The 57335-nt window shown below is 38.2% G+C and overlaps 2 protein-coding genes across 2 annotated transcripts; both read left to right on the plus strand.

Annotated features, from left to right (window-relative positions):
* Positions 1-30108: 30108 nt before the first annotated feature.
* Samd7 (sterile alpha motif domain containing 7) lies at positions 30109-49036 on the plus strand. Its single transcript, XM_046422955.2, has 7 exons — positions 30109-30352; positions 31623-31747; positions 33454-33532; positions 34246-34877; positions 36207-36328; positions 42989-43099; positions 45820-49036. The coding sequence occupies exons 1-7, from the start codon at positions 30150-30152 to the stop codon at positions 46012-46014; spliced, it is 1467 nt and encodes a 488-aa protein (XP_046278911.1). The 5' UTR covers positions 30109-30149; the 3' UTR covers positions 46015-49036.
* On the plus strand, positions 46255-56683 carry LOC124078219 (cytoplasmic dynein 1 light intermediate chain 2-like). The gene is given in 2 exon segments (XM_046422960.2): positions 46255-46269; positions 52729-56683. Coding segments are annotated over 2 exon segments (1485 nt in total). The 3' UTR covers positions 54199-56683.
* Positions 56684-57335: the final 652 nt, after the last annotated feature.

Raw genomic sequence — 57335 nt, forward strand, 5'->3', positions numbered from 1 at the left:
TAGTTTAAAAATGAATATTTTAAAAGTCTCTTTTAATTTCTAATGCAGTAGGCATTGACACAGATATCCAGTGAAATAATGTTCTGAGGCACTCAGCACACTTTTAAGAAAAAATGGATCCTGAGACAAAAATGTTTAAGAAGGCTTACTGGTGTAAGGGAAATAGCAATGTTTTTGAATTGAGACAATCCTGCTGCATACCGACAACTTTTACACACACACATAAATGTGCGCATACACACACACACACACACAACCCAATCAAGCTCTCATTTCCTACTTAAGAAAAATAAACAACTTAATTCAACAAATCAATATTAATCTATTCAACAAAGCAATTAAAAGAAAAAATCCTCCACCTGAGTAATTTGTGGAAGAATTTCCTGAGAAATGGAATGAATGTTTACATCCCTCTAAAATTTTTATATGGAAAACCAAGCCCTAAGGCGACATTTGGAAGTGGGGCCTTTGGAGAACATTAGGTAATGAGGGCAGAGTGCTTGTGAATGGGATTAGTGCCCCCTGGAAAGGTCACCTGTCCCTTCCACTGTACCTCTTTAAGTTTTGACAAGGAATACTGACCATTTGTAACTCTAAGAAGGAGGTCACATGTATTCATATTTATTTTTATAAGCATAAAATATCTGAAAAAAAACACAAAAAAGGAGGGAAGCTGGAGTTGAAGGGAGAAAGAAAGATCATTGGAATTTTGAACCTTGTGAATGTATCAGTATTTACTCAAATTATAAAATAGAATTTAAACCAAAAAGAAGCTAGGAACATTTATTCTATTTTATGGAATAAAGTGTTGCCCAATTCTGGAATCACAAAGTCAGTTGATATCTTTCAACAAAAACCTTTTTTTTTTTTTAATTAAAAAATATTTTTAAAAACCAACACAAATCCAACTTTTTTCTAAAACAACTCCCAAATACTTGGTTCCAGATCTACGTCGTCCAACAACGGAGATTTGATTGGTGCTCCATTTTTGTAAACTTCATTTTTCTCTACCAGATGATAAATTCTTTGAAGGAGACGGCCACCTGTATACTTATAAGTCTTGGATCTTCCTGTAGTACTGAGCACAGTACTGGGTATGAACAATGTGCTGAATAAAAACCTGTTAATTAACTGGTACGTCTGTTCCCGAGGGACTGAAATAATGTCAATAAGCCAATTTTATGTGGCATTTTATTTTTTGTGATGAAACTGGACCAGGCATGCTCTGACCAGCAAAGCAGCAGCACCAAAATAAATAAATAAATAAATAAAATTGATATTTTATTTTAAAAAATGATTGAAATAGTCATTATGGAAAATATAAATCTTTGGCTGGATTCCCTACAAGTATTTTCTAGCGTGGAATTGTTTTTACTTGTTCACATAACAGAGGAAGCACTGGTCCTCCTTTCTACCCTGGGGCCTCTAAGAACTTATCTAGTTGGGAAATCAAATAACAGGGGAGATGTTATCTATGGGTTGTTTCTGGTTGTTGTTGTTTATTTGTTTTTGTTTTGTTTATAAATCTGTGATGCTGAGTCTTTGTAGAAAAAATCATTCAGAATCCCAAGGCACTTCATAAAGCAGTAAAGCTACTGTTTCAATGTCACATAAAGATCTGCCCATGTCTCCTTTCCAGAAAAGGCAACTGTGATCAAATAAAGGCCTTTTTGTCTGTTTTTTTGTTTTTGCAGTGCTAGTGATTAAAACCAGGGCCTTTGCATGCTAGGTGAGTGCTCCACCACTGAGCTGCACCACCAGCCCCTAAATAAAAGCTTCTTAGGTTTCAGCTTGGGCCTTTTGTCTCCAATTTTGAGAACCTGACTTTTGGACTAGATCCTAAACTTGGTCAAGTTTGGTTTTCAGTAAAATGTTGTTGGCACTACAAAAACATGGCTTAAATGCTAAAAAGAAAAAAAAACAGCATGCAAAATGATTTCTCTTTATTTGAAAAAGCTGTCATCCAAAATCAGTGAAGAATCCCTGCCTGGTCTCTCCAATTGGTGGGAAAATACTACTGATAAGGTCCATAATATTTCACTCATAGGAATGACTACCTCGTGGCAAATTTGCAGGCGATGAACCATTTAGAATGTTCTGCTTCCTCTTAATGATTCTCACTCTCTAGAGTTCCTCCAGCTCTTAATTTTACTGTAATTGCAAATCGAAATGACCAGAGTTTACATGTTTAAGTTTAGATATTGTAGGAAGAGAAATTTTTATTCAAATTTGCTTTTAATCTTTTATAAAAGACAGGCAAGGGATTGTGACCACAATTTCAAAAGCCAAATGCTCTTCTGAGTTTTGATTGTTTTGGAGAACAAAAGACTGTTATTTGCTTAGAAACATCAGAGTTGATTTTATATCCAGATACACTGAATAGATAACAACAGGTTATGGGCATAAACCATCATGACTTCCCACACGGGCCTTACTCTCTGATGTTTCATAGTTTTGTAAACCTGTTTCAGAGTTATTGACAATTATAAAAATTTGCAATTTAGATGGATATCAGAATAATTTGACAATTTTCCTCATGTTTTAAACTAACTGGGTTAGTCAGCTATTCATCATTGTGACCAAAATACCTGACAGGAACAACTTAGAGGAGGAAAAGTTTATTTTGGGTTTATGATTTCAGAGGTTTAGTCCATATTCGGCTGGCTCCAACATAGAATATCTTGGCTGAAGGGTGTGGTAAAGGAAAATTGCTCAGCTCACGACAGCCAGGAAGCAGAGAGGGAGAGAGAGGGGGAGGAAAGGAGGGAGGGAGGGGAAGGGGCCCGGGACAGATACAGTCCAAGGTCACACCCCAACTGCCTACAGTTACCTCTCAGTAGTCCATTCAAATTATTAACCCATCCAATAGATTAATCCACTGATGAGGTTATAGCCCTCATGATCTAATCATGGCCTAAAATTCTCCACCTGTGAACATTGTTGTTTTGTGGATCATGCTTTCAAAACATGAGCTGTTGGGAGATTTTTCTAAATATCCTAAAGATATAACAGAGAAAATCTGCTACTTGCAATGGAGCAAAATCTTTGGGTCTTTAAGAGTGTGTCTCAACTAGATTACTTAAACAAATTCTTCATTTAGTAGCCTAAGTCATAAACATGAATTTATCCTTTAGTTTCATTTATCGACAGGGAAAGCTAAAGTATTTTCTCTTGGTAATTTGCCGTATCTTTTCTTTTCAATTAAAAGATGATTCCCTTCTAAAAGAAAGTTAAATTTTTCTAATTTCAACTGTTTCCTTCTCAGAGAAGATCTCAGAGAGAAGACACCTACAGTTCTGTTTCCACATCTACAAAGCCAGCCTCGTGCGTCTCCCCTCCTACACAGTTACCCGGCTCAGCCCTGCTGGACCAGATTGCTGGATGTCTTAGGACGTGGGTGGAGGCCAGGATACTTTAAGAGCTTGGCTGTGCTCATGCCAAACTCTTGGCAGGAAACCTGGCTGTGCAGTCCAGGTCCCCATGCTTGATGCCAGCAGCCTGGTCTCTTCTATGCCTGGCTTCTCACCAGGTGGAGGTAGGGCCCTCTGCCATGGCCGAAAATCTTCTCTCTACTCTGTTTTGTTGGCTTAGAGAACTGTACCCAGTGATCTCCTAAGAGGCTGCCATTTTTAAAGCATTATTTATTTCATCTTGGTCTCATGGTTTAAAATTTCTATTTGGTGGTGTTATATTATGTACATAGCTTATTAAGTCATAAGACATAGAGGAAATTTATACTTGTTTTTTTTTTTTTTTCTTTTTTGGTACTGGGGATTGAACTCAGGGGTGCTTAACCACTGACCACTTTCCCAGACCTTTTTAAAATTTTTATTTTGAGACAGGTTCTCGCTAAGTTGCTAAGGGTCTTCTCAAGTGGCTGAGGCTGGCTTGGAACTCTCAGTCCTCTTGCCTCAGCCTCCCAAGCCACTAGGATTACAGGTGTGTGTCATCACACCCTGGTTTGAAAATATTTTTGATGGGATTTCCCAGCCAAAAAAGTTTGCATACTACTGGTTTATGAGCTAACATTCTAGAAAAGGGTTTCTATGCCCTTTCCCCAAAACCACTTAAAAAGCTTATGTCCAAGACTAAAGAACCAACCAGAAATAACTCCAATGGCCAAAGATGGGACAATGTGAGCATTAATATAAACAATGGGTTAAAACATATTAAATAAATTAAAAATCCATAGTCATAATGTAAGTTTAAAAACAAAAGCACCAGTCATCTATAAAGGATGTCAGTGAACCAACTAGTTATTCTGAAAAGAACTGAGTATTGAACTTGACTTTCTCTGTGAGTCATACCCTACAGTAATGCTATAGTTTGAATGTGTCTCCCAAAGATCATGGGTTAGAAACATAATCCCCAAATTCATACACTGAAGGTATTTGGAGATGGAACCTTTGAGAAGTAACTGGGGTAAGATGAAATTGTGAGCCACTTATCCCCATAACGGAATTAGCAGCTTTAATAATAAGACCTGAGCACACACGCCATTGCTTTCACCATGTAATGTCCTCTGCCATGGAATGATACAGCAAGAAGACCCAGACCAGATGCCAGCTCCTTACCTTGGATTTTTTCAGTCTCTAAAACTATGAGTAACAAATTAATTTTCTTTATAAGTGGTTAGTTTATAAAGAAAATTAATTTGTTACTCATAGTTTTAGAGACTGGAAATAATTTGAATGGACTCATAGTTACTCATAGTTTTAGAGACTGGAAATAATTTGATGGGTTAATAATTTGAATGGACTACTGGGAGGTAACTGTAGCAACGGAAAACAGATGCCAAGAGAAGACAGGTGCCAATATTTGATGAAGGAAAATGTCTCTGTCCACATACACACACCCAGGCATACTCAAGGAATACCAGGATTAGACTATCATTATTTGGCCAATCTCAAATGAAATAAGATTTAGACTATGACTATCAATAACTACTAGCAGTACAAGAAGAGAGAGACCAGAAGGTGATGGTCTCCTGATGGAGAATCCACCTCAACATGTGTAGCAGTTCCCCTCAAATTCAAACCCAATTGAGATCAAGCATCTGAACCTATTAACTAGGTTTTGAGAAATATGGAGGCCTGTGGAACATGCTAACATCAATTTAGGATTCAGTGGGAGAACATCCTCGCCCTTCGCCAGAATACAGCTGGGACAGCAAATATGTTTACAAGGAGTAACCCCATTGTGATCCTGGGAGTCACCATCCCTTTGGTTTCCTAATATAACAAAATGTTCCAATGCCTCATGCTCTGAGGGTTTCTTGGTTGCGGAAACAGAGAACAAGAAATTGGATGGTGGAAACAATGTATATTTATTGCTAGTCCATTTTGGAGGCTCAAAGTTCAAGATCAAGGTTGTATCAGGTTGGTTCCTTCTGAGGACTGTGAGGAAGAATCTGCTCTATGCTACTCTCGCTTGTAGTGTTTGATGGCAGTCTCCAGTGTTGCCTGGTTTTTAGATGCATTCATATAGTGTTCTCCCTGTATGCATGTCTGTCCCCAACCCCCGCTTTTGATAAGGACATCAGTCAGAGTAGGTTGGAGCCCACTCAATAAACTCAGCTTGATTACTTCTATAAACACTCTGACTTCAAGTAAGGTCACATCCTGGGGTGCTGGGGGTGAGGACTTCAAAATATGAGTGGACAAAAGGGCACAATTCAACCATGACACTGGTCTTCCTGTTGTTGGGGACAAATTGCACTAGTTTTGGATTCTCAGATTTCCAATAAAGTCACTGGGCTACAAATTCCCAAGCTCTGCTTCCTTTGCTGTGGGTTCCTAAATCACCCTCCTCTTCTTGCTCTTGGAGCTTTCTCAACACTGTTCTGGTTAATGTCAACTGATTAATGTCAACAAGGCTCTGGGTGGCCTTGCTTGTGGCTGTTACTGTCTATCACTGTAATTTGGTTCTCATCTCTCTTTTCTTTTCACTGTACAGTCCACAAATCTTAAAAAGGGTTTCTCCCCTGTCAGCAAACACAGTGTCCTTGGCCAGCTTTCTGGTGGCTGAGTTTTATGTGCCTATTGTATTCCTTGAACCCCCTTCCAAAGGTAGACTGCTCCTTTCAGGAACTCAGGATTGTTTCCCAGATCTATTAAAGATGTGGGAAGGTAATACAGTACTTCTCCCCTATTGCCCTTGAACTCTTCTCAAAAGATGGGAACAATTTATCTTCTCTCTTTTAAAATATGTTAACTCTGCTTTTCAAGGTATTTCAGTACCCTGAAATTGGGGGATAGTCTTCGTCACATTTTTTTCTCCCTGAGACTTTTTATCTTGATGCTCTAAGAATTTGTACCTTCTGAAATTAATTACTCTGTTTCCAAGAACTTGGTGGCTCTTGTCCTTCCATGACACTCAAGGTTTCCCAGGGCTGATGTGCAAATCAGGTGTCTACCAAACCTCAGCACGTGAAAACCATCTTCACCTAGCCAGTGTCCCTACTTTTTGGAACCTGTGGTCCAAGCAAGCAAACAAAGAAGTAGCCTTACCCTTCCAGGAAAAGGAGACATCCAGCTAGCTTGGCTACATTATTAGCCACAGTGCTTCCAATATTCAAGCAGAGAGATAACAGCCGTAGGTTCACATCCCTTAGCTAAAGAGAGCCAAGCATTGTCAGCAGAGAACTTGATAAACTTAGGCACATTTTGTGTTTTCTAACACAAAGCGGACAGTTGTACTCCAGGTCACCAGACAATACTGATAGTTACATAATAGTTACATGCTAAGACCTCAATTGCAAAAGAAAAACAAAAAACAATAGTCAATAACATGGGAGATAGAACTAAGAAGAAGAGAAAAAAAGAAAAGGTCCAGAAAGTTCAAAGAATACCTGGGGAATGGTTGGGGGAAGGAGGGAGTGGGAATAAAATGGAATGAGTTCTGTTCCAATCCACTCAACACCAACCTAAGGTGATATATGGGTGCTGAGAAGTTTGCGAAGCCAGAGAGAGATGGGTTCAAACACAGCCCTGTATCTACTAGCTCTTCAAGCTTGACTCTATCTTTGCCTCAGAATCCTTACCTATCAAATGAAAGTAATACGTCTGTTGAGATGAACGCATGAGATAACACCAAAAAAAAGTACACAGCACTGGACCCAGTGGCACAGCCTATAAAATTAGTGACTTGGGAGGCCGAAATAGGAGGATCACAATGTCAAGGCCAGCCTGTGGTGTGGGAAGCCGTTCTCACACGTGATTGGGTACCTCCCTGACTGGGTGTGAGGTGCTCCAGCCAGCTGTGCCAGAGCTTATCCCTACCCTTTTTAGGTGCGAGAGCCCGTCAGTGTGGGGTGTGACTGACCACTGACCCTGAGACCAATCACTGACCCTGACCTTGGAATGCTGTCTCCCTCGACCTTCATTGGATGGAATTTTCCCCTGAATTTCTTGTTCCCCAATAAAAGCCCACTCTCTGGCGTGCTCTTCCACTCTCCTTCTGGTCTCTTTTGTAAACCTCCCTACTACATCAGGTGGCTCAAGGCAGGAGCCAGGAAGGGCCGTCTCTTAGCTGGGCAAGAAAAAGGTAAATTGAGTTCATGTGTCTTTATTTTGATCTCACTAGTTAACTTCTATGTTTAGAACCTCTAGTATGAAGCTAGCGTGCTGGTCACACAGCAGACTGGGGAATTCTGAGAGACCCTCAGCAACTTAGCAAGACCCTGTCTCAAAAAATATAAAGGGCAGGATGGATTGTAATCCCAGAAGCTCGGGAGGCTGGGGCAGGAGGTTCACAAGTTCAAAGCCAGACTCAGCAATTTAGTGAAGCCCTAAGCAGCTTAGCAAGACCCTGTCAGAAAATAAAGTAAAAAACAAAAAAAGCTGGGTATGCAGTTGACTCTGAGTGGGTTGAGTGCTCCTGGGTTCAATCTCCAGTACCAAAAATAAAAAGAAATGGGGCTATAGATAAAAAATAGCTTTATTATCACTATTATTAATACTAAATCCAAAGTGCCCTTCTCTGTTCTGTTGAAAGAACAAAAATAATTCCTTTGGCCTTAGCCATTTGTATGTATGGGCAAAGAAATTCCTCTCTATCAACCCAGATTGGCATCTTCAGGTCAAGGTTATTTTTAAAATTATTATTATTTTTAATTTTTTTATAGTTGTAAATGGACAGAATGCCTTGATTGTATTTGTTTATTTTTATGTGGTGCTGAGGATTGAACCCAGAGCCTCACACATGCTAGGCAAGCACTCTGCCAATGAGCTACAGCCCCAGCTCAGGTCAAGGTTATTCTATGAGAAACATATTAACATTTCCCTCAAAAGTTGGAGCAGATCTGCTAAATTTCCTTGGCATTTTATAAGATGGAGGAGCATTTTCCTATCATTACATTTCATAATCACCCACTTTTCAACTTTCAACAGTTCACTAGGTACACTCACCAGTTTCACCAAATCTAACAAAACACCCACAACATTAGAATCATGTCTCTGAAGGCATGGCTGGAAGGACTTGGATCAGAAGGCACTTTCTGTGATAGAAGGCCCTGACTGGGGCAGCCTCATCCTCAGTGAAAGACAGGGGGAAACTCCAGCAGCAGTCACTTGGCAGGAAGACTGCAGCCATGGATTTTGAAGCAGGAATAGAGGCACAAATATCATAATTATGGACTATATAAGCTCTCACCTTTGTCAACATCAGGTGAATGGTAGGAAAAGCTAGTGATGAAATATTGATGCATTAATCCTAGGGACAAAAGGGTAAGATTACTTATTTTTCTGTTATACCTAAAAAAGTCATAATTCATCCCAGAAAATCGATTGACATACTGGTGGTTGCTTGTCTTTTGGATGGTGTTCCCAGCTTCTTGACAGACTGGTTCTGGCTGGGGCCTGGTTGCCCACGGCTGCCAGGGAGTCTCCCTCCGTGGGTGAACTGAAGGAAGTCCCTGCTTGGTTAATCATCGCCACGGTCGCCAGCTGCAACTCGTTTTTCCGTCTGAAGCACGTTTCTTTTTCCATCTGAGAGAGCCTGGATTTATGGCTGCAGGGTATGACACGAAGCACATAACTTTGATCAGAGTTAGTTCCTGTTATATCAGGTTGTTTGGTTGTAAGCAGGGGACACACTATTTTTTCATGAATCTTGGCTGCTTTTTTTTTTCTTTTTTATCAGAGACCTAAGATGGGGAACTACAGAGAAACGAAAACAGAACAATATTTGTGCAACAAGGTGACTAAAATGCTTGAGTGCTCGTCTTGCTGGGGACAGGAAGTGGAGAGACAGTGGCGGGACTGTGTGTGCCAGGCTGTTTTTCCTTCAGTGCTTCCCACATTTTCAAGCATTCTGACATCCGCAGCTTCCTAAACCTTGACTCAAACCCACAGAGTGTTTGAAACTTCCTTTAGGGGATGTTTTAAAACCTTCATTCTGAACATAACTCTGACACGAAGAGAAAGGACTGGAAGCACTACAATTTAGCTTGAGTCCCCTGAAGTTTCAACTCCAGTTCCCACGACAAACCCCAAGACTTGACTTTTTTTTTTTTTGTCATTATTATCCTTGCCAGATAGGATCCTTCTGAGAATGTTTACAGATACCTTGTAAGTGACACTTGAGCAAAGCTCTTCCTTTCTTTGCCAGATAGCTCTATTGCATTTTGCAGTCACCATTATCAGAATCCATTTCATTGCTCCTGGTGCCAAGTGACATCAGTGCTCCTGGGACCCCAGGCTGCTGCTTAGAGACTCAAGAGAACACAGACCCTACCTTCTAGGCACAAACACTCTTAAGAAAGGCAGGAAGGTAACAAAAAAACAAAAACCCACTGCAATGAAACAACAGTGGTGGCAGACATAAAAACATTCTGGTGCAGGCTACTGTGACACACACCTGTAATCCTAGCGGCTCGGGAGGCTGAGGTCCTTAGGAGGATCACAAGTTCAAAGCTAGCTCCAGCAGCTTAAGGGAGACCCTATTGTTAGAGGACAGATAGATGAGAATGGTGAGAACATGAGGTTAAAGGAATAATTCTATAAAATGGGCCCACTGTGCTGAGCCCCCCTCCCATGCTTTCTTTGCCCCAAAGCAATCTACCTGCAGCCCTGCCTGGCCTAAGTGGACAGGCTATGCCACATTCCTCTGCAAACTGAGGCAGGGACAAAGGTCCGGTAGGTAATAAGTGATGGGGGTTAGGAGGATGACCACTGGTTATCCGAAAGAACAATGATTTGCTAACGGTTAACCTCCACGATTGTGCTCCTGGGTGCTCTGGATTGCTAACAATTGGCATCTTCAGGTCAAGGTTATTTTTTAAATTATTATTATGTCCCTGCTCTTGGTCACATGTACAGGGAAGAAAGAGAAGACAATAATTAAAGAGGAGTTCTGGGACCTATAAAAAATCAAGTCGCAACCCCTCCCATGGGCTCTCAGCTCCAAGGCCTACTTCTCTTCGGAGAAGTCTGTCTCTGTCCCTTTCTTAAATAAAACTTGCTTTCAACACTTGTTTTGGCATTTTTCAGGTGTTTAATCTTCAACATCAGGGAACAAAAACCAGTTCCCGATCTCCAACAAACCAGTATCACTGTTTCTAAATGAAATATAAAAAAATGCTCAGTGGTTAAGTACCCCTGGGTTCAATCCTCAGTACCAAAAATAAATAAGTTAATTAATTAATTAATTATAACCACTGGTGACTTAAAGTGGGACTTGGTCCCACAGTGATGGTTCTCCCCTGTGAGACCCAATGCTTGATTCTCATACAAAACATCTTGCATCACTCCCTTCACATCCTGAAGTGTAATTCATTAAAATATATAACCTGCCTACACACTTTCAAAAACTCAGAGGATTTTAAGGGCAGTGAGAATGCTCTATGATTCTGTAAGGGTAGACACCTGTCATTATACATTTGTCCCATACCCACAGAATGTCCATCAAGAGTGAACCCTAATGTAAATCATGGACTTTGGGTATAATGATAAGTTGATAGAGGTTCATCAGTAACAAATGTACCATCCATCGGGGGATGCTGGTAATGGGGGGTAGCTATGCCTGTGTCAATTTTGCTGTGAACCAAAACCTTTTCATAGAAAAAAATCTTTAAAAAAAATCAACAGAATAATCCAAAGGTAAGGAAAGAAATGTTAAAAAAACGATTAAAATATTTTAATATACAAATATTTAGCATGACTATACTGAAAGATGTGAAAAGTCAGAAGCTCATACCTACTTATATAGAATATTTTAAATTTAATCTTATATTTATTTTATTACCTTGTTTCATGTTTTAATTTATTATATTTTTATATATTTAATTTGTATTTAATATAATAACACATTGTTATTTGTATACAATGGAATTTTTTATTTTTAAAATACTTGCCATTTTGAAAACATGACCAAATTAGTATATTGTACATAGCACTATATTGAGAGATTTTTAGAAAGAAGAAAAGATAGATACTAGAGAGAGTGAGCAAGCTATGTAAGTACTAAGAACATAGAATAGTACAATGGATTGATCTGGTGACTCATCTGGCATGAAAGGCATTGTTCTTGATGACAATTTTTTTTTAAATATGCTAAACAACTCTTAATTGGTTTGGAACAGAAGAAAGCAATTTTACCTCAACTTTATCAAGTTAAATACATAGAAAATTCAATGTATACAAAAACCACACAAAAGAAAGCTTTGTGTTTCATGTAAAGTGGAATTCTGTTCTGAACTCTGCTAATTGTAATTCCTCTTCATGAATTCCCGGAGAAATGTCTTAAATTTGCATGTGAGACTATACAATCTTGTTGAGTGGGCACGGTCCACATTGCAGATGTCTCCCCTCATCCCAGAAAACAACCCTTAAAGTCTATAACATTTCCCAAATAACTAATCAACTGAAATTTTGATAGTTTTAATTAATTAATTAATTAGTATCACTGGAGGAAACAACATCAACCCCAGTGTGGGCCCCTCATCTCAAATTTCATGTCAAATAGTCCTGGGTTCAAAGCCTGGCTCTGCCTCCACTAGAATTCTAACCCTTTGAATTCAAGTTCCCAGCTGTTAAATGGAGAAATAACAGTGGCTAAACCTGAGAACAGGGCTCTTCTGAGGATTGCATGAGACGAAGCACTTGAAATGCTGGCCGTGTAATTGCCATTTGATCACTAGGAATGTGAGCTGTCTATATAACCATGCCTCACTGGGAGGTCAGGGTGGGAAGGAGGCCCCTGGGAGTAATGTCCTTTAATCTTCTTTAACATTTGGAATTCATAGATCTGCTATTTTTTAGGTGTGATGATTTTAAAAAGTTCTTTGTGAAGTCACAATTTTTTGTCTCACCCATTGAACTTAGGTATTTGTTGTAAATTTGTTACTTCTTTTGTTGCTTTCAAATAAAGAAATATTTGTAAGAATTATTTCTTATAAATTCCAAGGCTGTGACACAACTATAGCATATTATGGAAATTAGGATGATTTTTCTTTTCATGCAGTGCAGGTAGAAGTCTTCTGCAAAGGGAAGAGCCCTTTAATTCATTTTGATCCAATCTTTAGAATTGGCTCAGTGTACCCTAAAGTTGCATGAATATAAGAATTAGCTAGAACATGGGGCTGGGGATGTGGCTCAAGAGGTAGCGCGCTCGCCTGGCATGTGTGCTGCCCGGGTTCGATCCTCAGCACCACATACAAACAAAGATGTTGTGTCCGCCGAAAACAAAAATAAATAAATAAATATTAAAAAAAAAAAAAGAATTAGCTAGAACAGTTGCTAACAATACAGTTCCCCCCAAAATACAGATCTCCTTTCTCTGGAGAGTCTTGTTAAATTAATCTGGGCTTTTTGCTAAGGATATTATAAACTCCGGTGAATTAATAATAGCTAATGTTTACTGAGTATTGACTATGACCAAGAATGATTTTAAATTCTTGTTCAAACCTGAATCCTTGCCATAATTCAGAGGAGGTACTCAGGTCCTAAAGGAACCAGGATGTGAACCAAGTAGTCTGGCTCCAGGATACCTGCTTTCAAAAATTACACTTTCCTCTCCACCTTGTTTACCTTATGCTGTGGCTTGAATGATTTGTTCACATCACCAAAGCAGATAAAGGTGATGTTCTGTTTTTCACATTTGGTACAATATTTAAGATAGAAATCCTTTTTAAAATGCATATACAGAACAATAAGAGAGAAAATAAAAGTGAGAAAAATGTTTAACAAAACATCAGCTGGCTGTGAAACAATTTCAGTGGATCTAATATCCATATAATTCATGTACCTAAGGAAAAGGGAAAAGATGAAAAGGTATTTGAAAAAGTACGACTAAAAATTTTCCCAAACTGAGGAAAACCACTAACTTATAAAGCCAAGAAGCTCAATGAACCCCAAACACAGGAAGCACAAAGAAAACTAAACCAAGGCACATTATAATCAAGTCACCCCCACACCAGTAGTAAATAGAAAAAAAATCTTAACCGCAGCCAGGGAAATAAAAACAATTGTGTACAGAACAAAGATAAGAATGATAACAAACTTCTCAACTTCTCACTGGAAACAATGCAAGCAAGAAAGAGTAAAATGGGGGCTGGGGATGTGGCTCAAGCGACAGTGCACTCGCCTGGCATGCGAGCGGCCCGGGGTTCAATCCTCAGCACCACATACAAACAAAGATGTTGTGTCCGCCGAAAACTAAAAAAAAAAAAAATATTAAAATTCTCTCTCTCTCTCTCTTTAAAAAAAAAAGAGTAAAATGGTATGTATGTATATGTGTGTGTGTGTGTGTATAATATATATAGATAAGGTTGTTTTATGTGTGTGTGTGTTTTATATTCAGTGAAAATAACTTTCAAAAATAAAGGCAAAGTAGAAAAATTTTTTCAGACAAACAAAAGCTAAAATAGTTAGTTACCAACATGCCTATTTTGCAAGAAATATTTAAGGGATTCCCATAATCAGAAGAAGGGATACCAGATTGTAGTCTGGATCTATCAAAGGAATGAAGAGCACTAAAAAGGTCTCCAAGGATGAAGATGATGACTGTGTCTTATTGGAAACCCTCAATAAGACATGTTGAACCATTTCTATATGGAAATAGTAATAAACCCAGCAATGATGACTAAAGCAGGATATTTTGCAACTAACTCAATGCAATTTGCCCACTTTAGTAATGCTGATCTTAAGTCATCCTTCAAAGGTGTAAGCAAGCAACTGGGAAGAGCCCCACAAGAGACAAAATTTTAAGTTTCTTTCAGTTTGTTGAAAATGAACTTGAATCTACTCTTTCTGATGATCTCAGTGAAAACCAAACTTCAGACTTTTTTGAAGGAAGGTAAGTAAGTTGCACTGAACAAGCATTAATATAAGAGGCATAATTTAAAACCAGTATAGAATTCAACCATTTTTATAGGCTCAGCTTTATCCTTCTTTACCAGCATCTTTTGCTTAGGCTTTGAATGTTCTAATGACTCAGGTCTGACACTGCATCCCATAGTGCTGCTATGGTTTGTATGAATGTCCCCCAAGCGTCCATATATAAAGGCTTAGTCCCCAGAGTGGTGGTATTAGAGGTGGTGGAAACTTTAAGAGGTGGGGCCTATTGGGAAGACCTTAGGCTATTGGGAGCAAGTCCGCAAAAGGTACTGTGGGTCCCTTCCTATGCCCTTGCTCTCTGCTTCCTGGCTTGAGACGTGACCATTGACTCTAAAACTCACTTCTGTCATGATGTGCCACCCTCACCAGAGGCCCAAAACAATGGGGCCGCCTGATCTTGGACTTGAACCTCCAGAACTGTGAGCCAAAATAAACCTCCTTTTACTTCATAAATAGCCTGCATCCAGTTTTTCACTATAGTGACAGAAAGTTGGTTAATACAAGCAGTGGCTCATGTACTCCTGGGAGCATCATTTGCAAGTAATACCATGAATATGAAACATGGAAATGCTTGGAAATCAGCACTCCCAGCCAGCATCTGTTTAATAGTTGGCAGAGTAGTATTCCTGGTAAATACCGTGTCTTTGTTTTTTGTTGCTGTAACAAAAATATCCAAGATTGGCCAATTTATAAAGAGAAGAATTTTGTTGTGGCTCATGTTTCTGGAATCTGGGAAGTCCAAGATGCTGGTGCTGGCATCTGCTTAGTTTCTAGTAAGGGCCTTATGCTGCCTCAAACCATGGCAGAAAAAAAGAAGCGCAAACAGGTTCAAGCAGAAAAAATGAAACATAAGAGGCAGGACTGCTTTATAACAATCCACTATCATAGTAAGTAATCCAGTCCCATGAGACCAAATATTCACTCACAGGGGATGGTCTCAATCCCATGACCCAAACACCTGCCATTGGGCCCCATGTCCCCACTCAGCCACACTGAGGAATTCATATTCCATTATTTGAACTTTTGGGGACCATGTTCAAAACAGTACACAGTTAGTTGGTCTATTTGGTAATGAACTTTCTATGATGACAATTGATAACATATATTTATCTCAAATCACATTAAATTACAGTGAGTAGACAGTTCCAAAAAATGTGAATAGGGGTTTCTGGCTTATAAATGGAAACTCTTTATTTGGGAACTTCAGTTCCAGTCCAGTAGCATGGCCTGATAAAGTCTATCTGTTAGTACAAACATCTTTACTAATATCATTATTCAAAGTGATTTTGCACCAAATTCAAATAAAGTCCCGACTTATATCCATCCAAAGCCTATCTGTATGGGGTCAGCAAAATACATATCATCAGAACAATTTAAATATACAGTAACATCCGATAGAACAAGAAATATTGGTTGTATCTCCAGATTCACTCCAGTGTTTAGTAGTTAGTGCACATATATTTGTGAATATTAATAAAACACAAGAAATCAGGCAGTGAGCAGTGGTAGGGTGTCATTATCCATTCTCTTAAAGGTCAGCCTCATGTCCCCTGCTTCATATCCCTCAAAGTCAATTTTTTTGTACCTACAGGCATTTCCATCAACTCCAATTGGGCACACTACCATCCTAACCATTAATGGACAACTTTTCCAGACTCCTTTCAGAATGTATCATTTTGAACAGAAATTCTCCTAATGTGTCAGAACATACAGTCAACCATACTCTGGACAAATACTTAACAACCAGAATTCTGCCATCCAGTTAGATTTTGGGCAGTTAGTTCTACCTCTGGTAGCCAAGTGATAGTTGACCATGCTTCTTCTCAAATGGTTGGTAGACAGATGTCTTTGATTCCAAACTTTTGTATCTCTACATCTATTTTTCCTGATTTAAAAGCACCATGAAATTTTTGAAAAGATATTTCAAGTTTTTTCAGCAAGTTATACTGGAAAAAATGAATATCCATGTAAAAACCAAATGTAGTTGGACGCTTTCCTTTTCACCATACACAAAAAATTAACTCAGAATGAATCATAGGTACAAATATAAGAGCTAAAACTATAAAATTATTAGAAGAAAACAAGGGAAATGCTTATAACATTAGATTTAGCAATGCTTTCTTATATATGACTCCAAAAGCATAGCCAAAAAAAAGGACAAATAGATAAATTATATTACAGCAAAATTTAAAATTTCTGTGCATCAAAGGACACAACCAACAGTGAAAAGACATTCTATGGGATGGGAAAAATATTCGCAAAATCGTACATCTGACAAGAGATTAATATTCAGAACATATTAAAAATGCCTACAATTCAACAACAAAAAATAAGTAACCTGATATTTTAAATGTACAAAGACTTGAAAGACATTTTTCCAGAGAGGAAATACAAATGGTTCATAAACACATGAAAAGATTTTCCAGATCACTAAACATTCGGGAAATGTAGATCAAAACCTCAGTGGGAGCCCGCATGGGTGGCACACACCTGTAATCCCAGCAGCTCAGGAGGCTGAGGCAGGAGGATATGAGTTCAAAGCCAGCCTCAGCAAAAGTGAGGTGCTAAGTGACTCAGTGAGACCCTGCTCTAAATAAAATACAAATAGGGCTGGGGATGTGGCTCAGTGGTCAAGTGTCCCTGAGTTCAATTCCTAGTACCCAACCCCCACCCCCCAAAAAACACAGTGGATACCAACTCACACACAATAGAATTGTTATTACTGAAAATATTAAAACACATAGAAGATAGTAAGAGTTAGCAATGTTGAAGAGAAATTAGAACCCCATGCATTGCTGATAGAAATGTAAAAAGGTGCAGCTGCTGTGGAAAACAGTATGGCAGCTCCTTAAAAAATTAAAAATAGAATTACCACAGGATCCAAAAATCCCACTCCTGAGTATGTACCCAAAGGAATCGAAAGCAGTGTTTCAAAGAGATATTTGAACACCCATGATCATAGCAGCATTATTCACAAAAGTGAAAAGATAGAAGCAACCCAGTGCCCATCTATGATTGAGTGAATGGATAAGCAAATGTGGTTTATACACACAATGGAATTCAGCCTTAAAAAGGAAGAAAATTCTGGAACATGTTTTAACATGGATGAACCTTGAGGATATTCTACTAAGAGAAATGAATCTGTCACAAAAGGGAAAATAGTGCACAATTCTGGTTATATAGGTAGTAGTCAAATTCACAGATATAAAAAATGGAATGGTGACTCCAGTGGTAGGTGGAGAGGTGGAAATGGGAAGTAGTTTTAAGGGTATAGAGTTTCAGTTTTACAAGATAAAAAAGTTCCAGATTATATATTACACAACAACGTGATGTACTTACTACTGAACTATACACTCAAAAGTGGTTAAGATAGTAAATTTTATGTTATTTTATCATAATTAAAAAATATTTCATTCTATGTGGCACTCATAAAAGCAATTCATTATTTGGTTATAAAACATTGGCATCTGAGACTGCTTTGAAACAGGATACAGCTCATGCCAAGAGACAGCACATTAGGCCGAAAGAGTGAGAGATCCCAGGGACCACTTCAGAAAACAACTGGGTATTTTGAGTACTAATGGAGTAATATTTATAAAACTCTAAAGGCCCTTTTACCAAAAAGATTTTAAGTAAAGAAAAAAAATACTTACCATTAGTATCATTATACTATTTCTATAAACATTGTCACATTGTTAAAAGCAAATCTAAGTTTGAGCTAGTTATCTATTAATGATAGGCCCTTTGTCACAGTAAGAAATATTTAGTTTCCAGAAACCAATCTTTAAAAGCCTGCTTTGTACAACTGTTGAAGTCTGTCATTACAAGGATTTATTTTTGGCAACAGATCCTGGAGCTTTGGCTAATAGCAGTCAACTGAGGTAATTCTACCTTAATTTTGCAAGTGTTCTAATGGCAGTAAAAGTATGTAGCCCATAAATCATAATGACACTCCTAAAAAGAGCCCAACATTTTGTAGAGCCAGGAGAGCATGGTGACTGCCATTCCCATTTTCCATAATCATCCTTTGTTGGAAATATTTTTATTACTGAGATAAATGTAAATTACTTTTTGGAAACAAGTTCCATTACATTTAATATCCATGTCACAAAAAATTACAAAAGTTCAATTCCAGAAGCCTAGATTAATATTTCCTGGAGGGCTTTTTGTTAGTTGTGATTTTGACACCAAAGAAAATATCACCAACAGATAGTTTACATGTGCAATTGTTTTTGTTTGTTTGCTTGTTTTTAATTTTTTAAAAAAATTTTTTGGAGTTGTAGATGAACAGCATGCCTTTATTTTGTTTGTTTATATGTGGTGCTAAGGATGGAACCCAGTGCCTCACACACACTAAGCAAGCGCTCTTCCACTGAGCTACAGCCCCAGCCTGTGCAATTGTTTTAATGATGTTTTTAAGTTAATTTGTTTGTTTGAAGATGAAATGTCAATTCTTCCCGTTGTCAAGTTTCTCTAAGCCTTGTCAACTTTTTGCATGCCTAGTCCTTATGTTAAATCAGTAGTAAAGAGGAAAGAACAGGGGAATCAAGTAGCAGAAACAATAGTCCTTTCAAAAAAAAATATTTTTTAAAGGAATAAATTATAAACTGGAAGCAAGAACCATGTCTTCACATATACCTCTCATGTGTGCTGAGTTTTGTGGACATTAAAAAATCTTATTTAAAATTAAATGATATTTCAAAAGCACTTTGCTCACTAGAAGTAATTTTTGAGTATATTTTTATTACTCCAAGTCCGTGGCTTTCTAAATCTTAATGATTATTATTTTAAAAATAGGGATATTAAGGAAAGTAAGGCAATTTAAAATTAAGGAGGATAAGGAAAATAACAATAAAACTTTTTATGTTGATTGTCTTTCGTATCATTTCCAGATAGTTATTCACTTGTATAATCTACATGAGCAAGAGATGAACCAGAGTTAGCTGATTTAATGGAACTGCTGTTAGAACTATGATATACTTCATTGATGTGACTATGCGCAAGTTAATAAAAACTTTTTATTATTTCTAGGTCAATTATTCCTATGATCAAACACTCTCTTACATACAAGACATATACCAAATATGATTTTATGTTGATTATTGGAAGTTTTATAAAATAGCATATAAAAATTACAGAAGAATTTATTTAATACTACCATGTTTTTAAAAAAAATAAATCCTGATCTCATTGAACTACAGATTTCAATTTTTCACAATATAAATAGATTTCTATTTTCTCTAGTTTCCTTAGATCATGAAATAATCACTATCTACATCTAAACAAAGAAAGAGAAATATAGATACAGAATAAGAATGTTTCTTATTCTTTCTTTGGAAGTCTTGTTTGTATAGGAAAGGAATGTCCTTGAAATAAATTCTATTACATCCTATTTCTATATTTACATGCTTATTTTCTAGAAAAAGAGAGCACTCAGTACAGGAAAAAAAATAATTTCGAGTGCACATGTGTCAGTATCAAAACAAATAATTTAAAACAGATCTAAAGCCATCTTTATTTTTCAGTGCATCCTGACCACATTTAGAAAAATCACTAATAGCAAACCAGTAAGAATTTTAGTAATCACCAAAATATGAAAGCTAACTTTATGTTTTTTCCAGTGGCTGAAGATGATATTAAGATATGAAGCTCTAGAAGCAGTCAGCCACTCCTTCAGATGGCTTGGGGTTAGAGCCATGAAGTTATTGCCCCAGGAAGGGATAGGGTGAGAACACCAGTCATCAAAAAAACCCGGGGTCTATAGACTGTGAGTCTTACATTTCCTTTTTTCACCTACTTAACTGAGACATTTGTCCTTTAAAATAGACTTTGTGAAGAGAGAATGGTCTCTTAACTCTGGATATTGGTTAACATATCTCGAGCCAAGACTAAAGAATTCATCACAATTGCATATAAAGAAGTCTCAGCAAGTCAGGAGGAAGGTGGTCAACCCCTGAATCCAAGATTCTGGAGTCCAGGTCAGGGGAGCTGTGTTAGACAAGCAGAGTGGGAAACAGCCCAGAATGACTCTTGCCCCACATCTCATGTGGTTTCCTGGAAGAAAACCTCCCAGCAATGTGTCCTCAAAGAGCCTAGGGTTGCCAAGGCCGGGCAGAGAGCCAGCCTGGGTTAGCATTCCTAAGTGACACTGAGGGCTGTGGCAGGGACGTAAGAGTGACTGTATCCCTTTGGGTAATAGAAAAGTAGCAAAGACTCTATTTAGGAAGCTTGCCAATATCAAAGCAAAAGTCGCCCTATGGCCCAGGACTACAATGAGGACAGGGATGAGCTAGTGGGTGAACAAGCATGGTGGCCAGACCTCAAGTGTTCTAGGTCCCTGACATAGCAGGGGACAACATGATGTTAAGGCAGCTGGAGAACCTCCTGGTGAACAGATCTGTGATGCTGAAGTCCAGTAGAGCCCCCAACCTGTAGCAGTACCAGGATTTTCTGATACCCCTTCCCCACTTTCCCATCATATGGACATTGCAAGTTCTTCCTCCAACACACATGACATCCTGGGAAAGAAAGAGAGATGGAGAAAAATCCAAAAAAGACCATTTAATCTTGGAAGAGACTAAGAAGCACTGTCTCTCTCCATTACCAGAGAGGGTTGAATTTACCAGAATGTTTTTCACATTTCTTTCATCTCAAAATAACTTTGGAGGGATACTAGATCAGCTGGAGGAAGAGAAGCTTTTTTTTTTGGACTGAGTCTGGTGTAAATTTACACACTCCCAAATGGTTAACAAATAATCCCCAAGGCCATTGCTGGTGGCTTACCCATTTCTCTCTTCCTGTTGCGCTTCCTCCAGTGATTCTCAAAATGGCCAGGGCCCTGCGAACTCTCCATTCTCTCTCTGGCACTCATCACTTTCAGAGAACCCACTCCCAAGTACACTGTAGGGAAGGGGTGTCTGAGAGGGGTCAGAGCAACTGGGATTGGAGAGAAATTGGGGGCTAAAGACAGTCGTTATTTTGTAACCAGACTGGGAGAATTTCAACATTTCAATACTCAGCATAGCTTGAGTGGTGTGAGCTAATTGAATACCCAAAGCACCTAGCTCTTCTCTCACACTTTGAGTCAGAGGCTCAGACTTTCCGGAAGCTGCTATTTCTCTACCTCCCCTGTTCCACCTGCCAGTTTCTTCCTTAACATAGTCTCAGTCCCACCTGCTGGGAGGAGCCAGTGTGGGGCATAAGAGAAGTAACACCTACAAGCCGGGATCTTAGAGACAAGGTAAAGCCATGTATAATTTCTCATTTTAAAATGCATATCTAAAGGCTGTTCACCAATTTGTTTCTGAGATTCCTACTAAACAGTGCAAAGAAAGCACCACACTATTTACATGGTTCCTGAGATTTTTGTTTGGGCCTTATTTCTTGGGGGGAAAAATCCAATTATCTCTAATCACACAGAATGGGAAAAAAATATTTAGCAGATCCATGGGAGACAGTTAAACGACAGAAAGTCTTCAGATGGTTCTTCCATCAGCAATGTCAAAAACAATCAATTATATAACATAATAGCTAGTGTTTAGAAGAAACTATCCAAGTTCTTAGTCACAATGTTGCCTTCATTTCTTAAACAAACAAAAAAACTCTATGAGGCTAGGTTGAGATAAGGACACTGAGGCTCACTGAAGTTTGATAACATGGCCAGGCCCTACAGCTAGCAAATTGTGGGGCTGAGACTTGGATGCATCTGTTAGCCATGCCAGTCCTGGCTGTTAAACGCTGCTTCTTGAACAACGACCCAAGTGTGGTTACAGTAAGTTCCAAAGGGTATTTCTTACAAGGAGCTCAACAATTGATGATAAAAAAAATGTGTGTTACCTTTAACTGGAAGCCTAAAGCATTACTTGTAATGCAACTGTACTAGGCAGGGTTCTGTAGAGGTACAGAACCAATAGAATATAGATATAATTATAAAAGGAGATTTGTTAGATTGGCTTGTATGATCAGAGGCTGGATAGCCCCACAATGGATGTCTGAATGCTGGGGAGCTGGATAAACCAGTCCAAGAAGTTGGGGGCCTCAGAACCAGAGGACCAGTGATACAGCCCCTGTTCGAAGCTAGAGGCCTGGAAGATCCCTGGTATGAATCTATGTTGAAAGGCTGCAGATGCTGATGTCCGATGTTCAGGGTGATGGCAGCGCAACAGGCACCCCCGCTCTAGAAGAATCCAACTTGCTTGCACGCACTTGCGGGCTTCTTCCTTCTTCCGTTTTTGTTCCATCTGGGCCCCCACCACCCCAGTCCATTTGTTGTCCCACATGTCAATTGTCTGTAGAAGCACCGTTATAGATACACTCAAAGGTGTGCTTTACTGATTTCCCAGGAATATCTCAATTCAACCAAGTTGACAATAAGATTGACCATCATGACGACTCTAATTTTTTATAATAAATTCTCATTTGTACATTCAACTAGGACATTCCTAGGAATCAATATATATATTGGATATGCATATGGATATTTTTTTCACGGCTACAAATGTGTCTCTACTAATAAAACAGGTCACATTTTCAAAACTCTGTATTTTCTCTTCTCTATACTATGAAGAGTTTTCACCATCTATGAGAATTAAAATAGTTGCCAATTCCAGACACTTCTTCCTTAAATAGATTGCTATTTTGTGTTACATCTTCAGCTCTGTTAAAAATAGCTTTGATTTTTTTTCTTCTTGCAAGAGAAACTTTTCCACTCTAAACCTGTTGGCAACATGGAATAGATTACAGTTCCATCAGAGAAAAGCATATAACTTATTCATATAGTGTTTTCCTTTGTGTCATATTGGACAGTGGTATTAAGTGAATGCCCACAAAGCATCTTAAAGGCTAAGGGGGGATTAGGCTAAAGGCTAAACTCTGAGACAGGTTTACATCCACTGCAGTGCACTTTCCTTGGGCTTAACATCTTTTAGCCTATCTGTAGAGGATATCAGAGGACAGTTTCTGTCATGAAATAGAACTGATCAACTTAGTTGAATTCATATTTAAGGCAAGCTTAACCTTCACTAAGACAGTTTCAGAAACCTGTGTTTTCAGTCTGCTGTCTGAGAAGCTTCTGCAGTTGAAGGACAGAAAGTCTTCCAGTGGTGCTCCCATCAGCAATGCCCAAAACAATCTTTATAGCTGATGTAAGTATGCCAATCTACAAGTCTACACAGTGATTAGTCCAAAACTGAGGCTAGTTACTCTTAGGAAAATGTTGCATGTATACAATGAAAGAGCATTTTTTATCTTTAAAAAAATTGCTTAGGTTTATCTATAAATTTTATCTGTTCCATTATTAATTGGGCGACTGAATTTACCACAGTAAAGACGATGTACCACTCTAGACAAAGAAATACTGCCTGGTCTTAGTGTTTATTTGTTTGTTTTATGTGAAAATAAAAGGAAGTTTAAGATAAAGCCAATTCAAAATTGTATATAAATTTGTTAAGTATCTTATTATCTTCAAATAAATTAAATACCTACCTCTGTATGCTATTATACATTTATCATACATTATTATCTTAACAGTCTTCCATTATTGTAGATAACCATATAGCAAAAAATTGTCATAAAATATCAAAAAAGAAAATTTCAGCAAAAAACATTGAGGAACAATTGATGATAATTATGAAAAAAAAATTATGTTGATATTTCTTAACTCGTTATTTAAAATGATCTAACTAAAATGCCTAATATTCAGTTCAATTACTAAGTACTTCTAGAATTTTGCATTAATCTATGTATAAATTTATGTAAAATGGGTATTGCTACACAATCTTTTGAAGAAAATAAAGGTAATTTTTACAAGCCATAGTAGCACATAAATGACGTTGAATCCAAGTAGAAAGTAAATTACATAATTTCTACTTGCTCAGTTATGCTAAAAGTTTACCGTTTTTCATTATAATAATTGCTAATGTGCCTAGAACTTGACATTTCAAGAAGGAATGGATTTGTCCAATTCCAATGAGATTTACAGAGTGAAGAGTAGTTAGGAGGTAAGGATAGCATGCACATAACCATCTGTCTGTAACGATTTCCATGTGCTAAGGTGAGATGGATTCAGAAAGTGCTAAAGCATATGCATTTAGTAAAAGTGAAATATATTTTAGGGCCATTGCCAAGAGCTTCAGTATTAACTGTTTTTGTGGATAGTACTACTTAACAGTAGAGTGATAACTCATTTTCATTTACACTCTGCTAGTATAACAGAAAAATGCTTGTTATTTAAACCAAATTAAGTCTAGTTGCTTTCTAAAGTGGTATGATAGTGGTGTAATTCACACCAGTAGAAAAGAACTTTCGAAACACTTGTCCTTTATCCTTGGCAGAGATGGGGAGAGGAGGAAGATATGGAAAGACCAAGAGCAGAAAACCCAATTAGGTGGTATTCAGAGTCTCTGCTCTAAGGAGAGGAATTAGAGAGGCCTCTGCAAAACAAAAGTGGAAGGAATTATGTTGGAGTTATTGGGGTCCTACTTAAGAGAAGTTAAACAAAATTAAAAGAAGATGGAGCCTGGGTTGTTGAAATGGCTCAATGGAATGTTTCACAATGGAGAAGTCTAACACTCAACTTAATTGCTATTTGACATGCCTCCTTCCCCATCAGCCAAGACCTTAACAAAGTGGGCCATGCAGACATATTGCCATGTGTGAGTAGTTTTATGTGACTTTTGAGGGAAATGAACTGCATCCTGAATTCATGTTGAGGAGAGAGAAGTTCATAATTAAGAAAAGTGATAGAGTGGGAACCCCACAAGGGCAGAACCCCACAGAGCCAGAGTGCTCATGATGATGAAGCCCCAAGGAATGGGTCAAAGCCTGCAAAAGATGTCAGATGGAGGCTCAAGGTAACCTCCTCACCTGGATTTAAAGAAGCAGTGTAATTTTCCTTTTAGTAAGTAACCATGACACACATTTGGGTTGAAGATACCATAAATGTATAATTTCATCTGCTTGACATAAGTTCTTAGACTAATTTTAGGATTCCCTTGTAACCTTCTCAGGAAATATGTGCCTCTACAATTATAAATAGTCAAATATCCTATGCCAATTTATTTATATAGGCTTACTTTAAACTCTATTTCAATTAACAAATTTATTTTGAATCTTAATACAATTATTTTTATTTTGTACAATTAGTTTTTAAAATTTTTTTCTTACTGGATATAAAAATATATTTTCATACTTTTAAGTACAGTTATGAGAAACTAGCCTAATTTCTATTTGCTTGGTTTAATTTTTCTCCCAAAAGGTGATAATGTAATGCGTTTAGGCAGCTTCATTGGCTTTTCTATCTTTTAAAAGATTTCCCATTTATTATTTTAAAAGTTTGAAAACACAAGATTACTTTGAGCATTAGTATGCTTTAAAAAATCCACAGGACATCTAGAATAATAAATATGTGAAGCCAATAATGACTTTTTTATGCTTTAATTTTAAAAACCTTCAAATATATCTGTCTTTAATTTCAATTTAAAAATTAATATTTAATTTTCTCAAAATTATGGAAATATTTAATTACACTAGTCTATTTCACAAATATAAAAACTGACTAGGTAAAGCAGTTATTAAAAAAAATTAATTTATCTTAATGTACTTAATCCCAGAATACATGCATCATATATGCAATAAATATTCTATACATATATTTGTCAACTCAAATTGCATTGATTTTAATGAATGACCACAGTTCAACCAATGGGAAACAGAATCAAATTGTACCTGGCTACTATGCAATGGGCAAGTATTTGTATCTGCTGATTTAGCAAGGGCTTTAGTTCAGGAAGTTCATGTCTTCCTACTACTGCCCTAACTAGTTGAGACAGAATTAGCACTAGCTAAGACGTCTGTGTGCTGCCTGGAGGGGTTTGTTGAGGGTAAGAGTCTGAAGAGAGAGATTAAAGAGTCCTTATCCTCCTAAAGTGCTGAGCATCCAGGATTAGAGCTCTGGGTCAGAGAAATCCACCTGAATGCAAACCTAAGCACCATTGTGCTCCCCTACTTTGGGATTACTAGACACACTCTGCCTTAAAACTTATATCCCAGTCTGCACTTTTACTCAAGAGCATTTCATCTGCTATGGTAAAGTAACCTAGATCACAAATTTGTCTATGCATGTCAAAATAACAGAGAATACCCTGAGAACGTGAAAGTGAATATTTGAAGACTCACTAGTTGATCATGTGATTTAACACCTCTAAAATGATAGTTTAGGAGCATTATATAGATTTGGAATTTCAGCTATCTACCTGGGGCTGATGAAGGGACCAATCTGGTCACTTTCAGAACATTTCCTTGAAAGTGTTTTGGCTACATTTGTTTTAAAACATAATTTGGTTTAGAGCCGTTTAACTATTCTGCATAATGTTATGATGGTGGATATATGCCACTATACTTTTCTCAAATGCACACCAAGAATAAGAGCTAATGGAAACTGTCCTTTAGATAATAAAGATGTGTGCATGTAGGTTCATTGGTGGTAACAAAATATATGCTCTGGTAAAGGGTGTTGATAGTGGGGGAGTCTGTACATGTGTGGAGGAGACGAGAACTGTGCTATCTGCTCAGTTTTGCTGTGAACCTAAAATTGCTCCTGAAATGAAATATATAATATATATAGTGTTAGGGACATAACAGGAATAACTTTAAGAAAGGAAATGCTTTCTTTTTTCAGAGAAATATGGAACCCAATAGATATTCTAGTGATAAGCAAATACCTACTTTTTCACTAGTACAAGGATGAATAGAAACTGGGAAGCCGAGTGGAGCTCAGAACTGTAACATGCAGGTATTACAGAAAGCAGTGACTTGTTGTCCTCCCCAGAGACTTCCATGATGCAAGGACTTTTCCATAGACATTGGGAATTGTTTGCATTGTAGGTTAAAAAAAAATAGGTGGGCCAGTGAAGTAACAATAAGCCAACACATTAGAAGCATAAAAAATTTTTATAGTTTACATTCAACACTTCTGGCATTGCAAAAAAAAAAAAAGAAGGAAAGATGGACCTGAGGACCATGGGATCAAGAATAGATAAGGGGCTGGGAAGGTAGCTCAGTGGTAGAGTGCTTTTCTCAGAGCCTTCCCACAAAAAGAGAACAGATGTGGTACCAAGGACAGTTATAGTGGTAAATTATGTAAGAATTGTTTCTGATGCTTCCTTTCCCATTGATCTGATAGTGTTAAGTTCTCCACTTTTCACCAACTTTGTGATTTATAGTAAAAAAGAAAGAAAGAAAGAAACCCCTGTGTGCTCTTGCAGCCAATGGACCCTACAGATCCTTGTAGAAATATTCCTATGCCTGATGGATCTGGCACTGTGGAAGAAAGGCATTTGTGGTTACCTGGTGGGACGACATTACAAGGTAATCCTGTTCCCTTGACAACACTAGACACTCTTGCTGCCCTTCCTTACATCTCCCTGGACCTCTTCTGAATTCATCTGCCACCATGGAGGTCATTTCCCCTGCATCTCTCTGCTTCTCGGTCTGAAGGTTTTGTCTCACATCATAGGAGCTTGTTGGGTCTAATTTAAGCACAATCCAGACCCGTTGGAAAACTATTCCCTCAACCAATGGCCAACTGAAATCACTGGGTACGTGGCCACCTTTCTGTCTTTTGGGGACAATTCTGAGATATTTACCACAAAGTTTTCTTAGAGAATCCCAGTAGGGTTGAACCCCAGTTCCCACAGTGGTAACCCACACACTGACTCATCCTTTATTGACTTTTTACTTCCTGGTCTCACTTCCTTACTCTCCTGAACTTCCTCCAATTGCCTCCTAAATATACCATCTGCACTAAACTCCTTGTCTCAGGGCCTGCTTTAGGGATTTCAAAGTACCTTTGCTTTTAGTGATTCAACTCCCTATATTTTCCCAAGGGTGACATGCTGAGGAAGAAGGGTGGTCGGCCTTTAAGCCATTCTTGCTCCTCTCCTTTTCCTTCCTCCTTCCCCCGATTTGTCTCAGACATCACATCAAATAAAAGATGAGCACTGTATTTTTTTAATATTTAATTTTTAATTGTAGTTGGACACAATACCTTTATTTTATTCATTTTTATGTGGTGCTCATAATTGAACTTAGGGCCTTGCAGGTGCTAGGCAAGCGCTCTACCACTGAGCCACAACCCCAGCTTCTCATGCATCAATTTTATAACTTCAAAAAGTCTATATCACTTAAGGATAAGTTTAAACTTCTGCCAGAGACCATCAAAGCAATACCTTTACTTAGCTATCTATCTATCTATCTATTTATTTATTTTTAATTTGGTGCTGAGGATCAAACCCAGTGCCTCACACGTCGTGCTAGGTGAACCTTCTACCACTGAGCTGCAATCCCAGTCCTCAGATATTTTTATTCTAACCTCGACTATACCATGCCTAAACTCCCTAAGGCCACAATCAGAGAAGAAATCATACTGATATCCCAGAGGTTCAGTGATAAAAATAAATTAAAAAAAAAAAAAAGAGCTATGTGCAGTGACCGATGCCTGCAATCCCAGACTTGGGAGTCTGAGGCAGGAGGATCACAAGTTCAAGGCCACCCTCAGCAATTTAGCAGAACCCTGTCTCAAAATAAAAATAAAAAGGTCTGGGGATAGAGCTCAGTGAAAAATCACCCCTGGATTCAATCCCTATAATGATGATGATGATGATGATGATGATGGCCAAAGCCAATGTTAGGTGACATATGGACTTGAATTTTCAATTTTATCAGTAGAGATAGATCTGAAAAAGAAGCTAAAGAAGGGATTGCATATTTAAATGCTATTATTTTTAGATTTGGAACCATGTGAATAAATGAGCTATATTAAAAATTAAATCAAATAGACACACAAGAAAAGAAAATAGGAAAGAAAGATCACTACAATGGAAAACATTTTCTTCCTGACTTCCTTTCCTTACATATAGTTGTAGATATTTCAGATTTTTTTTAAGTGACAATTAAGAATAGAGGAGGTGGCCGGATGCAGTGATGCATGCCTGTAATCCCAGCAGCTCGGAAGGCTGAGGCAGGAGGATTGTGAGTTTAAAGCCAGCCTCAGCAAAAGCAAGTTGCTAAGCAACTCAGTGAGATCCTGTCTCTAAATAAAATACAAAATAGGGCTGGGTATGTGGCTCAATGTCTGAGTGCCCCTCAGTTCAATCTCTACTACCCACCTCCCCCCCCAAAAAAATGGAGAAGCTGGGCTGGCATTGTAGCTCAGTGATAGAGTGTTTGCCTAGCACATGTGGGGCACTGGGTTCAATCCTCAGCACTACATAAAGACAAATAAAATAAAGGTAACTAGTTTGACTAGTACTTGCTTAATACTTTAAATTATTCAAAGAATATTTTTTCTGATCACTAGGTTCTGATGATAAATTATAAGAATATTTGTGTTTATACAAGCATGTATATAATTTGGTCACTTTTTCTAATCAGTCTCACATATTCAACCAATATCTATCCTATTTAGATATATTCTTAGTCATTAAGAAGATTCTTCCAGCTAATTTTCTGTTTTAATTTTGTCAACTATCAGAATATTTTTCCAAAGATTGAACATACAGAAGAATGTTTTCATTTGGACCCGTACAAATGTAAGAATCAAAACAAGTTGTAAGAAAGGAAGTTGGTATTCCTGGAATCTTGCAAGACTGGTTTAATTTGATTATTGCTTCTAGTATGTTATGCCATTACCTGGATGGCAAGAAACTCCAAAGGCATATTTACAAAACAGTTCTACAGTTGTCTCCCAGGGCTTTCTGTAAAGGGTAACCAAAAGCTTGATGTAGCCAGTCTTCCCAAATATTGTGAAAAAAACAAATGATTTTCACTGTGTTCAAGAAGAATTCACAAAAAGTAGAGTTCTTTGTTAACATACTTATTTGGTTCTTTTTAGAACTCCATCAGAGTCAAGAGCTACTGATGTCAAATCCCGTGATGGCTGTGAACCCCATACTGACAGCATCGGGGCAGCAGAGGATTCCACTTGTTCCCACGCCATTTGGACCTCCAATTGTGGATAGGTATGTCTCTAATATAATAGTCCAGTAAAATGATAGTAGAGTTCATCATTAACCTTTAGAATGATGTTAACGCCAGTGACATTCTATTATCTCAGTGAGCTATGCTGCGATAACTCAAGTCAAGATGCTTGTCTCCCCTCAGGATATCTGCTACCACTTGCCCTTCTAGGCCTGCTTGACCTAATTGCTCAGCAGGCAAAATAACTAGCCAGCAATTACAAGCCTCATTCAGATGCAAACATTGGTGTGTTAGTCTTCCAGGGCTGTCATAATAAAGTATCAGGCTGGATGCTTAAATAATGAAAATTCATTTCTCTAGTTCCAGAGGCCAAAAGTCCAAGATCAAGGTGCTACCCAATGGGTTTCCAGTGAGGCCTCTTCCTGATGTTTAGACTCCTTGAAGACACACTGTGTCATCTAATGACCTTTATTTTCTGTGTAAATGCAGAGAGAATTCTGGATTCTCTTCCTCTTCACTGGTCCTATCAGATTAGGCCCCACACTTATGCTTCTTTAACCTCAATTGCCTCCTTAAAGGCTTAATCTCCAAATGTAGTAATACTGGAGGTTAATACTTCAAAATGTGAATTTAGGGAGAAACAATTAAATCCATAACAATAGGGTGCCTATGATAGACAATTCTTTCTTTTCAACAAAAGTGAAATTATAAGTATTTTGGTTGTACACGCTGTCAATATTCTATCTTCCTTTCTCAAGAATGTCTTTTGATATTCTGAAAAGAAAATAAGACACATTATTTATTCTTGTCTAAGGAATGTGAACAATAAAGTTGGACTCCCAGAGACAACTGAAATTTAGGGAAAAAAAATTGTTCACCTAGATTTTTCAACATTGACTCCAGATGGCAATCACAAGCAAAATATGTCCATTAAATAAGAACAGAGTTTGTGGAAAGAACATAATGTTGGTCATAAAAAATCCACAAGTGGCATTGATTTGATAAGATATTTTTTTCTAGATGTCCCTAAAACTTTCCCTTCCTGTTTTCTCTTTTTGTCAACCTGGGTCAATCCTCCGGAACTACAGAAATGAATTTCCTTGACCTGGGTCAAGTCCTTTCTTCTAATCCTTACTGTATTTCTCCACAAACCAATAAAAATCACATGAATTTTGTACTTCAGTTTAGAAAGAGGTGATAGAATTCCATGTGGCAATTAAAAAAAAAAAATCTCCCTGCCTAAGCAATGGAAATTTGTCCAACTTCATTCTCATTTTACCTATTTTATATCTTTTGTTTTTTTCCCCTTAGAGATGTGTTGCCTCCCACTGTAGGTCCAACTGACCCAAGGCAGTTTTATGTTCCTTCCCATTTTGGATCCTCTATTCTACCCAATGCAAATATGCCAAATATGTTGTCTAATCGCATCTACTCAGGTATGAACAATCCATGTTTGGCTCTCATCTGTGGAGTCTGATAGGAAATTAAGGAGCAGTTAGAACAGTTAAAGGATTCTAATGGTGAGGTCTTGGGTTGGGGGAATAGAAATAGTAAGAAATGGTTAGATTCTATAATTATTTGGGTGGTAAAACAGGATTTTCTCAGTTTGGGTGTGGGAGGTGAAAGAGAGGTTTTACAAATGACATAAAAATTTTGTCCTGGGAATAATCCAAAAGGTGAAGTTGCTGTTTGTTGAATTGAACTTGAGGAAAATAAAGGAAAAGAGTTCTTGGGGAGAGAGAGATACCAGAGACTCAGCTTTCTCAGATTACATTTGGGATGCCTAATAGCCCCCAAGTGGAGTTGTCAGAAAGGCAGCTGAAGTCAGGGAGGACTTGTGGAGAAAATCAGGAGCCATAACCTTGAAACTCATCAGAAAATATGAGGCCAGGTAAGACCATCTATGGATGGACCATATATAGAGGAGTTCAAAGGATGATCCCTAAGACACATCAACAGAGCCCAAAGATGAGGAAGAACGAGCATGGTGGAAACAGAAGGAGCAACCAGCAAAGTAGGAGGAAACCCAGGAGCATATACTGGGGAAGAAAGTTTTGTAAGTGGAGAGTGAGCACTGTGTCAAATACGCAACTCATAGCCCAAGTGAGATGAGGACTCATTAGATTAGCACTATGTGGATGTCATCAGTGATCTTTCTTTTTGTCTTTTTTGATGGTGCCTGTACATATTGTTTTCATTTCAATCTATTAGAAAACTTTTTGCATTGTTTATGTATTGGTCCATGATGGGTTGGAAATGTATAAAGAAAATAAATTTAAAAACTGGTTATTTTCCATGGATGGCTCAGAAAAGCCCCAGGACAGACTCCTAAGTGCATTAGAGTCCAGAGAAAGGTGAAATCAACCAGGTTGCCAGGCAAGAATGGAACCTGAAACCTGGTGATGTTGCTTTTGAGGTACTTTGGAAGATTGATTTGAGTATAGGATGTATTTACTGCTCAATTCCACTTAACTCCTCATTGCATTTATTTCCTGGGATTTTGGTACATCAAGGAACATTTTTTTATAAAAGGTCAACAGAAGAAACCTATCAATTTTTCCTTCAAAATAAGAGACCAAAGTGAAGTAAACGGGAGAGATTCTGGTTAAATTGTACAAAGTTTCAATTAGATAGGAGAAATAAGTTTAGAGATATATTATACAGCATGGTAGCTATAGTTAATAACAAGTACTATATACTTGAAAATTGCTAAAAGATTTAAATGTTCTTTTCACCAAAATAATAATAACAATAATAAACAAATAAAGTGATTGTATGTTAATTCACTTCTACAAGGAGTACACATATCAAAATATTACATTGTACCACTAAATATATTCAGTTAAATAAGAAAAGATAGATCAAAGATTCACAGTTTACCTCTTTCATTTGCAATATGGCAGGAAAATGTCATCTACAATAACAATTAAAGAAAAGAACCAAAATTTATTTTATATTTATCATTCGGTCACTAAAGATGATCTTAGATAGTGAACATCAGTGATCCAATATGATTTCCAAATTGTGTTCAACTGGTGGGTTGTTTTTTGCAGACATTGTTTTCAATCATTATATTTTATTATTTTCAAATGTGTGCTTTTCATTTGTTTGTGGGATGGAATGGTGGTTTTCTTTTTTTAAGGTTGGGGCTTTTTGCCACCTGAGTCCATAAGGGCAGTGAGCCGAAGAAACGAAATGATTCGAAGGCCTCATGCTGCCAGGTAACTTAACAATGTTGTTGTATTTATTTTCTATTCATTCACTTGTCCATTTATAAATGAATATATATGACAATGGACACACACTCACACAAACATACACACACCCTGATGACTTACAGAAAAGATTACAAAAAGAAAATATACTAACACGTATACAGCTTTGTTAACAATAAATTCAAGATTAAAAACCACATAGTGAAGCTGACAGTTCTATACATTGTGATAGTCTGTCAGTGTTCCATAATTAATGCATAGCCGTGATGCCTCTGAAGTTCATATTGGCATTTCTGTCTTAAATTATTTTAGTGTTGCTGGAGGGTAGGAGCCAAGTTTGCCAACCCACTTCAGACATTGTCAAAGCCCAGACAACCTGACATCAGTTCAACAGTGGCCTTCAACTGTAGTGACAGGCAGAAAATAAGGCAGAACAATATAGCTAGGGTATGACCACAGGGTGAGAGAAGGCGTTGAGTCAATTTCCTCATCACTGAACACTGAGGAGTCCAGGTGACCACCAATAAGAAAGTGAAGTAAGCCAAACTACCAGCAAGTCCTCCTTTCCCACTTGCCCCAGTCACTTGCCTTGATTGATAACCATTGAGACTTGCATTAACTCATTGAGTCCCACTGGGAAGGCAAAGGGCCATCAAAATTATATTTCTAATGTTTTTTTTTTTTTTTTGGTTGTATAAAATATATTGTTTTGTTTTTAGGGCAGAAATGGAAATGTATTCTAATTACCAGCAAAGGAAATTGGAAAAATTTAACCCAAAGGGACTAGGTGGCTTAGAGATGCCATTCCTCTATGGTTCCAGTGTCCCACCTTGCCCAGCCATCTACCAAGGCCAGAGCATGCTCCCAGCCAGTGACCTGCATTTTCACAGAAGTACCCTCAGAAACCTTCGGGGAAACCCTATTCTGGTAGCAACCGGACCACACTTTATAGAAAGCTGGGGGCAGAAATATTATCGACTCAGGAGGGGTTCAGGGAATCAGAAACCTCTTAACAGTGACTCTGAGAGTTCCAAAAGTCGAGGAGAAGAAAAAGCCCTACACCAGACACATGCAATTCCACACGAAGAGGATGAGCATGAAACAGACCCAGAAACTGAAATATGCAACAATCAGAAGTCAAGCAAAACCAGTGACAAACCAACTACAGCTGTCACCAACCCCTGTGGAGCACTCCAGCCCTCTAATGGAAAACCCCAAGGAGCTCATGCTGCTCCCCTGGAGGTGAAGACCTGGGGTGGTGGGAAGCAGAAGGCTTCAGAGCCAGGTGTTGAAGCCTGTGATGGTGAAACAAACAGAGTTTGCCCTCCAGTTCCTCCACTGTCTCTGCCAGGTGGGTGTCCAGGGGCCAAGGGCAGATCCTCACTAAAAGCAGGTTGTCAAGTCCTGACCTTATTACACAGGGAACTGCAACAATTATGCCTCTCTTTATCCTTCTTTTTTTCAATCCTGTTTGGAACAAACCTCTTTTGGGGGGTTACTAGGAATTAAACCCAGGGACTCTTTACCATTGAGCCACATGTCCAGTCCTTTTCTTTTCTTTTCTTTTTTTTTATTTTGAGACAAAGTCTCGACAAGTTGCTGAGTCTGGCCTTGAACTTGTGATCCTTTTGCCTCAATCTCCTGGGTCTGGGAATATGGGCCATACCCTGCTTAGAATAACAACTTCTTCTTCTTTTTCTTTTTCTTTTTTTTTTCTGGTGAATGATTTCTTTTATTTTTAACATCTTTATAATTATACATAATAGTTGGTTTCATCCCAACAAACTCATACGTGCATGAAATTCGATTTCAGTTCATGAGTCTCCCTTTTCTCTCCCCATTTCCCTCCCATCTAGAATGACCTCTTTTTGAAGTCACTTTATTATATTGGTTCTAATAAGCCATATCAATGACACTAGTCTTTATTTATATGTTGAAAAATAGAGAACTTTCAACAAAGTCTGAGGAAGTATGAGGAACTTACCAGAATTTTAAATTAAAAATTTAATTTAACTTACTGTTAATTTCTTCAACACAAAGCAGACAGGCTTTTTGCTTTTCAGTATGAATTCTATCTCTTCTATATTAAGTGTAGAAAAAAAAAAGGCAGTTAAAAAGAAACAACTTTTCAGGGTCTATCACTGTTGTGATACCTTCTAACCTGAATGTATAAACACCATTGCCAAAACTATGCAGTGAATAGTTTCTGGAACTTTTTTAGAAAAAAAAAATTTTTTTTTAAACACAGGGATTCTGGGGTGTATGAAATCTAGCCACCATACTAACTGCTTTTCTCCAAAGAGTTAGCTTGCCATTTTGATGAAGATGTAGCTAAATTCTTAGCAGAGAGCATGATGATCAGAATATCACAGAACATGGTGGCATTAATCTGGAGAGAGCTTTCTGTTGGAATCTGGGAGCAGATGGAATAAATCTTTGTTTGCTTACAATACTGTTGTCACTAAGCATCCTTTCAGAGGAGGAAAAGAAAGGCAGAGTCAGAACATTTCCCAGTGACTCTGAATATCTTTTAAAGAGATTACAAAATTGGCTCATGTAAACAGAGCGTGTTCTGTCACTCTGAGAGAAATTCATGTAACTCTACAGAAACCCGTGCTCCAAGCTTCCTCTTTTTCCTAGAAATTCCATGCCACAAAATAATTGCCTTTCCATCTTAAAGGAACACATGCACTGGTTACAGTTGGGGAAAATCTTTCTTTGGATGAAGATATTCAGAAATGGACCTTGGATGATGTACACAACTTCATTAGAAGCCTTCCAGGTTGTTCAGACTGTGCTCAGGTGACTCAATATTTAAGTATTTTCATAAAATTACAACAATTTGAAATTTATTTCCAGCATAATAGTTTTGTCAAATTTGCCTCTTGCCCCCAGAAAGGATTCCTATTAACCCTCCCCCACCCCCCCTTTTTTTTTTTTTTGCAGGAGGTAGGGTACTAGGGATTGAACTCAAGGGCACTTGACTTTTTTATGTGGTTGTCTTTTCTGGGACAGGTGTTTCTGATGGGTGTATGTGGTTCACATGCCACACCCAAAGCCAAGGGAGGCTTCAGCATAGATCCCAGAAAGACTCCTGAGAAATGGAAATACTCCCAAAACTAGAAGGAGATTCAGAGACTAAACATTCAAAAGCAATGGGAAATTATGCTACATTCCTTGCTCATGCATATAGCAAACATTTTTGGAGTACATGCTTCTATATCAAAAGTTTTAGGGTGGGGCTGGGGCTTTAGCTCAGTGGTAGAGCACTAGCTTAGCATGTGTGAGGCACTGGGTTCATTTCTCAGGACCACATATGGATAAGTAAATAAAGGCCCCAATCAACAACTAAAAAATAAGTAAATAAATAAATAAGTTTTAGGCTACTCATCCTAAATAAAAGAAAGCTATACTTCATTCTGAAAAGGACAAGGAAACAATAGATCTGAAAAGTAGAAACTTAACTGTATCTATCTATTTATTTAGTGGGATTAAACCCAGGGCCTCCTACATACTAGACAAGCACTCTATCTTGAGTGACATACCCAGCTCCTTAACTATTTTTAAATTCTACATTTATACTGGGATAATATGTAAAAATGCACATGCATAATTCCATCTGGTATATAAATGCTATTTTTAAAATTATAATGAACTGTCAAGACAAATGGAAAGAAAATTAGCCACATTTTTGTGGGAAAATTGGTGACAAAAATCATGGGTTGTCAGTTTTGAAATTTATGTCACTGCTACTTTTTATGCATATAGTTTACTTTTTTGAGTGATTTAATAACAATTATAAGCAACAAAGTATCTACTAAATCTGATATCATTATCTTTGGTTTACATATTTAAAAAATAAGGCAAGAAGGGGATTTGGGGGTAGGAAGGATAGTAGAATGAATCAGACTATTACCCTATGTACATATGTAACTATACTACCAGGGGGATTCTACCTCATGTATATAATGAGAAATTTTACTTCATTATATATGACGTATCAAAGTGCATGCTACTAACATGTGTAACTAGAACAAATTAAAAAAAAATTAAAGAAGGCAAGAAAAGGACATTAAAGGTTAACAATATCATAATCTACTGATGCTAGAAAAAAATTTTTTAGAACTCTGTTTTGTAAAATGTTTTCCACAGTGTAATGCTGTTAATTCTTTTTCTTTTCCTTTTTTTAAAAAATTCTGTTCATAGGACTTATGGAAAAGCCATAGTAATTAAGAGTAAGGCTTCTGAAGCCAGAAAGTACAAATTCAAATTCTGGCTTTTCTATTTTTTGAATGTGTGACTTAAAACAAGTTTCCTCTTTTCTCTGTGCCTTTCACCTACAAAATGAGGATAATAGTAATAAGACATTTTCAAAGGATTGCTATGAACATTAAAGAGTACCTTGTACATTTTGAGTACTTGATAAATGCTAATTTCATCATTTGCATAACATTAAATTTTTTCCCCTATATCCTCCTGCTCATTGGGTATAACCTTATTTTATTATTAGTCACTAGTCACAGGTAAATCACTTTTAAGATTTATATCTACCATTTATCAAGTGCCACAACAACCACAGGCACAATGAACTTATTAAATTCTGATAGCAGCCAGAAATAAACAATCCTTTGTATATAATAAGCATGTGATTGCTGATTTTGGTGGATTAAAAATTTGTGGAACTTTGATTATTCTTAATCAGTCAGCCATCCATAGTTATTAAAGTTTATTATAAAGAGTATAATAAACTGCTCTTGCAATAATAATCCCAAGTGTCCCTTTGTGGGTAATACACAGAAGTCACCTAAACATGAGTACCCCAAACATTGCTGACTCACTATCTTTCAGAAATAGGATGTCAGTGCCTTCAAGAAGAAATGATATCAATTATTTCTAAATGCTTCTCAAATGTCTTAGGGGTAAAAACACATTTTAATGTCTTCCCCTCCAAGCTACTGCAGATGACATCAACCAAAAGACTGGGCTGCTCTGTGGTGTGCTTTTCTTGTTATGCTCAGGGAAATTCCTCTGCACAGAAATGGGGAGACCTCCCTGATTCAGCCCAGTGCATTTTGGGTGCAACAGCCTTGATGCAGCACCGCTTGTGCACAGCTTCCTTGTCAAAAATGTCCTGTCAACTTTTACTCCAGCCCATCTCCTTTTTTAGTGGGTGGGGTACCAGGGATAGAACTCAGAGGCACTCGACCACTGAGCCACATCCCCAGGCCTAATTTGTATTTTATTTAGAGACAGCGTCTCACATAGTTGCTTAGTGCTTCATTTTTGCTGAGGCTGACTTTGAACTCACAATCCTCCCTCCTTGTCTCCTGAGTTGCTGGGATTACAGGTGCCAGCCCATCTCTTTATATGAGTTGGACCATGCCCCTAGGCTAGTCAGAGCTGTACCCACTGTACTCCCCTCTGTCCTCACCTCTGCCTTAGGTGTCCATTCAGCAACCTCCAAACACCCACTTCCTTCTACTAAAGCAAGAAACTGAGGGGAAAAAAAAAGATCACAAATAAAACCCAAACCCTTGTGCAAATGAGCTCTTTTAAAGAGATGTATCCAGAGGGTTGGAGGCTCAGCTATTTAGGGACACACAGGAGAACTTGTAACTCATTTTGTTATTCTAAATAAATGTCTAATTCAAAGAATCCAGCAGATAAAAGATTTTATCCCCAAAACTAACTGAAATTACTAAAAATTGAGGCACATTTACATCATACACATGGCCCAAAATGCTGTGGTAAGGACAAAGGGTGCATATCCAAGTGACAGAGATGTGTTCTATATCTTGCCCAGGCCCCATGTATACCCACCATGGCTGAGGGTTAGGTCCGTCCTCACCTGCCAGTCCCTGGCTGCCAACCTCCCTCCCTTTGAAAGGGTATTCATGTGTTTTCTCCTTCTTTGGATGTTCACAAACACCCACTTCAACACTCACTGGAATCACTACAAAGGAAGTAGAAATGAGATGAGATTTCCACCATAAATAGAATCAACTATTTTCATCTGCACTCCGTCTTCTGCATGGCAGTGAGATCCAGCAGGGGAAACCCTGGATCAGAATCATGAACAATATGTAACTTAACAAGTTTTCTTACTGTGTGTGTTGAATAACTCAACCATTTCTACATGGATTCTTTGTTTATAAAAAAAAAACAACTAACAATGATAATAATGCCTAGTGTGATATCCACTGTGATAGACACATAACTTACATCCTCTTTTAAATAAAATTTTATATCATAATTCTGCCCCCCCCCAAAAAAGATATTACCTTTATTTTGCAGCTGACTAAAACTAAGCATCAAGTTGACTAAATTGGAAAATACATATGTGACTACAAATCTGTCCCTTTCTATTATAACCCGAATTACAGTAAGGTTATTGAGTAAGGTTATAATAACCTTACTTTACCACTTACAATAAGATTATTGAGCTTCCAACCAAGGATCTCTGGTCTCCTAGAAAGTCTCTAGGGTGGCAAAAGAGGCATATTGCTTTTGATATTTCAAAGAGATATTTCTAAGAAAATTATAATTCCTCCAATATAAGGCTATACAGACTAACCCAGACTGTCAACATTTTTAATTTGGCTCAAATTAAATTAATTCATATTAGCCTATTTGTTATTTGCTTAATTGAAATAGGAAAAGAACTAATTACTTATTACACTTTGTAAATGACTCAACCGAAACACAAGATCCTGGTCTTAGCTTTCCAAGAAATTTCTATTTTCCAGCTGGTCCCAAGGCATGCCCTTCAAGGCCTGGGACCACATAAGGAAACATGCACATGTGATTCCTCTTCTGATGGAGCTCAAAGTCCAGAGGAGGACACCAGTTAGGGATCCCACATCAACAGAAGTGTGCTACAAGAGAGGATATGAAGTGGAGTAGGAGCACACGGGAGGAAATCATGGCCCCCTAAAGGAAGTGGCCTCTGAAGTGAGATGTGAAGGTCAGAAGGGAGGGGAGGCAGAAGGGAGGGAATAAGGAGCTTCCCAGTGAGGGCCAGAGCCAGAGAGAACTTAACATACTTGGATTTTGAGAATAGTTCGCAGTAGCATAAAGGGCCAAGGCCAACGTGGAAGAAATGAGAACAGCAAGACAGGATCCTAAAGAGAAAGAAGGGGCCAGGTCACAAGGAGCCTTGAAGACCCCGGGAAGGACTTTGAGTTTATCCTAAAGGCAGTGGAGGTTTTAAGCAGGAGAGGCATGATTCACTTTATTCAGAAATGTCACTCAAGTTGATTTTGTGAAAATAGATTGAAGGGAGCAAGACCACAGGGCAAGATGCCTCACGTGAGCTATAAGGAGGTTAAGCCAGGGTAGGAGCAATGTGGGTGGGCAGATAAAAACACTATCTAAGAGGCAGAATTGGCAGGATTGAGCGTCTAAGTTAAACACAGATGTTAGAGAGCCTTCAGCATATAGAGATGGTCATGTTCACAAAGGAGTAGTCATCAATGTCAAAAGCATCCAGGAATTTAGCAGATACAAGAAATGAGAACTAGAAAATGTCAAGTGTTTGGTACCATAGAGGCACCAGGGAGCCTGAAAAGAGAAGGATTAATTGTATGGAAGGGAAAGAACTCAGAATCCATGAGACTGAAGAATGACAGGAATGCAGGGAAGAGCACTGAACCCCTTTTGAGAAATGCATCTATGAAGGGAAAGAGAGATGTGGGGCAGATCTAGAAATGGAGTGTGTGTGTTGTCATTATTGTTCACTTATCAATGGTGGAGACTTGCTTAGCTAATGGGAAAGAGCTAGCAGAAAAGGAAAAGTTGAAGACAAAAGAGGGAATTTTCTATTCATGTGAGGCCCCAAAGTGGAAGAGGTGAAGATCCACAGCAAATGTGGAGAAATAGTCTTTAAGTAGTAGAGCGACCTTGTTGTGGTTAGGACTTGTGGTGCTCCAAAAAAGCTCCTGTGTGAGACAATGCACAAAAAGGTTCAGAAGAGAAATTAGATTATGACAGCTGTAAACAAATCTGTGGATTAATCCACTTGAATGGATTAAATGGGTGGTACCTGTAGGCAGGTAAGGTGTGGCTAGAGGAAGTAGGTCACTGGAGGGTGTGCCTTTAGGGTTCACATTTTTTCCCTGTTGAAGGGAGCTCTCTCTGTTTCCTGTACATTTTCCTCTGCCATGCCTGGGCCCAGTGCTATGGAGTCAGCCAACCGTGGTCTGAACCTCTAAAACCAGGAGCCTAAATAAACTTTTCCTCCTCTAAGTTGTTCTTGTCAGGCGTTTTTGTCACACCAACCACAAACTCACTAAAACAGACTTGTTTTCCATTAAGTAGGATAGTGAGAGAAATATCAGTTGTTAGTTTCATTATACAGATTTAGTGGAAATTCTTATTTATTTTTTTATTGGTTTTTCTTTCATTTTGGGTACTGGGGATTGAACCCAGGGATGATTAATCACTGAGCCACATCCTCAGCCCTTTATATATTCTGTTTAGGCACGGGTCTTACTAAGTTACTGAGGCTGGCTTTGAACTCACAATCCCACCCCCTCAGCCTCCAGAGTGATCATGCCTGGCCTTTCTTTCTTTTCTTCTTTCTTTCTTTCTTTTTAAATTAGGAAGGTAAATGATCTGCTGAAAACAAAGGAGGACTCTGTAGGGTCTAAAGTTTAAGGAGGATGGAGAAGCCTTCAAAGAGAAGGCGAGAAAGCTCATGAATGAACACAAGGATTGCCAGGCAGGTTGAAGTTGGAAATCATGAAATTATGGTCCCACTAACTGATCCAGACCCATGTCTTTATTTGCCTGGAAACTTTGTCTACCAGTAGCTTTCCTAGCTTCTGGAAGAAAGAAAGGCATGGAAACATCCACTAAAGAGTTAAAATGAACAGGCCTTGCTAGAAAGGCCCAGGGTAACTGCTCTCACTTGCATTTTCAAACATTAAACAGTGGGCAAAGGACACTGCATCTGCAAATCCGGGCGGTAATGTTTGAGCTCTACCCGCATCCCTTTACTCAGGGTACTTGCCCATTTGTTGATTCATCCTACAGTGTTTATTGCACATCTTCTACCATAAACCACCCTGCATTAGGGGTACATTGATACATAGAACATCAGCCTTGTCCTCAAATAATAAGTGTTTTAGGTTGGAAATAAGTTCTATAAACAGAGAATTATAATCTATTCCAAGGATTATTAATGTGCCACTGGGACACAGGAAAGAGAGCAACTAGAAATAAGTTGGGAGCTGGGAGTGTAGGACAGTAGTATAGCACTTGCCCAGCATGTGCCCTGGGTCCAATCCCCAGCAAAGAAAGAAAAAAAAAAGGAAAGAAGAAAGAAAGTTATTTTATAAAATTTTGTGTCAGTCTCAAATAGTCTCAATGTTTCTGCCAAAACTAAAATATCTGTATACAGAGCAAGAACATTATTTTTTTAAAAGACATTTGAATAAAGCTGATGCCTTTTTGTTTAATAAGGTATTTAAAGATCATGCAATTGATGGAGAAACTTTGCCATTACTCACAGAGGAGCATCTTCGAGGTACCCTGGGATTGAAGCTAGGGCCAGCACTAAAAATTCAATCACAGGTATGATGATTTCATATAATTAAATATTTATTAATGGGGTGATGCTTGGGAGAAATTTTTTTACCTTTATTCTGTTGTAATATACAGAATATTTAACCTCTTTATTGAGCTTTCCTGTCTGTGGTGGGGACATGTTAGACGTGAAGGAACCTGAAAACATTAGGTTGGAGGAGTGGTAACACACTCCTAGGTATAACTGAGAAGGCAATAAGAAGTGGTGTGTGGTAAATGTTTGACAATTAGAACTTCTTAAAAACAAATGAACCCTGATTTGTAGCATTTGCCAATCTCTATCACATAAATCGCTCTCACCATAGTCAACAATATCATAATGACACTGAATACAGAATTGCAAACAGACCACGGCAGCACCACATTTTATTTTCATCAGATACAATAGACATATTATATCTCAGATATAATAGATATAAGTAACCTTAAGTACACAAGCAATGATAAGTAATAACATGCCCAGCTCACCAAACTTGATTTTAAGTTTTTAATATAAGTTTTAATGATGGAATGTTTAACAACTGGCTCACAAACTTCCTACAAGTTTAGTAAGTGGCTGTGGTGAGCAAGAACAAGCTGGCTCCAGCCACCACTTCTTGCCACCTCCCTGCTCCATTCTTGTCTAAAGCACCATTGTCTTTTTCTAAAGCACCAATTACTGCCTTAGCCTTCTTCTGTTCTCCCTGATTCTGCCTTTACCTACTCAAGTCCACTCACCAAACAGTAATAAGTGGTCCTTTTTATACATAAGACAGATCATGTCACTCTTCTATTCAAAACTGTGCAAGAGCTCCCCACTTCCTTCAGAGTCAAAGCCAAGGTCCCATATCAGTTGCACTGTCCCACCCACCACAACCTTGCAGATCTCACCCTCCACATCCCCGCTTCAGTGCCGCTGCTTTTGCTTACCTGCCAGCAGTTGCTCCTTAACTGCTACAGGCATGTTCATCCATGCCAGGGCTTTCCCAACAGCTGTTCCCTCTGCCCAGGATGTTCTGTCCCTGATGCCCTCATTCTTTAACCCCTACATTCATCTTTTTTCAAGCATACCTTCTCATTGAGACTTGCTCTGATTACCCTATTTAAAATGTCACACTGATCAGGCCCCATTCATGCTCCTGATATCATCTTCCTGCTGTCCTTTCCACTCATAACACTTATCACCTTCAACCATAAATGTGATCTATTTATTTGTTATATTCATTGCTTATTGTTGACTTCCCTTGCCACCATTTGAAAGGATTTGTCTGCATTGTGGACTTGTGTAACTTTAAAACATGCAACATTCATAAATAGGTCAACAATTAACTTTCAAAAGATTAAACTTCCTAAAAGGTAAGCCAAAAAGCAATAACTAATTTGTTCCAGAATTTGTTCCAGGATTCATTCAGGACCATTCCTAGTGAGCATAAATGTTTATGCCAGGAGCTAAAATTTCAGACTGTCCTTTGAAAACTATTTTTATTTGTCTAAAGTTTTTAAGGTAAGGAAATTATTTTTTTCTTAATATAAATACTTCAATATTTCCATTGATATTATTTTTTCCAATATTTTGGAATAATTTTAGAGACAGTAAAGTTGTAAAGACTGTACAGTTTATCTAGTTTTTCCCAATTTTAACATCTTATACCACATGGTACATCTGTCAAAATTAAGAAATTAACATTAATACAATATGACATTTGTTTTTAGATTATTTACTTTTCTTTAGTAAGGATCTTATATCCCTCAGCATACTTACAATGACTTCATGATTTTTTTTTCTCAAATCAAATAGTCTTTGGCTTCAACTTATCATTAATTTTTGTTAGTATACATACTTCCATGAAACACAACTGAGCTACTGCATCCCAGGCACCATCTGCCAGCATAACAAACAAGGTTCCCTCAGAACCTGGGGGGAAGGCCAAGTTGATTGACAGTTGAGATTGGGAATTGAAGTGGCAGAATTGGAAGACTCTAAGTAACATGTGGAAGATCCAGAAGGTGAACAGCCAAGAGTTCATCACTGGATAAGATAATCAGGTCTCAACATCCTAAAATGGAGACTGAAGGAAAGCCCCATGATAGCCAGTACCACCACCAAGAAGAAACGCCCCCACCACCACCACCATCAGCACAAAACCAAGAAGGCGGATCTGAACTGGCCATACAAGGAAAAGGATGGATGGAAGAAAAAAGTTACAGAAACTTGGAACAGATGTATTATTAGAATGAAGGCAGTTTTGGATCTAAGCTGAGACAGTGTGACCTGGGTTCCATCCAGGGTCAAGCTTGTAGCAAGATCAGCTGAAGCCTCATGTAGGGTCCCAGTTAGCGACATGGCACTAAGTCTCCGAGCAGCTTCATTTGTCTCACCAGTAACCAGCCAGGAGAAGGACTGGCTAGAGCTGGTGTAGACCACTGGAGACCACTGGAGAAGGTCAAGGTGGGGTACACTTGAAGTAGAGTCATGGTCAGTGCCCTTGAACCATATTAGAACCAGGAAGGGGAACTGGAAAATTAGAGCCAGGCTGACACAAAGCTTTACGGCTGAAAACACTGTATGCTTCTAAGAGAAAGAAAAAGCTCACCATAACCTAGCACTGTGACCCTGCAAACTACATATAGGTTACATGACTTAAATTACCTCAGCCTCCCTCCGTGGTTAGTGTTGGGTTATTGAATGAATTCACAGACTTAATTACTATAATTATTTTTCTTCAAAGGTATCTCAACATGTGGGAAAAATGTTCTACAAGAAAACTCTTTCACTTCCTACCCATACAAGACAAGAATTTGATCAACCAGCAGATACATCTCCTCTTTTGGATTTTAATTCATGGAGTGATTTGATGAACATTCCTTGTCCCCAGGATATAAGGATTCCTGAAAGAATTGAGCAAGACAGTTCAAGAAATTAAAAACCCTCAAAGAGCAAAGGGCAGTCTGAACCAGTTTTCCAAAGAATCTAAGATTCACCAAGGGTGTGTGAGAGCTTCCCAGGACCAGACAGAGGATGAGAGAGAGGGAGTTTCTCACGGAGCTGTCTCAGGAGGTTTTGCCAGGACTGAAGTGATACTACCTTCAAGGGGTTGGAGAATTGTCCTTGGAAGAAAAGAACAATTCTAATTGTCTCCTAATGAAGGAGAGAATTCGCAAACATGAAGAAAGCCACAGTGGGTTGTTTCTGTGAGAAAATCTCTGAATAAGCCAAAAGAGCAGAAATGAAAAAGAGAGCTCCCCATTTCCCATCCCCAAGCCCTGATAAAGACAGACTGAGAAAGGAGGTAGAAGAGGAAGGGAAAGGCTCTCTGGAGGAGCTGACCACAAGACCCCCTCCTCCTTCTTTCAGGCCTGGCTGCAAGGGGAGACATTCTACATAAAAGTTCCAAGCCTGACTTGGTATTGCTCAGGACTAGATATTTTATTTCTGAAATGAAATATTATGACTGAAAATGATTGGAGAACTCATTATCTGACAAGAAGATGAAAAGTCATAGTATTCACTTCAGATTTTATCCAAGAAGGAGGAAAGAGTTATCTCTGCAAAGCAGGTTTAAACTGGCAAGAGAGAGGGGAAGATTAAAATGGCTTCCTGCTCCTATCTGTGGAGTTTCTCTCTCCCAACATCGGGTTTGGCAGAAGGTCTCAGAAAGGTTACACAGGAAAATGATAACAATTTGCTCAAGGAGGGGACTGGAAGATAGGGGTGTGAGGAAAACTTCTTCCTCTATATCCTCTTGAACATTTTGAAATTTTAACCATGAGAATGTATTTTCTATTTTAAAAACTTACATTTAAAGGCTGGGAATATAGCTCAGTGTGTAGAACTCTTGCCTAGCATGAGAGAGTCCCTGGGTTTGGTCCCCAGTATAGCAAAAAAACAACAAAAAATTACATTTAAAATAACAGACTGTAGCAGGCAGCCTCTAAATTAGGCCCCAACAATCTCTCTTCCCGGTGATTTACTCCTCTTGAGGGTGGGCTGGACTTACTGATTTTTTCTCATCAACAGAATACAGAAAGTGTGATGGCAGGTCACTTCTGTGGCCTCAGTACTCTCTGGAACTCTCTTTGAATCACACTCTTGGGGAAACCAACTTCCATGTCTCCAGACAGCCCCCAGTGGAAAAGCCCTATGTGGTCAAACTTGGCAAAGGATCTTCTGAAACCTGCCAATGGCCACATACTGTTCAGGTAGTGAAGGTGCTCCTGAACTGTAGGCTCCAGCCTACAGCTTGACAGCAGCTCCTGAGAGGCCCAGAGCCAGAGGCTCCCAGCTAAGCCACACCCAGATTCCTGAGCTACTGAGACTGAGATGAGGAATGTGTGTCATCTTCAGCCACTAATTGTAATCTGTCACATGGCAATGGAGGACCAAAACAAACACATTTCATAACACAAAAAGCATGCTACCTACCTCACTCTTTGACTTGGAAGGCGGACTTTCTTTTTCCCCAACAACCATGCTGATTTAGTTGAATTGTGCTTGCCTTCACTTTTACAATGAAGGTAATTGTTTTGTTTTGTTCTGTTTTGTTTTCTGACATACAACTATATTATACCATCAAAGATACTTGTGAATTGCTTCTTGTTTACTCTCTTGGTTCCTTTGCTGAGGGACAGGAAAAAACGTCATCCCCTCAAATTTCAAAATTTTATTTTGTGTTAGATACTTATGATTAAATAAGTATAGATGAATAACAAGGGTTAGGAATTTTACTAAAAATAAAAGATAGCTTCTTCAACAAATGGTGCTGGGAAAATTGGAAATCCATATGTAGCAGAATGAAATTGAATTCCTATCTCTCATCCTGTGCAAAATTCAACTCAAAGTGGATCAAGGACCTGGACATTAGACCAGAGATCCTGCCGCTACTAGAAGAAAATGTAGGCCCAACTCTCCATCATGTCAGCTTCGGAACCAAATTCCTCAACAAGACTCCTAAAGCACAAGAAGTAAAATCAAGAATCAATAAATGGGATGGTGTCAAACTAAAAAGCATCTTCACAGTAAAGGAAACAATCAAGAACGTGAAGAGAGAGCCTACAGAATGAGGGAAAATCTTTGCTACCTGTAACTCAGATAGAGTTTTAATCTCCAGGATATATAAAGAACTCAAAAAACTTAACACACACACACAAAAACCACCCAAATAATATGATCGATAAATGGGCAAAGGAACTGAACAGACACTTCACAAAGGAAGATACATGAATTGTCAACAAGTATATAAAAAAAAATGTTCAACTTCTCTAGCAATTAGAGAAATGCAAATTAAAACTACATTGAGATGCTGTCTCACTATAGTCAGAATGGCAATTATCAAGAACACAAGCAACAATAAATGTTGGCAAGGATGAGGGGAAAAGGTACACTCATACACTGTTGGTGAGACTGGAATTGGTGCAACCACTCTGAAAAGCAATATGGAGATTCCTCAGAAAACTTGGAATGGAACCACCATTTGACTCAGTTATCCCACTCCTCCATATATATCCAAAAGATTTAAAATCAGCAAACTATAGTGACTCAGCCCCATCAATGTTTATAGCAGCACAATTCACAATAGTTAAGCTATGGAACCAACCTAGGTGCCATTCAATGGATGAATGGATGACGAAAATGTGAGATACACACAGACACACAATGGAGTATTACTCAACTATAAAGGAAAATTATATATGGCATTTGCCAGTAAATGGATGGAACTGGAGAGTATCATGCTAAATATGAATTAAGCCAATTCCAAAAACCAAAGGCTGAATGTTCTCTGTGATATGCAGATGATAAGGGGGTTGTGCAGGAAAGAATAAAAGTTCACTGGATTAGACAAAGGGGAATGAAGGGAAGGGAAGGGAAGGGGATGGGAATAGAAAAGACAGTTGAATGAATCAGACATTAGTTTCCTATGTTCATATATGAATATATCACCAATGAAATTCCACATCAAAAATGGGATCCTAATTAGAATAAGTTATACTCCATGTATGTATAATATGTCAAAATATACTCTACTGTCATGTATATCTAAAAAGAACAAATAAAATTTTTAAGAAGTTTACTAAAAAATAAATTTAAAAAAACTTGAAAAATACCTGACTCTCTCATTCCCTCTTTGTAGTCATTCAGTATTTAGTGTGCTGAACAACTGTTTTGTCATATGACCTTTTACTTTGTTATAATCTCCAGCATTGACAAGTTTCACAAAATGCCTGGTGTAAGTTAGCAGATGCTATGGTGGGAGATAAAAAGAAAAGTTTAATATTGTAGTGATAAAGGAATTGTATGGTTCAATCCATATGATGATTTTAAAATTTTCATTCCTGCTAAATTAGTCAATCAAGTTGGTAACTGATTGATTTGAACAGATGTGTCTCAATTTTGCACTGATGAACTGTTCTGATATGTCATCCCGGCATGCACTATCACCAAAAAAAGCACTGTGCTTAATTTTAGATCAATGCATAAAAAAAGGACTAGAAAAGATATATTAAGAAGGCTCTCCCAAGCTCTCAGGACATTTCATTGGAAGAAGAAACTTAAATTACTTGTCCATACTGTTACAGAGCAGGGGCCTCTTGGGAAGTTGAGGCAGCATGAAGACTGTGCCCCATTTCAAACCCCAATTCTCGCAATCAAGTCAGAAAGATTTTAGACATGTCACTCAGAGTAACAAGCATGAGTTTATTGAAGAGATAGAAAAGAGAAAAGGAACACTCTCAAGGAATAGCGGGTTCTCTTGGAGAAGAGAGGGACAGAGTGCCTCTTCTACACTCCAGTTTTATTAGGAATACCAAAGAAGTTTTCAGAGAGTCCCACCAGGTCTACCTCTTGACTTTTGGGTGACAGCAGGATGACATCAGACTTTCAAGTTCCCACTGCCATGAGAACTCTGTGTCACCTTGGCTCATGCTGATGGGTTCTAATTAGATTCTTAACCATAAATTCTCACAGATTGTATGGTTAGGAGGAATTATCCTTATCTCCCTGAGTTTGGGGATCTGATCTATGAAGAGGGTCACAAAAGTCTCCCCCTCAAGATAACTTGGGTTCCTCTTACATACATTACTTCAGGCCTGCATTTCTCCTGCAGATAAGAAGTAGTTTGCTGAGGAATATAACATAGCTTGCTACTTAAACCAGGCAGTGCTGCAGGTAAATTGCTCTTGGAAAAGAAAGCATGTGAGAGTCATCACAGAGGGCCCATTTTATAGAATTATTCTCTTAACCTCATGTCCCCACCATTCACATCTGTCTGTCCCCTAGCAATATCAGTACTGCTTTCTTTCCATGTTAAAGACTCCCAGGTGCCAGGCACATGCCCATAATCCAAGCAGCTTGGGAGACTGAAACAAGAGTATCATTAAGTTCAAAGCTAGTCTTGCAAAAAGCAAGGCACTACGCAACTCAGGGAGACCCTGTCTCTAAATAAAATACAAAATAGGACTTGGGAGGTGGCTCAGTGGTTGAGTACCCCTGAGTTCAATCCCTGATACAAAAAAAAAAAAGACTACTGGTTATCTTTTAACAAAAGGGACACTTTGGCAATACAGATGATTTTGGAGAGTGAAATTTATCCTTATGTTATCATATTGAAATAATTTTTAACTTTTCCTCAAATGTTACTTCAGTCTTAAACATTACTCTATGAAAATAAAGTGGAAGATACATTTTTTAAAAACCCTTTCTTTTGGTTAAAAACTAGTTACAATAAAGTCATTTGAAAAATAAAGTATTGTGACAGGAAATAACTCTATCTAGACTCATAGAACATTCACACAATAGAGTGCTATGCAACTCTTTCCCTAATGGAAGTGTTAAAACTACTAAAAGGAAGTAATAGAATTTAAATATTCTCCTATTGTGTCCCTAAAACATAAAAGACTTAGGCAATGATCATAAATACTTCAAAGATAAACAACTGGATATTATGTCGCTCCTGATGGAAGTCCACAAAACTCCAATGTGAAGTAGTCTTTTAAAAAAAATTTTTTTTGAGCCCAATCTAATTTGACCCCAAAAATAATTTATAGGAAATACAGGATACAGAAGAAAGTATTAATTATTATTAAACATTACCACAGTTGTAAAAATAACAAAATCAAGATTGTGGGAGCTGGGCAACAGTGGCACACACCTGTAATTACAGCAACTTAAGAGGCTGAGGCAGAAGGAAATTTCAAGTTCAAAGACAGACTGGGCAACTTAGTGAGACTCTGTCACAAGTGAAAAATAAAAAGGGCTAGAAATGTAACTTATTTGTAGGGCATATCTGGGTTAAATCCCCAGTACCACACACACAAAAAAAAAAATTGAGGGGAACCACGTAGTAAAAATGATCCTATCTCCTGCAATGAATAAATTGCAAGGAAAAACAGAGAAAACATATTTTTTATGTTTCTTAGGCACAGTGGCACATGCCTGTTGTCTCAGCCACTTAAGAGCCTGAGGCAGGAGAGTCACTTGAGTTCAGGGATTCTAAGCCACCAACCTAGAGTCCCATTTCAAAACTAAACAAACAGAAACAAAAAATTTTTAAGATTCAAACCATTCAGATATAAAAATTTGGAAAACAGTGGTGTTGGTTGCAAACATTGTAAATACAATTTATACCACTGTTATATACTTAGAAATGGTTGTAATTATAAATTTTGTGTAATATGTATTTTACTACTGTAAAAAAGCTTTAAGTCAAGTCACTTAACATGATTATAAAAATTATTTAGGTCCTTATTTAAATACATCATAAGAAAATAATAAAAAAATTGGAAAAAATTTGAGCACATTAGGAATATCCAATGATAATAAAGAATTATTGTTATTTTTAAATATGTGATAATACTACTGTAATATTTTTAAGTAGACTTCTTATTTTTTAAGTATATTTCATATACTGAAATATGAACAGATAAAATGATATAAGTTTTATCTGGGGTTTTATTTGATCCTGCCTACAACCTAATAAATTAGCCTGTCATTATTTTATGGAGATAGGCAGAATACATGAGACATTTAGAGGAGACACATAGGACTTATTTTTACCAATCATGTATTAAGCAGCACAACCATCAGCATATATGTGTTGCTCCCCCTTGCCCTCAGGTACCATAGAAGCACAGGTGGTCCCAGAGGACGCCTGCACATGTAGTGAATTTGCTTCACAGCTGAGGAACACTGAACTTGGGTAACCCACCAATTTTATAGCAAGCAGTAAGCTTGCTTTTTTTGTCCTGGAGCTAGTGCGAGTATGCAAGGAGGGGAAAACATGTCTCATCTCTTAAGGTTACCAAATACAAAAACCAACCTTGAGAAATTTCCCTGGTAAAAGAACAGCTGGGCTTTGCACTCTTGCTCATCCAGCAAGATATGCAGGAACAAAAGAGGCCCAAGAAAGAGTGTCTCTTCCAACCATACCAGGACGCTGATTTGCTCAATTGAGAGGGGGTATAGGCAAGTCATTGTGAACGTGGGTGAAACAAGTTTAGTCATGAGTTTGATAATTTTTAATGCTGAATCTTGAGTACATTGGTTTCCCTATACTTTTCACTCTATTTCACCCTATTCCACCCTATTCTGTGTATACTTGAAATTTCCCATAATATAATTTCTGTAAAGTTTATTTATTACAAAGTTATTGGGGGAGAAAAAGCTGCTGCTGGGCCCCAACGGGCCCGCGGTGGCTGCTGCCAGCGACCTCACTAGTGAGGAGGAGGAGGGCCAGAGCCTGTGGTCTTCGATCCTGAGTGAAGTGTCCACCCGCGCCAGGTCCAAGCTACCGTCCGGCAAGAACATCCTGGTTTTCGGTGAAGATGGTTCTGGTAAAACAATTCTTATGACTAAACTACAAGGAGCAGAGCATGGCAAAAAAGGAAGAGGCCTAGAGTATCTCTACCTCAGTGTCCATGATGAGGACCGAGATGATCACACGCGTTGCAATGTATGGATTCTGGATGGAGATCTGTACCACAAAGGCCTGTTGAAGTTTGCAGTTTCTGCTGAATCTTTGCCAGAGACCCTGGTCATTTTTGTTGCAGACATGTCTAGACCTTGGACTGTGATGGAATCTTTACAGAAGTGGGCTAGTGTTTTGCGTGAACACATTGATAAAATGAAAATTCCACCAGAAGAAATGAGGGAGCTGGAGCGGAAGTTTGTGAAAGATTTTCAAGACTATATTGAGCCTGAAGAAGGTTGTCAGGGTTCCCCACAGAGAAGAGGGCCTCTGATCTCAGGCTCAGATGAAGAAAATGTTGCCCTGCCTCTAGGTGACAACGTGCTGACTCATAACCTGGGGATCCCAGTGTTGGTGGTGTGCACAAAGTGTGATGCAGTGAGCATCCTGGAGAAGGAACATGATTACAGGGACGAGCACTTGGACTTCATCCAGTCGCACCTGCGGAGGTTCTGCCTCCAGTATGGAGCTGCCTTGATTTACACATCAGTGAAGGAGGAGAAAAATCTTGATTTGTTGTATAAGTACATTGTTCATAAAACATACGGTTTCCACTTTACCACGCCTGCCTTAGTAGTGGAAAAGGATGCAGTATTTATACCTGCAGGTTGGGACAATGAAAAGAAAATAGCTATTTTACATGGAAATTTTACAACCGTGAAGCCAGAAGATGCATATGAGGACTTCATTGTGAAACCTCCTGTGAGAAAGCTGGTCCATGACAAAGAGTTGGCAGCAGAGGATGAGCAGGTGTTCCTGATGAAGCAACAGTCACTCCTTGCCAAGCAGCCGGCTACGCCCACGAGAGCCTCCGAATCCCCTGCGAGAGGACCTTCTGGCTCTCCAAGGACCCAGGGCCGGGGAGGGCCAGCCAGTGTACCAAGTGCCTCCCCAGGAACGTCAGTAAAGAAGCCGGACCCAAACATCAAAAATAATGCAGCCAGTGAAGGGGTGTTGGCCAGCTTCTTCAATAGTCTTCTGAGTAAAAAAACAGGCTCTCCTGGAAGTCCTGGTGCTGGTGGAGTGCAGAGCACAACCAAGAAGTCAGGACAAAAGACTGTGTTGTCAAATGTTCAGGAAGAACTGGATAGAATGACTTGAAAACCAGACTCCATGGTAACAAACTCTTCAACAGAAAATGAAGCCTGATCCTCCTGAAAAAGTGCACATGTCAAATGACCAAATAACTATGTATATTGATCTGCTAAGACCAGGATTTTTCTGATATGGCACATGCTATCAGTTTTTTGGGGAAGGGGAGATGAACTCTTTAAAAAAAAAAAAAAACAACTTTATTGGCTTGTCCGAGTGTGAAATGCACATTTAGGAAGATTACGTGGCAGACCCCTTGTTAAGGATAACCCTTGGACTCTCGGGCATGTGGCTCTCGTGGGAAGCGAGCGTAACTGGGCTTCTTGTAGTGCGGAGAAAGGGGGCCCACTTTTCTGTTGGGGTGGAGCAAATGAGACCAGGAAATCATTATCAGATGGTGGTTACTCTGACCAGTTGCGTGTTAGCAAATTCACTTGTTCTTGGGAAGCAGATTAAGTAGCAGAAAGTCCAGAAAAGAGAAAGATTGAAAGGAGAAATGAGAAACGAGAGACGTGATGGAGGGGAAGCCGGACGTTGAGGGAGGTGGAGGAAGAAAGAGAGATGAGCAGTGTTAGTAAATACTGTGTGTTCAGTAGAAGTCAAATAATCATTGTTTAAGAATTAAAATTAGAAGCATTTCCAAACTAAACACTAAGAAAAATGGGATTTAGACTCGTTCTGAATGCATTTAGCTTATGGAGGATACATTAAGTGTAGGGGTCCTGAGTCAGGTGGAGCTGACACAGCAAGATTGGGAAGATGTCAGTTGCCCAGGACCCACATGCCTGGCTCAAGCCTTGTCCTTGGGGAGATGTTGGGCTCCATGCATGTGCATCGTGGGGCAGGCAGTCACTGTGGGCTGTGATCAAAGTCAGCAAAATTAGTTTACTTTGAGTTGTGTTTTCTAAATAGCTCCTGCTTTGTTATTGTTTATTTTATTTTATTTTATTTTTTTAAACTACCACAGGCTGGCCTACTAGTAGAAAATGGGTAATCAACCTCTCATTCTACCATAATGCAATGTGCTACAGAAAGTTTGGGGGAGGTTTTTAATGTAATTGTACTCTGGTTAATTGGCTTGCACCAATCCCTGCCTTACAGTCTGTGGAAACTTTCATGGAGTTCCACTAATGCAAAAGGTCTTGTCCTAGCTCCCTGGTCTGATCATTGCTATCAGATGGACAAATAAGTGTGAATGTTTTATAGTGAAAACAAAAATTGTATAATTTCTTTTGTGTTTTTCATAAAATGTAGCATTTTTTTTTTCTTACGGAAGTGAGTGTTTTAGGTGTCTCCCCATTTAGGGCAGATTCATGCACATTGTCATGTCACATCACCATTCTGGGAATGAATTCTGTGGATTTGAGATGGCACTTTTAATTTTATAAATGACACAGCATTTAAATGCAAACACTACCATGAATTTAATGTATAAAACATTTGTTGTCAAACCAAGGGAAGTACCACAGTTCACTTACGTGGCGTTTACATTTTTATATAAATGTTTGTTGTACTGTGTCTCAGCATAACTTCCCTAATGTCATTACTTTTACATACCAGATTTGATTGACCACTAACATAATACTGGGCATAACTTAATATCCTATGTTATGTAACAAAACTCTTAAAATTGTCTTGAATTGCTTTTGTAAAAGGTCTGAACACTGTTAAGGAGAAAGCTGCGTATTCACTTGCCTTTCTGACAAATGAAAAAATGTTTCTTGTGCCAGTTTTGTTGTTGAAATATATTGTTTTTTCCTTTTTTTAATTCAGTTTTTTTTTTTTTTAAACATGTATCGTGGCTTCCAATTACCAGGTTGTCTAGGTGATGGCAGTAAACTGTGGAGTGGTATTTGTGGTGTAGCAACCGGTAGATGCCAAACAGTTCATGGCCACACTAAAGGTGGGGGTCACTTATTCCCTCTGTAGTAGCTGGGAGCAAAATGAATAACCTCAGAAACAAGAAAAAAATTCTTGGAAAGGCACATGCCTAAGAGGGATACAGTGTGAGTATAAATAGTAATGCAAAATTTAATTTTTTTTTTATCATTTGAACTGATAAGCACTTTTTGTGTCAGTGTAAGATGTAGTAAAGCCTATGAAAATACTAAGGTGCCGGTCTTGTGAAGGAAGGTTTCTTGGAGACCACTGTTATTCTCATGACAAATGGATGTTCCTAGTGTCACAAGAAACTGATGCGTAGTGTCATGTGCTCAGTGGTTGCCAAAGTCTACCAACTTTGGGGGAGCTTCAGGGTTCTTTTTAGAGGGTGGGAAGGGAGAAGATTTCTGTTATTTGGGGGTTTTCAAGCATTGGAACCAAAGGCCAAATAATAAGCAGCCTTTACTTTTTAAAATAAAATTCATTTTATTTGCAGAATACACATGTAGGTAGACAGTTAAAGACAATTTTATGACTTATTTATACACATTATAGTGGTTACATCTGCTGTTTGTTTTTAAAATGGAAAAATCAAAGAAAAATAAGCCCAACCTAGAAGATGTGGCCCAAATAAAGGCCATGAATTGGTCTTTCCTAAAAATGCAACAGGTATGCTGCTAGATTACTTTATTTTGTTTGCACTTTTTTTTAATTGGCATTTTAAAATCAGTATTTAAACTGAAAACATTGTCATGTTTTATTAATTTAATGAATTTGAAAGTGACTGCTCTGTACATCATGACCTTAACAATGTTAAAAAAAAAAAAAAAAAAAAAAAAACAAAGTTATTGGGCTGGGCATATAGCTCAGCAGGAAAGCACTTCCATAGCATGTGCAAGACCCTGGGTGAAATTCCACAAAAATAAATAAATAAATAGTTATATAGAATATGTGTGACACCAATTTTTTAAAATAGAATATTTTATTTTATTTTAAGATAATTTTTATTGATTATTCTTAGTTATACATGACAATGGGACTAATTTTGACATAATTATAAAAGTATGGTATACAATTTGTTCTAATTCAGTCTTCAGTACTTTCTCTTTCCCTCCCCTCCCCCATTCCCTTCCCTCTACTAATCTTTCTGCTACTTAGTTTTGTTTTGTTTTTAGTTAGTGTCTCATGGATGTACATGATGGTAATATCCACTGTGGTATATTCATATATGTCCACAGGAAAGTTAGGTCAGATTAATTTCCTTGCCTTTCCCCATCCCATCTCTTCTCCCTTCCCTTTATTCCCCTTTGTCT

Source organism: Marmota monax, unplaced genomic scaffold (assembly GCF_021218885.2).
Source record: "Marmota monax isolate L192 unplaced genomic scaffold, Marmota_monax_Labrador192_F-V1.1 WCK01_AAM20220418_F8-fsc00110, whole genome shotgun sequence".
In the NCBI taxonomy this organism is placed as follows: Eukaryota; Metazoa; Chordata; class Mammalia; order Rodentia; family Sciuridae; genus Marmota; species Marmota monax.

Excerpts from the sequence above, each read along its gene's own strand:
- Samd7 (XM_046422955.2), top strand. The coding sequence starts at position 30,150 with ATGATTTTCACTGTGTTCAAGAAGAATTCACAAAAAGTAGAGTTCTTT. Across the intron at positions 30,353-31,622 it reads GGACCTCCAATTGTGGATAG|AGATGTGTTGCCTCCCACTG; the intron begins GTATGTCTCTAA and ends TTTTCCCCTTAG. Across the intron at positions 34,878-36,206 it reads TCCTCCACTGTCTCTGCCAG|GAACACATGCACTGGTTACA; the intron begins GTGGGTGTCCAG and ends TCCATCTTAAAG.